We start from the raw sequence: 72,089 nt of genomic DNA, 5'->3' as shown, positions 1-72,089 counted from the left end.
CTTGTGTTGGTCTTTGTCGAAAGCCTTCTGAAAGTCCAAATAAACCACATTCACTGGCTCCCCCTCATCAACTCTACCAGTTACATCCTCGAAAAATTCCAGTAGATTTGTCAAGCATGATTTCCCTTTCATAAATCCATGCTGACTCTGTCCGATTCTGCCACTGTTTTCCACGTGCACAGCTATTAAATCTTTTATAATGGACTCTAAAATTTTCCCCATTTCCGACATCAGGCTGACTGGTCTATAATTCCCTGTTTTCTCTCTACCTCCCTTTTTAAATAGTGGGGTTACATTAGCTACCCTCCAATCTGTAGGAACTGTTCCAGAGTCTATTGAATCTCGGAAGATGACCACCAATGCATCCACTATTTCTAGGGCCACTTCCTTAAGTACTCTGGAATGTGGATTATCAGGCCCTGGGGATTTATTGGCCTTTGATCCCATCAATTTCTCCAATACCATTTCCCTACTAATACTGATTTCTTTCAGTTCCTCTCTCTCACTAAACCCTGAGTTCCCCAACATTTCTGGTACGTTATTTGTGTCCTCCTTTGTGAAGATAGAACAAAAGTATGTATTTAGTTGGTCAGCCATTTATTTGTTCCCCATTATAAATTCCCCTGTTTCTGACTGTAAGGGACCTACATTTGTCTTCACCAATCTTTTTCTCTTCACATACCTATAGAAACTTTTACAGTCAGTTTTTATGTTCCCTGCAAGCTTACTCTCGTACTCTATTTTCCCCTTCTTAATCAATCCCTTGGTCCTCCTTTGCTGAATTCTAGACTGTTCCCAATCCTCAGGTCTGTTGTTTTTTCTGGCCAATTTGTATGCCTCTTCCTTGCATCTAATACTATCCTAATTTCCCTTGTAAGCCATGGTTTGGCCACCTTTCCTGTTTTATTTTTGCGCCAGACAGGAATAAACAATTGTTGCAATTCACCCATGCGCTCTTTGAATGTTTGCCATTGCCTATCCACCGTCATCCCTTTAAGTAACATTTCCAATCCATCATAGCCAACTTGCGCCTCATACCATCGTAGTTTCCTTTATTAAGATTCAGGACCCAAGTCTCAGAATCAACCACATCACTCTCCATCTTGATGAAGAATTCTATCACATTATGGTCGCTCATCCCCTTTCTCATTACACAATACCCATTCGAGGATGGCCTGTTCTCTCGTTGGTTCCTCAATGTATTGGTCCAGAAAAACATCCCGTATACGCTCCCCTAAGAGTTAAGGATTCAGAACTGCAGGTGTCCACAGAAGCACCTGATGTTCAGGCAACTCCAGAAAAGGAGGTTCCTGACAAAGCATCTGAAGTTGTGGAGCTGAGACATTCTATACGCCTGAGGAACGCCCCAGAAGGACTGAATTTGCAAATTATTTAACAGTGTAAATATTTTGTTGTCTTAAATATTTTGGAAATATAACATGTATAGCGGAGTTAAAGGGAAAGGAATGTAGTAATCATGGTTTTATATAGTGTGTAATATACCTTTAAGAATAATGCTTGTTTAGGAAGATCATATGATCTGTAGAAACCATTGGAGTAGCGCAGGCTACCTCAGAGTTAGTAGTGTAGAGATAGAGTTGGAGTTGAAAGCACACATGTAGTTGTTGCTGAGTGCCTTGTAAATAAACTTAATGTTTCCACCCAAGAAGTGTTTCCACCCAAGAAGTGTCTGGGGATCAACTCTATCAATAGTACCAACTCAGCCACCCTCACAACACCTTACTCCAGAAAAGTTAAATGACACACTGAGCATCAGTTCTTCTCTTGTTAACAACATTGCTCACTACAAAAATACGATGAGCCAAATCTCCCAAAGAGTGCAATCATCATCGGATTGTCACTCCACTCCTATATTTTACACTAAGATGGAGCTCTGCATTTCTAGCCCAGATTTCCAAACCGGGCCTCTCCAGAAATGCAGAGCATACCTATTCTCAAAGTCCTCCTTCATAGTGCGGGCTCATTGGGGGAAGCCAAGCCACACCCCTTTTTAATGCCACTAGCTGCCGTATTTTGTTAAGTTTTTTATTCTTTCACAGGATATGGGCGTCGCTGGCTAGGCCAGAATTTTTATTGCCCATCCCTAATTGCCCTTGAGAAGATGATCGTGAGCTGCATTCTTGAACTGCTGCAATTCATGTGCTGTAGGTACACCCACAGTGCTGTTAGGGAGGAAGTTCCAGGGTTTTGACCCAGAAACAGTGAAGGAACAGTCATACAGTTCCAAGTCAGGATGGCGTGTGGCTAGGAGGGGAACTTGCAGGTTGTGGTGTTCCCATCCATTGGCTCCCCTTGTCATTCTAGGTGGTAGAGGTCGAAGGAGCCTTGGTGAGTTCCTGCAGTGCATCTTGTAGGTGGTACACACTGCTGCCACTGTGCTTTGGTGGTGGAGGGAGTGGATGTTGAAGGTGTTGGATGGGATGCCAATCAAGCAGACTACTTTGTCCTGGATGGTGTCGAGTGTCTTGAGTTTTGTTGGAGCTGCACTCATCTAGGCAAGTGGAGATTATTCCATCATACTCCTGACTTGTGCCTTGTAGTTGGTCGACATGCTTTGGGGAATCAAGAGGTGGGTTACTCTCTGCAGAATTTCCAGCCTCTACCTGCTCTTGTAGCCACAGTAGCTATATGGCCAGTCTAGTTCAGTTTCTGGTCAATAGTAACCCACAGGATGTTGATAGTGGGGGATTCAGCGATGGTAATGCCATTGAATGTCAACGGGAGATGGCTGGTTGCTCTCTTGTTGGAGATGGTCATTGCCTAGCACTTGTGTGGCCTAAATGTTTCTTGCCACTCATCAGTCCAAGCCCAAGTCCAGGTCTTGTTGTCCAAGTCTTCAGTCACTAACATACTTTGAAACTTTGGGACATTTACGTAGCTTTTCAGTGTGTTAATGAATGTGATTGAGGTAAGTGGGTAAGTGGGAAGGGTAATACGGTGGCAGGGTGCTAGGTGAAAGAGTGGGTAGGGTGGTGAGATTGGTTCAGGTCTGGTCGGCAGAGCTGGATGGTCAGAAAGTGTCGGATGTTCAGGGGGTAGTAAGAGGGTTCAGGGAAGTCTGAGTGTCAGGCGGAGAGAGTCAGGAGGGGGTCAAAGGGTCGAGGGTGAGTTTGGCTGGGGGGTGCTGTCAGTAGGGAGTCAGGGGGTCAGTTGTATAGTTAGCCAGGAGTTAAACATGGTTTTTTGCCCTGTTGTGGATAGCTATTCCTGTAAGTGAGTCAGACTCTTCCAAAGTCTCCAGCTCTAACTCAGAGTTGGAGACCTTTTTCGGAGGGTTCCAGATACAGGGGAATTGCCCATCGGAAGTTGAAACTTCCTGGTCGATTCCAGCGGAATCCTTGTGTTGGGACTCCCAAGGGGTCCCATAGGGGTCCAGGGTACGTCTGGTCTCCGAACATCCACAACTATAAATGCAATTATATTTTCTTAATAATCAGTAGTAAAGGGAGACAGAACTGAACTCAGCCATGATACAACCTATGATCAATTGTCTCATCAGTGTTCACCGTCCAAGCTCATAAATGAAGGGCAGTTACGTAGGAGGGCTGGAAGAGAGCTCGAGTCCTGTAGTGCTCTACTTCAATGAGGCACTGGGCTGGACTATATCCTGACTGCTAAAATTGTGACTGCTGTGAGACCTTTGGATCATGGCAACAAACCTGTGCATTTATCTGGCAGGGCATCTCAATGAACATGCTGAGCAATGCTCTTCTCACTCCTGATCAGCTTACCACCAGTTAAAGAGAGGGAAATTGCTGCAGCTGTGATTTAAAAGGCTGTAGCTGCTTAAAAAGACAGAAGCAGGACCAAGAGCTAGCCAGCAGAGGGCAGAAATGGCAGGAGGAGGAGCTAACATTATCTATTGCTGCTGTGCCAAAAATCTACAGATTCTTTGACATCTCAGTCGAAGTCCTTTTGGCTAAGATATTAAAAAAAAGAGAGATCAGCCCCCCAGAACTCAAGAAAGAAGGCACAAAAGAGAATTATGTAGACTTGGAAGTGACTTAGTCAGCCAGTGCCATCTCCGATATCTCAAAGATTACCACCGAACAGGGGAGAAACTAGTTGGCCACAATAGTGAATGGGCAAACTCCCGCACATCTTGAAACACTGTTAGATGAGTGACTTATCTTCATACTCACCGTCCTATCACAGTATCATTAACAGAATGAATGTTACTGTGAAATATCACAATGCTCTTGTACCTTGCACACACACTGCACAAATAACAGGGACCATGGATACAAACACCTACCAGCATTTACACACAGTGAATTGAGCTAAGAGCTTGTAGTCAAAGTCACTGTCAGTTTCACCAGTGTAAAATATTGATGGGCAGTTTTTGGGGGCAACATCCCCCTGCCCCATTTTCATTCGCTTAATATGCAACATTGGTTACAGACAGGGAAATCCAGGTCACTCTTCAGTAGAAGAAAGATAAGAACATTTTAAGATGAATATAACTGTTCTGGATGTTAGTTTATTTTAAAAAGTAGACATGAAAACCAAGTTGAATAGCATCAATAAAATGCAGCAAGGGACTTTATTACTTAGAATCTTGCCTACTATCTAAAATGAGTGCAAGAAAATTACTGGAGGCTGAATAAAATCAAAACAGTTTGCAAGGGTTTCTTAAGGACTGCAAAGCCTTGTTGAAGGTTAACTATTATAAAATTGTCCAGAGGAATAAGCATGACAATTAAATTCTGAATTTACTTTCGGAATTAGTCTGACAGTACAAGACAGATTTGGAGCTATTACTGCAGCTAGTGCTTATTCTTTAGAATTAATTGCTAGCAGATTTAGGAGGGATTTGGCCACATCCAACAAATTAACTTTATTCATGCAGTTAGCCGCAAGCTGACATTCAACAGTTGCCCTGAACTAGTGCCCGCTGGCAAGCCCAATCTAGCCCATTCTGACCTGGCTCCTGTTGATCCTGAAGTGCATCCATCTACACTACAAATCCAATTGTTACTTATGTGTGAATTGTACTTGTGCAGTTAAACAAGGACAAATGACAACTTCTGGTTTGCAGCTGTATATGTCAGGACAGGGATTCCTTGAAAATACTTTTCTAAACTTGTTCCTTATTATGACACAGCTGATGGTAAATGCTGAGTTGTTCAAATCCCAGAGGGAAACTTGAAAAAGCTGTCATAACCAATTTTTTGCAATTGTATGTTTTGAGATACAGGCTTTGAATTCAGTTATAATAAGACCACTGAGTCTCAAGAGGTTTTTATGAAACTAAATTAAACATTGATTAATTAAAATATTGTAAGCACATCATATGTCTACAAATTACTACAATAATAACTTCAAAAAAGTCCCCTAGTTAATCTGACTTTCAGTTACACGTCCGTTAAGGCAACAGTAAAACACAAAGGTTTAAACAGAGCCCTGGCAACTCATAGTCTGGACAGTCGCATTCAAAATGAGTTTCTTTCAGCTCTGGGTCCTTGCAGACAGTGGCTTGAGGCTTACAGGCTGGAGGCTTTAGATCTAAGAATCCCTTTACCTTTTACCAACAGCCTTCTCTTCCTTTATGCATATTTTCCACTTTGAATGCAAATTCTCATTGTATCACTAGGTCTTTTTGAATTTTACCTTTTCTAACAATAAAACCGTTTCATAACACCAATTTTATTAGTAAGCTTTGGAAAAAGTAAACACATTGTTTAGCTTCTTCTGGCTAGGTGTGATATTTCACTCATTCTTTTGAGTGGTTTATTTAAAAGTACAATTTTCCCCCTTTACACTTCACCTTGTAATTTACCTCATTAACATTTCAAACCTACTTCTCTTCTATATATCAAAGCCTCTAGACCAGCTGGCTTTAATCCAATTAAGACACACACACACACACACACACACACACACACAGACGCCACTAGAACTCTATTTTAAAATAATTTCCAATAACATTGTAGACATTATTATATCTTCTTGACATGCTTCAGAACTACTATCTATTGCCTTTGGACTACTGCTTGTCCATATGTGCAAATTATGTTGATTTTCTTTTGGCTTAAAATTGTGCTATTATATTTCAAAAGTATACAGAGTATAAGTGTAATAAATGCAAGAAATAAAAACAAAAAAAATTCTGGTAACAATCCAGGCATCTGTGGAGAGAGACAGAAGTGTTAATGTGTCAGGTATTTTTCACCATTCATCATGTTTTATTTCAGAAATCCAAAATCCACAGATCTTTTGATTTTTGTTTAATGGCAACTTTAAGGTTACCTTAAAGGTCAGGAAAAGCAGAAGATGGCCAAAGGAAACAGTAACAACTTGCTGAAGATATACCTTAGAGAGTGAAACCAGAATGTTGAAGAGGAAGATGGAATTATGCATCATCAAAACCAACCTGCTGCATAAGGAAAGAGGTTGTACAATGTTACACTAAAGTTACCCAAAAGAACATACCAAACACTGAAAGGCTGCCAGTGTCACCTTATGATAGAGTGTGAACTTTAACATGACTGAATTGTAAGTTTCAAGATTGAATGTTACTCTGTTATCCTATTAGTAGATGAAACTCAATTAATGCTAAGATATTGTAATACTTATAATGACATTTAATAACGCATTTAAGTGATTTAGATTCCAATTAAATATCAGTCACTATTATCGTCATTAGAATAACAAACATCACAATGGAACTAATCATAAAACAGTAAATGTAATCAAATCAAATATTATTAATAATACACCATGCTGATGTAGGAAAATGTTCTGAAAATTGCCTGGAATGTGTCATCAAATGGCGTTTTGGCATACAGCTCTCCACACTATGGAGTCAACAGTTAAAACAAATCTTGGGAAATGGCTAGGAGGTCAAAACTAATCAAAACTGTGAAGAACTTTACTTAAACAAACTTTACATACACATCTACATAGAAATAGTGTGGAGGAGTGGGGGTGGGGGGTAGATTCAGATCCTTGGGACATTGGGACCGGTCCTGGGGAAGGTGGGACCAGTACAAATGTCCTGGGTTGCATCTGGGCAGGACCGGGACCAATATCCTCGGAGGGGTGTTTGCTAGTGAGGTTGGGGAGGGTTTAAACTAGAATGGCAGGGGGATGGGAACCCAAGCAGGGAGATAGAGGAGGGGGAAACAAGGATAGAAACAAAAGACAGAAAAGTAAGATGCAAAAGTGGTAGGCAGAAAAAACAAGGGTGAAAAATAAATGGGGTCATAGTGCAAAATAAAGCTAAGATGACTAACAAGGTTAAAAAGACAAGTCTAAAGGCATTGTATCTTAATGCGCGGAGCATTCGCAATAAGGTAGATGAATCAACAGCGCAAATAGATATAAATGGTTATGATATAGTTGCAATTCGGAGACATGGCTGCAGGGTGACCAAGGATGGGAACTGAACATCCAGGGGTTTTCAATATTTATAAAGGACAGACAAATAGGGAAAGGAGGTGGGGTAGTATTGTTAGTAAAGGAGGAAATCAATGCGATAGCTGAGAAAGGATATTGGCTCAGAAAATCATGATGTGGAATCTGTTTGGGTGGAGATAAGAAACACCAAGGGGCAGAAAACATTTGTGGGGGTTGTCTATAGGCCCCCAAAAAGTAGTGGAGATGTAAGGGAAGGCATTAAGCAGGAATTTAGAGACACATGCAATAAGGGTACAACTGTAATCATGGATGACTTAAATCTACATATAGATTGGACAAAACAATCTATAGCAATAATACTGTGGAGGAGGATTTCCTGGACTGTGTATGTAATGGTTTTTTAGACCATTACGTAGAGGAACCAACTAGAGAGCAGGCTTTCCTATACTGGATATTGTGCAATGAGAAAGGATTCATTAACAATCTTGTTGTGCGGGATTCCTTGGGGAAGAGCGACCATAAAATGATAGAATTGTTCATTAGGATGGAGGGTGAAGAAGGTGAATCCAAAACTAGGGTCCTGAATCTAAATAAAGGAAACTATGAGGGCATGAGGTGCAAATTGGCAATGGTGGATTGGGGAACCTTACTAAAAGGGTTGACAGTGGATAGGCAATAGCTAATATTCAAGGAATGTATGCATGAATTACAACAATTGCTCATTCCTGTCTGGCACAAAAAGAAAACAGGAAAGGTGGCTCAACCATGGCTTACAAAAGAAATTAGGGACAGTATTAGATCCAAAGAGGAGACATATAAAATTGCCAGAAAAAACAGCAAGCCTGAGGATTGGGAGCAGTTTAGAATTCAGCAAAAGTGGACAAAAAGATTGATCAAGAAGGGGAAAATGGAATATGAGAGTAAACTTGCAAGTAACATAAAAACTGACTGTAAAAGCTTCTATAAATATGTGAAGAGAAAAAGATTAACAAAGACAAACGTATCTCCCTTACAGTCAGAAACGGGGGAAATTATAATGGGGAACAAAGAAATAGCAGAAGAAAAATATTTTGGTTCTTTCTTCACAAAAGAGGACACAAATAATTTTCCAGAAATGCTGGGGAACCAAGGGTCTAGCGAAAGGGAGGAATTGAAGAAAATCAGTATTAGTAAAAAAAATGGTGCTAGAGAAATTAATGGGGTTAAAGGCTGAAAAATCCCCAGGGCCTGATAATCTACATCCCAGAGCACTAAAGGAAGTGGCCCTGGAAATATTGGATGCATTGGTGGTCATCTTCCAAAATTCTATGGAATCTGGAGCAGTTCCTATAGATTGGAGGGTGGCAAATGTAACACCACTATTTAAAAAAGGAGGGAGAGAAAACACAGAGAATTACAGACCAGTTAGCCTAACATCAGTAGTGGGGAAAATGCTAGAGTATATTATGAAAGGTATGGTAATAAAACACTTGGAAAGCATTAACGGGATTAGACAAAGTCAGCATGGATTTATGAAAGGGAAATCATGCTTAACTAATCTAATGAGTTTTTTGGGATGTAACTAGTAGAATGGATAAGGGAGAACCAGTGGATGTGGTGTACTTGGAATTCAAGAATGCTTTTGATAAGATCCCACATGAGAAGCTAGTGGCCAAAATTAAAGCACGTGGCATTGGGGTAATATACTGGCATGAGCATTGGTTGACAGACTGGAAACAGACAGTGGGAATAAATGGGTCTTTTCCGGTTGGCAGGCAGAGACTAGAGGTTTACTGCAGGGATCAGTGCTTGGGCCCCAGCTATTCACGATAAATAAATTACTTGGATGAGGGAACCAAATGCAATATTTCCAAGTTTGCTGACAACACAAAACTGGGCAGAGTTGTGAGTTGTGAGGAGGATGCAAGGAGGCTTCAGGGTGATTTAGACAAGTTGTGTGTGTGGGTAAACACATGGCAGATGCGGTATAACATGGATAAATGTGAAATTATACGCTTCAGTGTGAAAAACAGAAAGGCAGGGTATTATTTAAATGGTGGTATATTGGGAAATGTGGATGTATAAAGGGATCTGGGTGTCCTTGTATACCAGCCAATGAAAGTAAATAGGCAGGTGCAGCAAGCAGTTGGGAAGGCAAATGGTATGTTGGCCTTCATTGCAAGAGGATTTGAGTTCAGAAGTAGGGATGTCTTACTGCAGTTATACAGAGCCTTGGTGAGACCACACCTGGTGTTGCGTGCAGTTTTGGTCTCCCCACCTAAGAAAGGATATACTTGCCATAGAGGGAGTGCAGCGAAGGCTTCACTAGGCTGATACTGGGGGTGGCAAGACTGTCATATGAGGAGAGATTAGTTCGACTGGGCCTGTATTCACTAGAGTTTAGAAGAATGAGAGGGAATCTGATTGAAATGTATAAAATTCTAACAGTGCTAGGCAGACTGGATGCAGGGAGGACGTTTTCCCTGGTTGGGGAATCTAGGACCAGGAGCCACAGTCTCAGGATATGGGGCAGGCCATTTAGGACTGAGATGAGGAAAAATTTCTTCACACAGAGGGTGGTTAACCTGTGGAATTCTCTACCACAGAAGGCTATGGGGGCCGGGTCACTGAGTATATTCAAGAAAGAAATTGATAAATTTTTGGATAATGGGGCATCAAGGGGTATGGAAAGAAAGCGGGAATATGGTGTTGAGATAGAGGATCAGCCATGATCATATTGAATGGTGGAGCAGGCTCGAAGGGCCTCATGACCTACACCTGCTCCTAGTTTCTATGTTTCTATGTGATGAGACAACTAGCAATAAGGATTGAGCTCATGAATAGCTTGTTAGTGGGATATAAATATGCTATGCCTTATAAGAAGAGGCAGGACTAAGCCATACGGCCCCTCGAGCCTGTTCCACCATTCAATCCAATCATGGCTGATCTTCCGCCTCAATTCCACTTTCTTACTCACATCCCATAACCTTAATTCCTTGAAGAATCAAAAATCGGTCCATCTCAGCCTTAAATATATTCAATAATGGAACATCCACAACCCTCTGGTGAAGAGAATTCCAAGGATTCACAACCCTCTGAGTGAAGAAATTTCTCCTCATCTCAGTCCTTAAAGATTGGCCCCTTATCCTCAAACTGTGCCCCCATATTTTCAATTCCCCAGACAGGGGAAACAACTTCTCAGTGTCTACCCTGTCAAAGTCTATTCAGAATCTTGTATGTTTCAATTAAATCACCTCTCATTCTTCTCAACTCCAGAGAATATGGATCCAAGTTACTCAGCCTCTCATCGTAGGACAACCCTCTCATCCCAGAAACCAATCTAGTGAATCTTCACTGTACTGCCTCTAGGGCAAGTATAGACTTCTAGATTGAAAAACATTGGGAGCTTGGTATGCCTATATGTTCATGCCTCAACAACTTTAACAACTTCCAGAATACTTACATGACCATTAAAAATGATTGACATCAAACAGGAGGTTTCCTTCAGATCTGTGGCCAGGGTTTTCCCGTCTGCAAGCGGTGGGGTGGGGCCCACTCGCCGATGCGTAACATAACGCGCAGTGACGTCAGGCGGAACTCCCGACGTCACCGCAACCCATTTAAATTTTCAGGTAGGCGGGGGCTCAGAAAAATCAGCTGCATGCCCGCTGACCTGTCAATGGCCAATTGAGGCCATTGACAGAGTCATTTAACTAATTAATGGACCTGCCCGTCCAACCTTAAGGTTGGCAGGCAGGCCAGGAGCCCTGGCGGGCATTAGAAAAAGCATGAAACCTCATCCACAGGTTATGGACATGTCCCAACTCATGCGACAGTGTCACGTGAGGGGACATGTCAGGGAATTTTTTTTCTATTTTTAATATTTTTTACAGTAGAGCCGACCTCCCTGAGGCAGCACTTTGCCTCAGGGAGATGAGTGTGCTCTTTCATGCGCGAGCGCACTCTCGGGTTTAGGGATTCCTCACCGCCCGCACAGGGAGCACAAAGCATTTCCATGCGGACATCACGCTGGGCAGGCCTTAATTGGCCCGCCCACTTAAAATGGCAGCACGCCCCCAATTGGGGGCACTGATTGGAGGTGCGCCTCCACGCGCCCGCTCTTCAACATCCCCCCCAACGGGGGGGAAAATTCTGCCCTATGTGTCACCCAGATTGGCTTATTCAATGGAATGTTTTTCTTAATTTTAAAGTATATAAGAGGACACTTCTAACGTCTTTCAGCAGACTCTCTGGGCGAAATCATCCCTGAGTTGCACTAAGCGTGGTACCAGGCATGAAAAAAGGTGTTTTACCTGCCAGCCGCAAAGGCGGGTTTTCGCGCCATACTTCGCACTTCCCGCCTTATTAATTATGCAGCCACAGGAAACACATCGTCTCGCTGGCGGGCGGCCTCTGAATCGCCCATCACACCATTGCCTCACCTTTTCCTCACTCCGGGTGCCATAGCTAAACTGTGCACACAGTTCTCAAAGCTTGCAGCCCAGGACTGCTCCAGTGAAGACATGGCCCTGAAAGCCAAGAAGAGTTCAGTGACCCGTCACTGGAATGCCTTTTGGAGGCCCGTCATGATATCCTCCGCCCCCGCTCTGGCTGCAGGTGGTCCAGCAATCTCACCACTCTGGCTTGAGGTGGTGGCAGTGGTGGTCAGTGCCAATGCTGCACAGAAGAGGTTGGCCATCCAGTGCAGAAAAAGGATGAATGATCTCATCTATACTGCCAGGATAAGGCAACCATCTCATCACTCTAAACTCACACACTCACAAGGCCATCACATATTCACTGGCATCTCACTCACTGTCAGCTCAAGGGACATCATCACTCACTCTCTCACACACACCCTCAAATCTCCATCTAGCCTCATCTTGTCTGAAGACTGCCTCCTCAGCCCTCAACATCTTAAGACCACTTGCACAAATCAACATGTGCCTCCACACACAGCCTGGGATATGCCCCTTCCCCAGTAATGCCCTAGCGCTGCAGCCTCTTCCCTTGCCTGAGGCCACTTCTCCCCCTTACCCAAGCAAGCCCTAGCCCTGCAGCCGTTGAAAAGTCACCCTGCCTTACGGCTGGTCTGGTAGGTAGAGACCTTCCCATGGGACACCTAAAAGTGATGTGATGCTGTCTGTGAAGCCTGGCACTGATGACTGCAGGTGCTGTCCGAAGCGAGATAGGGAAACAAGCCTCGAAGTCCCAAGTGAAATGCAGCTCGCCACGTGCACGTCGCTCATGTACAATTGTGAAACACGTCGCCATGTGCCTGGATGATCTAGTGTGAGTGGATGATTCCAGCGAGCAGGGCTTATAATGAGATACTAAAGTATTGAAATTAGGTTCCCGACGTGCAGCGGTGGGAAACGCAGCCCGTCATTGACCTGTGGAGTGGATCATCACAAACTGGTTTTACAATGACGTGAAGCCGATTTTAGCAATCTCCTGATATTTTCAGCTCCCACGTGCTATGACACCCGTCGCAAACAGGAGTGGACGATTCCACCTTCTTTGTCTTCATTGGACGTAGGTTCTCTGACAGTGAGAAGCTGCTTCACCTTGTCTATACTTCTGTAAATTAATCTTGCCTAGTGGAGGTAGAAAGGTACTGCAAGCAAGTACATGTATATTCATGGCAGAATGTAAGAAGTTATCCCAGTCAAATTGCTTGACTATACCAACCAGGTGCAGGCAAAGCTAAGTGTACCACTCAATTGTACCACTTGCCTGAGACAAGGAGGCTGAGAGTTAAACCAACCAGTTCAGATAGAAAACAAAAACGGAATTATCTGGAAAAACTCAGCAGGTCTGGCAGCATCAGCGGAGAAAAGAGTTGACGTTTCGAGTCCTCATGACCCTTCAGCAGAACTGAGTAATATTAGGAGAGGGGTGAAATATAAGCTGGTTTAAGGTGGGGGGGGGGGGGGGGGGGGGGAGAGAAGTGGGGGGGGGCGGGGGTTGTGGGGACAAGCAAGCAGTGATAGGAGCAGATAATCAAAAGATGTCACAGACAAAAGGATCAAAGAGGTGTTGAAGGTGGTGATATTATCTAAACGAATGTGCTAATTAAGAATGGATGGCAGGACACTCAAGGTACAGCTCTAGTGGGGTGGGGTGGAAAGACTAACAGGGCATAAAAGGTATAGATTTAAAAATAATGGAAATAGGTGGGAAAAGAAAAATCTATATAAATTATTGGAAAAAATAAAAGGAAGGGGGAAGAAACGGAAAGGGGGTGGGGATGGAGGAGGGAGTTCAAGATCTAAAGTTGTTGAACTTAATATTCAGTCTGGAAGGCTGTAAAGTGCCTAGTCGGAAGATGAGGTGCTGTTCCTCCAGTTTGCGTTGGGCTTCACTGGAACAATGCAGCAAGCCAAGGACAGACATGTGGGCAAGAGAGCAGGGTGGAGTGTTAAAATGGCAAGCGACAGGGAGGTTTGGGTCTTTCTTGCGGACAGACCGCAGGTGTTCTGCAAAGCGGTCGCCCAGTTTACATTTGGTCTCTCCAATGTAGAGGTGACCGCATTGGGAGCAACGAATGCAGTAGACTAAGTTAGGGGAAATGCAAGTGAAATGCTGCTTCACTTGAAAGGAGTGTTTGGGCCCTTGGATGGTGAGGAGAGAGGAAGTGAAGGGGCAGGTGTTGCACCTTTTGCATGGGCATGGGGAGGTGCCATAGGTGGGGGTTGAGGAGTAGGGGGTGATGGAGGAGTAGACCAGGGTGTCCCGGAAGGAACGATCCCTATGGAATGCCGCCGGGGGGGGTGAAGGGAAGATGTGTTTGGTGGTGGCATCATGCTGGAGTTGGCGGAAATGGCGGAGGATGATCCTTTGAATGCGGAGGCTGGTGGGGTGATAAGTGGTGGGGTGATAAATTCAGATAGAGTCACTTGTGCTTCAGAGAGTGCTCAAGTGGAACAGAAAATCACCCCACTGAAAGGGCTCTTTGACTCGATATTCCAGAAGCTAACACCATTATCCCAGAGAAGGCAAAGATCAACTTGACCATATTGCTTAAAGGAACAAAGTCATTTCAGCTCTGAAAGCATTGCTATCACTGAAACTGTAAACTTTCAATCTATAATTGCCATTATCTCTGTCAAGATACCTAACCTTACATTAATTTACATTAATTGACCACTGCCATACGTAGGCCCATTCCCCCATCCCATTTGAATCAAATTCAAGATTCTAACAGTAGCACAAAACTTTATATTAGTTGCAAACTTGTAGACAGTTCCACATATGCTTACTCTTAAAATAGGCATAAGAATGTACAATAGGCTCAGATATTGATCTGAATTACAGTGACACGATTGAATTGTCTTTACAAATTCTGTTACTCAACAAAACTCTGAGATAGTGAGGAGAAACAGTCCAAACACCAATTTCTCTGGGACGCAAACGAACATACAGGTATGAATTAAAAGCGGGAGTAGGCCATTCAGCCCCTCAATCCTGCTCCGCCATTTGATAAGATCATGACTGACCTGATTGTGGCCTCAGCTCTACTTTCCTGCCTAGCCTCTATACCAGCCTTGTCCAACCTTTTTGCATTGAGGAGGGGGTGGGGAAGCACATTTCAATTTTTTTCTCACTCAAGAGGCCGATGAGCAAGTTTCAGAAAGATGAGGTTTGGAACAACAATAAGCGTGAATTTCAAAAACTGAAATTGGACGTATGAAAATAATCAACCTCCTGAGCAAAAACACAATGTCAAGGCAATAAATTAATAATTTAAAGAAATGAGTAATAAATAAAGATGACCATTAGAGTGTGAGAGGGTGAGAGTGGATGTGTCCAGCGTGCTCACTCACTCACCCTCATCCACTCAGAGTGAGTGAGAGTGCGTGTTGGTGTGTGGGGGTGAGGGTGAATGAGAACCCTGAGACTGGGAGTAAGCCAGACACACACTCTCCCTTCTCTCGTTCTCTCACACACACTCACACTCTCTGTCTCCCTTCTCTCTCTCTCAAACACACACACACACTCTCTCTTCTCTCTCACACACACACACACACACAAACACTCTCCCCTCACACACATTCACACTCTCTCCTCTTACACACACACTCACACTCTCACCTCTCATCCACACATACACAAACACACACTCTCCCTTCTCACACACATGCACACTTTCCCCTCTCACACACACGCGCACATTCTGCCCCCTCTCTCTCTCACACATATACTCACACTCTCCCCTCTCACACACACACATTCACATTCTCCCCTCTCACACATACACTCACACTCTCCTCTCTCACACACACAAACACACACTGTTACGACCACAGCAGATGTTAATTGCTGTGCAAACCAAAGCCCAGAGGGAAATTTGCCTTATGGGCCATACCCATTTTTTTGTATTCTGAAAACGAGAAGAAAATGTACTGATCTCAGCAGCAAGAAGCCCAATGATACACTTGAGATTTTAAAAATTGAAAGTAAAAGCTTTATTAACGGGAAGAAAATAAAACTTAAGCACAGAGGATTACAGTTACACAGTTAAAATTAGTCTTACAAAAAATTCTTGCCAGCAGGAGGAACCACAAAATTCAGCACTCACTCTCCCTCTCACATACACTCACTCACACTCTTCCCTCACACATACTCACCCCCTCACACACACATGATCACACTCTACTCTCTCACACACTCTCTCCTCTCAAACACTCACACTCTCCCCTCATTCTCACACACCTGTGGGCCCCATTCTTGCTCCGGGCCCCTAGGCCCCCTGCTTTCACCCTGGGTCCCCAGCCCCTCCCCCCATCCCCCCATCCCACCCTGCTGTTGTCATCTCGGGCCCTCCCACCTCTCTCTCTTGCTCCGGGCCCTGGTTACACTCTCACTCTCGATCTCGCTCTGGGCCCTCAGGTGCTCAGCTCTCACTCTGAACACCCAAGAGTCCGACTCTTGCCCCAGGCCCTGCTCTCTCTCTCTCTCTCCCTGGGCCCTCCCCACCGGTTCTCACTCCAGGCCCTGGAACTGACCTTGCAAACTTACCTTCCCACTGTTTGCTGCTTGTCCAATCACAGGCTGGTTTCTCCCACATTTGCTGCTGAGCCTATCAACAGCAATGCAGGAAGAAGCCAGCCTATGATTGGATGAGCAGCTTTACAGCACTTTTCAAACTTTAGTCAGTTGTCTGTCCAACAAGTTTGTGGGGCTGAATCCGGAGGGCTTGGGGGCTGCAATCTGACCTGCGGGCAGAGTTGGTCAAGCCTGCTCTACACCCTTTGACTCCATTTGTCAATCAAGAATCTATCTAACTCAGCCTTAAAAATATTCAGTGAGCCTCCTTCAACTGGTGTCTGGTGAAGAGAATTCTACAAATGAACCTGTAAGACAAAAAAATTTCTCTTCATCTCCATCTTAAATGGGGGACCATTTATTTTTAAACTGTGTCCACTAGTTCTAGTCTCTCCCATAAGGGGAAACATCCCCTCAGCATCCGCCCTGTCAGTTTCCCTCAGGATCTTATATGTTCCAATAAGATCACCTTTCATCCTTCTAAACTCAAATGGATACAAGTCCAACTTGCCCAATCTTTCCTCTTATGGTAACGCCCTCATCCTAGGAATCAGTCGAATGAACCTTCCTTGAACTGCTTCTAATTCTATTATATCCATTCTCAAGTAAAAGGAGCAAAACTGTGCAAGTACTCCAGTTGGTCTCACCAAAACCTATACAATTGTAGCAAAACTTCCCTACTTTTATAATTCATTCCCCTTGCAATAAACACCAACATTCTATTTGCCTTCTTAATCACTTGCTGTACCTACATTCTAACTTTTATGATTCATGTACCAGGACTCTGTACCGCCAAGGTTTGCAATCTTTCTCCATTTAAAGAATATATTGTTTTTCTATTCTTCCTGCCAAAGTGACATTATACTCCATCTGCCATTTTCTTCCCACTCACTTAACCAATCTAAATCCCTTTGTAAACTCTTTCTGTCCTCACAATTTACTTTCCTATCTATCTTTGTGTCATCCACAAATTTATCAACCATATATTCAGTCCCTTCGTCCAAGTCATTTATATAGGTTGTAAATAGTTGAGGCCCTCGCCACTGATCCTTGTGAAATTTCACTGGCTTCAGCTAGCCTACCCAAACTGACCTATTTTTCTCTATCTCTGCTTCCTGTTAGCTAATCAATCCTCTATCCTTGCTATTATGTTATCCCCTACACCTTGTGCTCTTATCATCCATAGTAACCTTTGATGTGGCACCTTATCAAATGTCTTTTGGAAATCCAAGTATGTGGTAGATGTGGTATCTACAGGTTCCCCTTTATTCACATTGCTTGTTACTTCCTCAAAGAATTCCAATAAGTTAGTTAAACACGATTTCCCTTTCAAAACCATGTTGGCTCCACCCAATTGCATTGAGATTTTCTAAGTGTGCTGCTATAACCTCCTTAATAATAGATTCTACCATTTTTCCTATGACAGATGTTAGGCTAACTGACCTGTAGTCACCTGCTTTCCATCTCCTTCCTTTCTTGCATAGAGGAGTTATATTTGCTATTTTCTAATCTGATGGGACCTTTCCAGAATCAAGGGGATTTCAGAAAATTAAAACCAGTGCATCTACTACATCAGCAGCTATTTTTTTTGGGTCAGAGGATGAAGTCCATCAGGTCCTGGTGACTTGTCAGCCTTTAATTCTAATAGCTTTCTCAGTACGCTTTTCCCTGGAGATTGTAATTCTCTCTCTTTCATCCCTTGATTTACTCTTACAGTAATCAATCTTCACACAAAACCAGTACTATCAAAAATAGCTCTGTGCCCATGAGAATGCAAAGAGTTATCTATCCAAACCATTCCTAATCCAACTCTAGTTTAAAAAGTAACCTATTGAGAGACACTAAATCTGAGTATGCTGTTTTGACTGAGTCAGCTTGCTCCATCAAACCTAGTTACCTCATCAAGAAATGTTGGTGAAACATGCTATGTCATAGAGTCATAGAGTTATACAGCATAGAAACAGGCCCTTCAGCCCATCATGTCCATGCTGACCATCAAGCACCTATCTATTCTAATCCTATTTTCCAGCACTTGGCCCATAGCCCTGTATGCTATGGCATTTCAAGTGCTCATCTAAATATTTCTTAAATGTTGTGAGGATTCCTGCCTCTACCACCCCCTCAGACAGTGTGTTCCAGATTCCAACCAACCTCAGGGTGAAAAAACATTTCCTCAAATCCCCTCTAAACCTACGGCCCCTCACCTTAAATCTATGTCCCCTGGTTATTGACACTTCCACTAAGGGGAAAAGTTTCTTCCTATCTACCCTACTTATGCCCCTCATAATTTTGTATACCTCTATCAGGTCCCCACCCTCAGCCTTCTCTGCTCTAAGGAAAACAACCCCAGCCTATCCATCTCTCTTCATAGCTGAAACGCTCCAGCACAAGTAACATCCTAGTGAATCTCCTCTGCACCCTCTCCAGTGCAATCACATCCTTCCTATAGTGTTGCGACCAGAACTGCACACGGTACTCCAGCTGTGGCCTAACTAGCATTTTATACAGCTCCAACATAACCTCCCTGCTCTTATATTCTATGCCTCAGCTAATAAAGGCAAGTATCCCATATGCCTTCTTAACCACCTTATCTACCCATGCTGCTGCCTTCAGGGATCTATGGGCATGCACACCAAGGTCCCTTTGATCCTTTGTACTTCCTAGGGTCCTGCCATTCATTGTGTACTCCCTTGCTGTGTTAGTCCTCCCAAAATGCATCACCTCACACTTATCAGGATTAAATTCAATTTGCCACTGCTCTGCCCATTTTACCAGCCCATCTGGGAGTTCATCTGAATCTGTTCTGATGAATCCTTCAATGGTCCTCTGCAGTTTGTTATTGCCCTTCCAACATGGCTATTAAAACAAAAAATCGCTATTGCTACTCTGATAGCAGGATTAGTGCCTTGAACTACAAATGTGCAATTCATTTGGGAAACCAGCACTTGTAACATAGTAAATGGTCCCAAAGTGCTTCACAGGAGTATTATCAAACGAAAGTTGACACCATGCCACATAAGAGGATATTAGGACAAGTGAATAGAAACTTTATCAAAGAGGTTGGCATTAAGAAATGCCTTAAAGGAGAGAATGGTAGAAAGGCAATGAGGTTTAGGGGAGCAATTCCAATGCTTGAGGCCTAGACAGCTGAAGCCACAGCTGTCAGCGGTGGGTAAAAGGAAATTAGGGAGGCATGAGGAGCCAGAATGGAGGAACAGAATTTCTGAAAGGGTCCTGAATCAGGCACGAATAAGTCAGCAAGTAGACAGGTGGTGGTGAAAAGGGCTTGGTGTGAGTTAGCACACAAGCAGCAGAATTTTGAATGAACTCAAATTTACACAGGGTGGTATCAAGATGGCTGAGCAGGAAAGCATTGGAATAATAAACTTTGGAGGTAATAAAGGCACATATGAGGGCATCAGCAGCAGAACCGCTGAGGCAGGGATGGAGACGGGCGATATTACAAAGGTGGATGGTGAAACACATGACCTGCAACGAGCATTATGGGAAGTAATCGATATGGAAGCCATTTGAATGTCACTTCTACTTCCTTTAAATATAATTTAAACCTCAGTGCCTTTATTTTGCAATCTCTTTGACCCCTACCAACCCATGACTAGAAATGCAACTCGTGTGCAAACAGGGTGGAAACTCCCAAACAACTGGAAAATAGGCATGAGGCAGAAAACAAATCAGCACTACTAAGCATCATAACACTATCTGCCCAAAGAAGTACAATGTTATCCCCTATTCAGTACTCAGTTCTCCCTCAGTATTTTTGCATTCTTGCTTTATGAATGTTCAGTGACTTAAGTGGTTGAGTTCTAGAAAGTGTGATAAAAAAGGATCAGTGTAATCAATCAATGTGCCAATAGCAAATTATACTCACTAATAGCTCTTATAGCTAATAGAGAATGTGCAGATAAACTGCACATTCTCAGTTAAAGCAAAAGCTGCTATCAAATAAAGAGTAATTCTAAAATGTTTTTAAAAATATATTCTCTCAATATAAATAAATCCTAATTTTACTGACCTTGCAGGAAATGCCTATTCGTACATTCTCACACATGTTCTGTGATTAGATGTTCCATCTGATTTGAAATGTGTTGTCTAATATCATATCTGACCATTAAAGCACTTGTCCTGTTTAATAGTGTTTACAGAAAGACAAATTGTCCTTGCTCTCATTCCATTGAGGTCATCCCTTTAAAATTTATTTTTTTGCATTTAATGTTCATGTCTCTGGCGTGCTCTTTCACTAGATTGATCGGAAATACTGGAGTGTTAGATACAATGAAAGCAATGGGGAGCCTATTGCGTCTATTGCTGTACACACGTTCTGAGGGAAATAGCGTCAGACTGCAGAGGAGCAGCAATTCACAGCTGAGCTGGCATTGTTCCAAGATGGTGCTCCCGACAGAGGAACTGGAATGAATCTTTCCTTCAGTTCTTTTTAGATATATAAAAATGCATCTGAAATTTCAGGATAATGTTAATAACCAAATTACTATCACCACACCACAATATCTACTGATCAATACAATATCCTTAGTTTTTTTTATAGCTGTACAATTAAATTGAGCTCAATTCAAATGTGCCAAATACCAGTCATAGCTTATACCATGGAAGCAACCCCTTGAGAATTGCAAGATTTTATGACACTTTGTTGTCAAATATCATATGAATAAGCACATTATGAAGTCATTAGTCTTTTCAAGGACCTTGGAATAGAAGCTGCTTTCTGAGATTTTTAACCCTGGAACTCCCTCCCTAACAGCACTGTGGGTGTACCTACACCACATGGACTACAGCGGTTCAAGAAGGCAGCTCACGAACGCCTTCTCACAGGCAATTAGGGATAGGTTATAAAATTACTGGCTTAGTCAGTAACGCCCACATTCCGTGAAAGAATAATAAAATAAAAGATTATTAAATAAACATGGGTACATAATTAGGAGAAATACCCTTCTAATACACCCTAATAAATAGTTGCACAATATTCGTACAAAATTAACTCTTTGCCCTGGCTATCTTTCTGTTCATAAAATTGGAGATCCTTCCAGATACTATCAGTAGTGCTCGCATAAGATGTCTAAGCATCTTATTTTTATGAGAATTGACCCACCATGCCCTATATCTATTTGGGGTTGAAGAGATTAGAAGAATGGAGAGCTAAGAATTATTTGTGATGCATAGAAGAGCGCTCCTGCTCCTGTTGGCCACACAAGAAATGTTTTAAAAAATTAAAACTTACCTCTCTAGGCCTCTTCTGGTTTCGATCCACTTCTTCGCAGAGTTGACTGGCACTTCTTGCTCAGGCCTCCTAGTATAAATTACAGTTGGGTTCCAATGACATTATTGGGACCCTGCAGCTTTTGGGCAAATATCCGTGATGCCTACTTTGTGAAGCAGGTTAAAAATGGTGAGCTTGTGGTGATTTAAAGGCGTTTAAGTAACCTGATGATCTAACTATCCACCTGTCCAGTTACTGCCAGACAGCAAGTGCTAAAAGAATCATTCCATAGCATTTGAAGTAATTATTTTTTTTTTTTTACAAATTTTTTCCATGGGTAAATGGTCAAAAAGAAATGTGACACTAACCCCAGACACCCCAGCAGGTTTTGCAGCACCCATGATCTCAAATTATATAGCTAAAGGAAAATATTGAGTAAATGATTTGCACCTCCTGCACACATACATGCATATACCAGAATTATATTTGAGGCCTGTAGTTGGAAATGTGCCTATCGCCTACCCATCATCAGGGCACCCCTGCACAGAGCTAGCACTCTCTAAGGCATCGGAAGCTGTTGCAAAGTCATGGCTGCCAAAGGGAGGAAACATGCTGCCTCCAAATTTAATGACGCCTCCCTCGGGCATCGACTGGATGCAGGGCAGGCCCACTGCAAAGTCCTCCAAACCCACTCTGGGTGAAGAGCAGCAAGCAAGGTCACCAACCCAGCATGGGAGGTGGTGGCAGCGGTGGTCAGCGCCAATGCCCTGCAAAAGAGGACAGCCTCCCAGTGCCGAAAGAGGATGAATGATCTCTTCCGTTTCACCAGAGAAAGTCATTCTTCTCATCATTCTCAACTCAAACACTCACAAACCCATCACACATCCACAGAGATCTCACTCATTGCCAGTTCAAGGGACATCACCATTCACTCTCTCACACACACCTTCATCTGCACTATGAATCGTGTCCTTATCCCACGGCTCACTACCCCCCAGGCGTCCCGCTTACATCTCTCCATCTGTCTTCCTGCAGGTCAAGCTGGCACACAAAGAGAGAGGTATAGAGTGGTGGAGGAATGCCTGACATCAAGGTCCTCAAGGAATAGAGTCATCCAGGTGGCCGGCGGTGACCTGGACCATTCCTGTGCTGATATTGAGGTCTGCAGTGCTCAACCAAGTGAGGATCCAGCAGTGCAACGTCCATCCGACAACCATGCTGTGAGTCAGTTCATCTGTTCTGCAGTCCCCTACCATACACCATACCATACACTTGGGGGAATTAGCTCAAATGGTAGAGCACTCACTTAGCATTCAAAAGGTAGTGGGATCAAACAAAGAACAAAGAAAAGTACAGCACAAAAACAGGCCCTTCGGCCCTCCAAGCCTGCGCCAATCATATTGCCTATCAAACTAAAACATTTTGCACTTCTGGGGTCCATATCCCTCTATTCCCATCCTATTCATGTATTTGTCAAGCTGCCTCTTAAACACTACCATCGTACCTGCTTCCACCACCTCCCCTGGCAGCGAATTCCAGACACTCACCACCGTCTGCATAAAAAACTTGCCCCGCACATCTCCTCTAAAGTTTTCTCCTCGCACCTTAAATCTATGTCCCCTAGTAATTGACTCTTCCACCCTGGGAAAAAGCTTCTGACTATCTACTCTGTCCATGCCACTCATAATTTTGTAAACATCTATCAAGTCGCCCCTCAATCTCCGTCGCTCTAGTGAGAACAATCCCAGTTTCTCCAACCTCTCCTCATAGCTAATAACCTCCAGACCAGGCAGCATCCTGGTAAACCTCCTCTGCACCCTCTCCAATGCCTCCATATCCTTCTGGTAATGTGGCGACCAGAATTGCACGCAATATTCCAAGTGTGGCCTAACCAAGGTTCTATACAGCTGCATCATGACTTCCCAGCTTTTATACTCAATACCCCTGGCGATGAAGGCAAGCATGCCATATGCCTTCCTAACCACCTTATCCAGCTGCGTTGCCACTTTCAGTGACCTGTGGACCTGTACACCCAGATCCCTCTGCCCGTCTATGCACTTAAGGGTTCTGCCATTTACTGTATAATTCCTACTAGTATTAGACCTTCCAAAATGCATTACCTCACATTTGACTGGATTAAACTCCATCTGCCATTTCTCCGCCCAAGTCTCCAACCGATCTATATCCCGTTATATCCTTTGACAATCCTCTTCACAATCTGCAACTCCTCCAACCTTAGTTCATCTGCAAACTTACTAATTAGCCCAGTTACATTTTCCTCCAAATCATTTATGTATACTACAAACAGCAAAGGTCCCAGCAGTGATCCCTGCGGAACACCACTAGTCACAGCTCTCCATTCAGAAAAGCATCCATCCACTGCTACTCTCTGTCTTCTATGACCAAGCCAATTCTGTATCCATCTTGCCAGCTCACCTCTGACCCCATGCGACTTTATCTTCTGTACCAGTCTGCCATTAGGGACCTTGTCAAAGGCCTTACTGAAATCCATGTAGATAATATCCACTGCCCTTCCATCGTCGATCATCTTTGTCACTTCCTCGAAAAACTCAATCAAGTCAGTGAGACACGACCTCCCCTTCACAAAACCATGCTGCCTCTCACTAATACACCCATTTGCTTCCAAATGGTAGTAAATCCTGTCACGAAGAATCTTCTCCAATAATTTCCCTACCACTCACCGGCCTGTAATTTCCTGGATTATCCCTGCTATCCTTCTTAAACAATGGAACAACATTGGCCATTCTCCAGTCCTCTGGGACCTCACCTATAGCCAGTGAGGATACAAAGATTTCTGTCAAGGCCCCAGCAATCTCCTCCCTTGCCTCCCTCCGTACTCTGGGGTAGGTCCCATCTGGCCCTGGGGACTTATCCACCGTAATATTCTTCAAGACGCCTAACGCCTCCTCTTTTTTGATCTCAACACGATCCAGGCTGTCTACACACTCTTCCCTCAATGCCCACATTCTCCTCACAACATTTAAGAAGTATTTAGATGAGCACTTGAAATGCCATAGCATAAAGGGCTATGGGCCAAGTGCTGGAAATGGGATTAGAATAGATAGATGTTTGAGGGCTGGCACGGACACGATGGGCCGAAGGGCCTGTTTCTGTGCTGTATAATTCTATGATTAATTACCTTTCCTTGCTTTTCACATATACATCTGGGAAGCAGCCGAGGGGGTCCATGGCGTAGATCCTCGACTCAAGCTCCAAAGACAACCTCAGAAGAAGAATCTGATGACACCCTAATTGAAGTCCCACAGCACTCACCCATGTCCTCCACCAGCGCAAAGACACACACCTCGGTGGGACCTAGTTCTAAAGTAGCCTTGTGGTCACAATGTGGTGAACGCATTGCACTGTCTGATCCACAGCAGGCGGCAGCAGGGAATTCCCACATTTCTGGCACCCTGAGGACTGCTGGAGGCCAGAAATCTACTAAGTCCAAGTCAGATGAGGAGCCTCTGGACTCGGTCATACCTCAGTTGCTGGCCCTGTAAAGGCAAGCTCAGGAACACCAGGAAGGGATGTCTGCTGCCCTCCCCAAATTGCAGGGCATGATGGAGGAGTCTGTCTGCCTTCAGGCTGAGGTGATAGCACCGGCATGTCAATGCCGAAGCCAACACTGCACCTAGGCTGATGGCCGCCATGGAGACCTTGGTCCAGCACATCAGTCCTGCACTGCTGCACAGGTTCAACCTGACACCATAGGTGGCCTCCAAAAGTCTCAATGTGAGATGGGTGCGGGGCAGCTTGATCTCACTCCAGCTTCCCCTTCTCCTCAAGGAGTCAGCCAGGAGGCCTTGGGAGGCCATGGGAAGGAGGATCAGCAAGTGCACGCTCTGGGACCATCCACCCAAGTTACTCCAGGAGCATCCAGCCCATCTGAATCCTCTCTTCTGTGACCGGTGGGAAATGCGTTGGAGCGGACAATTACAAGCTGGTTTCATGACAGCATTCAACTGATTTTTGGCCTTCTCCACTGGCATATAATTAAACACAATTGATATTCAATTAACATAATATTGTAAATACTCAGTAGATCTGGCAGCATTGGTGGAGAAAGAAACAGAGTTAATGTTTCAACAGAGCAGGCAAAAATTAGAAATGTCATAGGTTTTGAGCAGGTGAAAGGAGGGAGAGTGGAAAGAAGAACAAAAGGGAAGGTCTGTGATAGGGTTGATAGCAAAAGAGAGTAAATAGTAACTGGTTTCATGGTGCAAAGCCAAAGTGAGTAGTAATGTGACAAGTAAAGAAATAAAAGATGTGTCTAGATGAGTTGCAAATGTTGGGATAGCAGCCATTCAAATGCAGGGTAAAAGGATTAAGAAAGAGACAAGAAATAAAAGGAACCAGCAAAAAGTGAAACAAAATTGGGTCAGGGGTTATGATCTAGAGTTGTTGAACTCAGTGTTGAGTTCAGAATGCCAAGTTGAAAGATGAGGTGCTGTTCCTCGAATTTGCTTTGAGCATCATTGGAACACTGTAGCAGGCCAAGGACAGAAAGGTCAGAGTGGGAGCAAGGTGGAGAATTGAAATGACAGGCGACAGGAAGCTCAGAGTCATGCTTGTGGAGTTAATAGGGGTTTCACCAATCTACACTTGGTCTCTCCAACATAGAAGAGACTACAACATGAGCAGCAAATACAGTATACTAAATTGAAAGGAGTACAAGTAAAACACTATTTCATTTGGAAGGAGTGTTTAGCAGCTCGGACGGTGAAAAGAGAGGAGGTAAAAGGGCAGTTGTTACATCTCCTGTGCTTGCATGGAAAGGTGCCGTAGGAACATAAGGGGGTGTTGGGGGAGACTGAGGGGTGGACCAGGGTGTCGTGGAGGGAACAGTCGCTTTGAAATGCTGAAAGGGAGGGCAGAGGAAGATGCATTTGGTGGTAGCACCATGATAGAGGTGGCAAAGTTGGCGGAGGAATGTCCTTTGAATATGAAGGCTGGTGGGGTGAAAGTTGGGGACAAGGGGAAACATATCATGATAATAAAAGCAAAATGCAGCAGATGCTGGAGATCTGAAGTAAAAACAAAGTGCTGGAAAAACTCAGCAGGTCTGGCAGCATCTGTGGCAAGAGAAACAGAGTTAACATTTTGGGTTCATTGTGACTTTTCTTCAAAACTGTATCATGGTTATCCGGGGGGGAGAGGAGGAGATGACAGCAAAACTGCATGAATTGAAATGGACATGGCCAAGGGTCCTGTCAACCAGAGTGGAAAGGAATTCTCAGTTCAGGATAAAGGAAGACATATCAGAACCACTAGTATGGAAGGTTACATCATCCGAACAGATGCAACGGAGACAGAGAAACTGCGTAAAAGACATAGACCCTCTGATAACACTCTGATGGATCACATCACCTGACCTCACAAAAATGATATCACTCCACAGTTGGGGGGTAAAGTGAACCTAAATTCTGAACAATTCTGGAAGCTTTAAGCTATCTAACTACAATCATTTGTCCTGTAAGTATTATACGCCTAGAATACAGATCAGGGACAGGTGGGGAATTTCGGTTTGCTTTCTTTAAACCAATTGTTTTTAATATCTATTCTCACTGTAGGTAGACAGGAGCGAAGTTGTAGGAAATGTTTTTAAAATAGTCAAAGTTTTAAATGGCAAATTGTCGTTTAGTAGTACAGAACTTAAGTATTGCTGGAAAAAGAGATTTTTTTGTTGGAGTGTTTCAGCTTGAATTCATCAGGACAATTCGCAAGAAAATACCAATGTCAGGGGAACAGCATATTTATACCATATGAGAAGAGAGTTCTGATTGGTTGGCAAGTGGACTCTGATTGGGAGAGGCGTTGCCATGGAGAATGCACCAAATGATGGTGACTGACAATTAATTACCAAGCATTGTTTGATATTTAAACCACATAGCTTTACTCTGATTGGTCAAGACATTGCACTGGGGGATGAACAAACAAATGCCTGTTACTTATTATGTTTAGCTGAAACAGGCGCAATGTATGTACATGTTCTTCCTGTCTGCAAAGAACAGGGCCCTGTGTATTAATATATGTAGCATCCAGTACATGCAAATGTGCCACACTGCGAGCCCAACTGACAATCTTAAATTGGTTGTCAGCATAATTCTTAGCACACTGAGGATTATTTAGCAAATGTTGTCCAATCGCGGAATCACATCTAATGTGGGACACTGTGTTTTGAGTTTTACAAGCACGGGCTGGTTGGGTACGGTCTGCACCCTGCCCATTGCAAACACGGGAAGAGACATGTTGTTTGATATGATCCGCCAGTCTTTGGAACATACAGCCTCCATTCCCAGCATCACATTGGCACTGAAATTCATATACCACATTACTCATTTGTGTGATGAGCAGAACATCTTTTTGGCTTGGCAGCAGCATCTTGTTAGTGATGAATACCATTCGTGTTGCTGTTGCATAGTAGCAGTGTGAAACAGCTAGCTTCACCTGTTGCTCAAATTTTTGAGATACCTTGCCCTTCCAAGGTAATCTGAGGTAGACCGGGCACTTTTCAGGGCCGCATATGACAGTCTTGGGCCTTTCCATGAGTTTGTGCGATATACAGTGTGAAATGATCTGATCAGGGTAGCCATTATCCCACAGGATGTCTTTGACATGCCTTATTTCAGCATCAAGCTTGCATGGACAGAAAGTGGCTCAGGCCCTATTTATGAGGTTTCCGATAAAGCCAATCTTATAGCGCATGGAACTGTAAGAATCTGAACACGTATATTGACCAATGAAGGTAGGCTTGCAGTAGACCATGATAGAAAACCCATTGGCAGATTTCTCAACTAGTACGTCAAGGAAAGGGAGTTCATTTGACTGCTCTATTTCAAAGGTGATTTGAGTGCAGGTTGGAAATTATTACATGCAGCTGCAGATTTAAACATAGCAAACGTATCATCCACATTTATGCAAGGGATAGGAAGTTAGGTGTCATTCATCAAAGACACATTTCTCATGGAACCCAACAAAGATGCTTTTGAGAGCTGGGCCTAGGGGGGATCCTAGAGCAACACCATCTATTTGGGCACACATGGTGTAATTAAAACTGAACTCAACTGCATGTGTTGCCAAGTTCATAAGCTCAGTGAATACTGATTCACACAATGGCGGCAGGTCTGGATCACCATGATATGGTGGCACAGTGCAAATATCTATGGGTTCCTTAAGTGGAACATTGGTGAATAGTGTAGCAATGTCAAATGTTTAAATGGCAATGGAATCAAATTTCCTGCTGATATTCATTTTATATAAACTATGTCTCCTTCATTGACACTATTCTTTAATAAAGTCAATGGTCCTGAAATTGGATAGGGCCCAGGTGTCATTCCCACCTCAGATGGTGGGGCTGCTGATGTGGTGTCACTGGAGAGCCACTTATTGTGCCCCGGAAGCCTGTCTGCCATCCATTATTGGACAGCAAGCATGCTCTTTTGTCATTCATTGGCGAAATCACCAAAAACATGTCAGGTGACTGTTCCAGAAACAGTGCAGGGTCAGGACCCACATTTGGTCTCAATGCCGGTGTCCCAACCCCAAATGAAAAATACAGCCCATTGTTTTTCACTGAGGTTCTAGTAAACCTTCCATGGACTGCTTCTAATGCATTTACATCTTTCCTTAAATAAGGAGACCAATACTGTGCACAGTACTCAGATGTGGTCTCACCAGTGCCCTGTACAACTGAAGCATAACCTCTCTACTTTTACTCAATTCCCCTCACAATAAACAATGACATTCTATTAGCTTTCCTAATTACTTGATGTACCTGCATACTAGCCTTTGGTGATTCATGCACTAGAACACCCAGATCCCTCTGGATCTTGGAGCTCTGCAATCTCTCACCATTTAGATAATATACTTATATTTTATTCTTCCTGCCAAAATGGACAATTTCACACTTGCCCACATTATATTCCATTTGCCAGATCTTTTCCCACTCATTTAACTTATCTATGTCACTTTGTAACCTCCCTACGTCCTCTTCACAACTTACTTTCCTTCCTATCTTTGTGTAATCAGGAAATTTAGCACCCATACCATCTGTCCCTTCATCCAAGTCATTGAACTAGCCTATGGGTCAATCCATGGTAAAGCTAAAGGAATGTAACCTTTGGGTCAGGATAAAATAAGCTGATGAATGGTCTATGAGTTATACTGTAATAAACTGGATAAACTCAGGGTCAAGCTGAGATATGCAGATAACTTGGCACAGCAGAAAAATATCAGGATAGATAAGCAAAGTTTATGTTTTGGAAATAACTGTGAACATCGTTTGTTCTAAAGGGCAGGTCATTATGTGATTGTTTTACAAATTCTTCCGTAATTACAGAGGTGATGAACAGGTCATTCCATGTTTATGTTGTAAACTGAATTGTAATTAAGGATGTAAGAATTAGACATACAAGTTAAGGAAATTGCGAGTTAATGGTAATTTAACCCAAAAATGGTATATATAACCAACAGAAACTGTGAAACTTCGAAATTGCCTCTTAGAGCTTCTAAGACAGCATTTCCCTTGTAAGCATAGTTGTACCGAATAAAACTGCTACTTTCTTTACCTACAGCTGACTCTGCGTCGAGTGCCTTTTAGATACTCCACTTCTGACCTTATGATGGAAGAAAGGTCATTGATGAACCAGCAGAAGATGGTTGGGCCTGAGGAACTCCTGCAGCGATGTCCTGGAACTGAGGTGATTGACCTCCGACAACGACAACCATCTTCAACAACAAAAACATAAATACCTGGAAAAACTCAGCAGGTCTGACAGCATCTGCGGAAAGGAATACAGTTGATGCTTCGAGTCCGTATGACTCTTCATCAAAACTAAGGAAATAGAGAAATTAGGTGAAATATAAGCTGGTAGAGGGGGGTGGGACAGGTAGAGCTGGATAGGGGGCCAGTGATAGATGGAGGCAAAGAAGAGATTGCCAAAGATGTCATAGACAAAAGGACAAAGGGGTGTTGATGGTTGTGATATCAACCATCTTCATTTGTGCTAGGTATGACTCCAACAAGGGGAAAATTTTTCCCCCTGATTCCCATTGGCTCCAGTTTTGCTAGGGGTCCTTGATGCCACTCTCAATCAAATGCTGCCTGATGTCAAAGGTGTTTACTCTCACCTCTGGAGTTCAGCTCTTTTGTCCATGTTTGAACCAAGGCTGTAATGAGCTCAGGAGCTGAGTGACCCTGGCAGAACCCAAACTGGGCATCAGTGAGAAGGTTATTGCTAAGCAAGTGCCGCTTAACAGCACTGTTAATGACCCCTTCCATCACTTTACTTATGATCAAGAGTAGATATGGGGCAGTAATTGGCCGGGTTGGATTTGTCCTATTTTTTGTGTACAGGACATAGCTGAGCAATTTTCCACATGGCCGGGTAGATGCCAGTGTTGTAGTTGTACTGGACTGCCTTGGTTAGGGGCACGACAAGATCTGGAACACAAGTCTTCAGTACTGTTGCCGGAATATTGCCAGGGACCAAAGCCTTTGCAGTATCCAGTACCTTCAGCCATTTCTTGATATCACATGGAGTGAATTGAATTGGCTAAAGAAAGGTATCTGTGATACTGGGGGACCTCAAGAGGAGACTGAGATAAATCATCCACTCGGCAATTCTGGCTGAAAATTGTTGCAAATGCTTCAGCCTTATATTTTTCATTGATGTGCTGGGCTCCTCCATCATTGAGGACGGGGGTATTTGTGGAGCCTCTCCTCCAGTGAGTTGTTTAATTGTCCACCACCATTCACGACTGGATGTGGCAGGACTGCAGAGCTTAGATCTGATCCATTGGTTGCAGAATTGCTTAGGTCTGTCTATCACTTGCTGCTTATGCTGTTTGGTACACAAGTAGTCCTGTGTTGTAGCTTCACCAGTTAACACCTCATTTTTAGCTATGCCTGGTGCTGTTCCTGGCATGCCCTCTTGCACTTTTCATTGAACCAGGGTAGATCCCCTGGCTTGGTGGTAATGGTAGAGTGGGATATATACTGGGCAATGAGGTTACAGATTGTGGTTGAGGTCAATTCTGCTGCTGCTGATGGCCCACAGTGCCTCATGGTGGCCCAGTCTTGAGTTGCTATATCTGTTTGAAGTCAACCCCATTTAGATGGTGGTAGTGCCACACAACACAGTAGAGAGAATCCTCAATGTAAAGGTGGGACTTCATCTCCACAATGACTGTGCGGTGGTCACTCCTACCGATACTGTCATGAACAGATGCATCTGTGGCAAACAGGTTGGTGAAGATAAGGTCAAGTATGTTTTTTCCTCTACATAAACAGAATTACCTGGAAAAACTCAGCAGATCTGGCAGCATCGGCGGAGAAGAACAAAGTTGACGTTTCGAGTCCTCATGACCCTTCAACAGACCTAAGTCAAAATAGGAGAGGGGTGAAATATAAGCTGGTTTAAGGTGGGGGGGGTCGGGGGGAGAGAAGTGGGGGGGGGGTTGGTTGTAGGGACAAGCAAGCAGTGATAGGAGCAGATAATCAAAAGATGTCACAGACAAAAGAACAAAGAGGTGTTGAAGGTGTTGATATTATCTAAAAGAATGTGCTAATTAAGAATGGATAGCAGGACACGCAAGGTACAGCTCTAGTGGGGGTGGGGTGAAATAAGACTAAAAGGGCATGAAAGGTATAAATTTAAAAATAATGGAAATAGGTGGGAAAAGAAAAATCTATATAAATTATTGGAAAAAACAAAAGGGAGGGGGAAGAAATGGAAAGGGGGTGGAGATGGAGGAGGGAGTTCAAGATCTAAAGTTGTTGAACTCAATATTCAGTACATCAACTTTAGATCTTGAACTCCCTCCTCCATCCCCACCCCCTTTCCGTTTATTCCCCCTCGCTTTTGTTTTTTGCAATAATTAATATAGATTTTTCTTTTCCCACCTATTTCCATTATTTTTAAATCTATACCTTTCATGCCCTTTTGGTCTTATTTCACCCCACCCCCACTAGAGCTGTACCTTGCGTGTCCTGCCATCCATTCTTAATTAGCACATTCTTTTAGATAATATCACCACCTTCAACACCGCTTTGTTCTTTTGTCTGTGACATCTTTTGATTATCTGCTCCTATCACTGCTTGCTTGTCCCTACAACCAACCCCTCCCCCCCCCACCCCCACTTCTCTCCCCCCACCCCACCCCCACCTTAAACCAGCTTATATTTCACCCCTCTCCTATTTTTACTTAGTTCTGTTGAAGGGTCATGAGGACTCGAAACGTCAACTTTGTTCTTCTCCGCCAATGCTGCCAGACCTGCTGAGTTTTTCCAGGTAATTCTGTTTTTGTTTTGGATTTCCAGCATCCGCAGTTTTTTGTTTTTATCTCTATGTTTTTTCCTCTTGTTGGTTCCCTCACTATCTGTCACAGATCCAGTCTAGCAGCTATGTCATTAAGGACTTGGCCAGCTCATTTGGTACTGGTGCTACTGAGCCACTCTTGGTGATGGACATTGAAGTCCCCCGCCCAGAGTCCATTCTGTACCCTTGCCACCCTCAGTGCTTCTCCAAGTAGTGTTCAACATGAAGAAGCACTGTTTCATCAGCTGAGGATGGGGGGGGTGGGGTGGTGGGGGTGAGAGGTGGTGCAATGGGTGACAATCAGTGGGAGGTTTCTTTGCCCATATTTGACCTGATGCCATGAGACTTCATGGGGTCCGAGTTGATGTTGAGTACTCCCAGGGCAACTCCCTCCAACTGTACACCCATTCGAACCAGGTCCCCAGAACATTACCCTGGGTCCCTGGATTACTAGTCCAGTGCCAATACCACCACCTCCACCCTTGGACTGCGTACCAGTGTCATGCCAAGAAGCTCAAGTCACTTTCACTTGAGCTGCCTTCGGAAGCTTCTGTTAGGTGGCATGACAAAATACCAGACATGGAAGTTTTCTCCCAAGCTGGCATCCACACAATATTGAGACAGTCACAGCTGAGTTGCGCTTGTCCTGTAGCCAGAATGCTTGACACTTGCTTATCAAAGCGAATCTTCTGTGAAGAGTTTGAGTCTGGGGTGAACTTTCATGGCAGTCAGACGAAGTACTGCAAGGACACTCTCAAGGCTTCACTTGGGAGTTTTGCTATTAACTTTGAGAATTAAATTTGATATTAACTGGGGGAAGCTCACCCAGGATCACTGCGCCTGGCACAGCCAAATAAAGAGTGGTCTCCTTTGAAAGCAAGTGTAGAGGCAGAGAGAAAACACAAGGAGAGGGAATCCCAGGCCAGCAACTCCTCCTAAACTCAATCACCTGCAATATCCTGTCCTATTTGCAGAACATTCCAGGCGCAGATCAGCCTTAGTAGTCACCTAAATACCTGCTAGAATCCAACCAAACACCCCAGATGAACATTGTCATCTTCATCTCAAAGGGCGAACAAGATCTAGGTTGGCAATGTGTAATAATGAGTATGGATGATAGCTGATCCTCTGTAATGCCATTTTCAGCTCTTACAGGATTTCATAAGCAGTGTATTCCAAATTCACATAGAATCATTTTGTCAAGAATAATAATTGAAGTAAATATGGATGATTCCCGCCTGAGGGTTAACCTATTTTTTCCATGCTGATCTACATTTTGAAAATTGTGTGCTTATTTCAGATTTTTAGAATTCTTTTCACTTTGTGTTGAGTTTATTTGCTCCAAATGCAAGTAAGTGCACCATCCTCCCTGCATGGAGAGTTGTAGAAGCGCTGACTCTCAGACACTCTCCCTTCTCGCTGGGTCGGATTTCTCGCTCGCTCCCCTGCCTGAGTCTGCTCCACGCGCGCGTTCCCACGCACTCGCAGGCGCGCTTCGGGTCAGGCACAGTGCGCAACGTGCGTACACCCGCGGCATCGTGCGTCTAAGCGTGCGCGCCCTCGCCGGCTCCAGGCAACCGGCGCTGCTGTCATGGCGGACGACCTGGATGAGCTGCTGGACGAAGTGGAGTTGCGGTTCTGCAGGGACAGGTCGGCGACTAGTCGTGAGGGAGTGGCCGGGGTTGGGGGATCGGACAAGGAGGTGAAAATCAGGTTAAATCCCAGTAATTTGTTTCTCTGAGCTGCAGTGGTCTGGCTGGGGGACAGTGAGTCTGCCGCACTTGTGAGCAGAAGCGCTTTACCATCGCAGCTGGCTGATCGGGTTCAGTGGGATGTTAATCCGGAGCAGGACTGACTGGCACTGATATACTGAACAGCCTGCTGGTCACCAGTGGCCGGGCAGCTTGTGTTCTTGTTCTGAGCCAGTTATTTCTGGACTCCCTGGTTGAGGAAGAAATGAAATTGCATTAACGACTTGCACCTCAGGGTCGATAAAGTAGTTTTGAGATGTAGTACAGTAACTTTTATAATGTAGGGGACTTTATAAAAGCTGTGCCATTTACTTCCCAATTATTCATCACGGATAAAACCTTATTTTCAGTAATTTTCACTTTTTCACCAACATAGTTCTCCGTCATATAGCGAATTTGCTGTACAGTTTAATACTCAGTTATGGGCTCCTCACAGGATTTATTCAGTGAACGACTTAGACTGGAAAAGTTTTGTGTTGGCTTTTGAGCCTGTGTTAATTTTTTTTAGGAAAGCAGTGGCTAGTTAAAATCCTGGCTAGCTTACTCTCATTTTCCCCCTTTTGGTCAACTTTTTGGTGGCCATTTGGCTCCTAAAATTCACAATCCTCGGGTTTACTATTCTTTGCATCATTAGAAGCTTCTTTTAATCTAGTACTAACCTCAACTTCTCTAATAAATCACGGATTGATCTTTCTTGCTGAATTCTTTTTTTTAATGGGGTGCATTTTAATGAACATTTTGAATGATTTCTTTAAATGTTTCCCACTGTTTAGTTATCACTATACTTGTTAATCTGTTTACCCAGTTAACCTTAGCCAGCTCTCCCCTTGTGCCTAGGTAATTGGCTTTGTTTAAATTTAAGATTCTTGTTTAGGACTGGAGTATGTCACTTTCAAACTCAGTCTGGAATTCAACTGAATAATCAGTTTCTCACAGAGGATCTTTTATTATGAGATTACTAATTAACCCTGTCTCATTTTACAATACTAGATCTAAAATAGCTTTATCCCTAGTTGATTCCACAATGTAATATTCTAGGAAGCTGTCACAAAAGTCTTCTACAAAATCATCTTCCAGACTACCTTTGCCAATTTGATTTGTCCAGTCTTTATGAAGATTAAAGTCCCCATAATTATTACATTGCTTTTGTTAGAAGCATCAGTTATTTCTTGCTCAATGTTCTGTCCAATGGACTAACAACTGTTACAGACCCATCAACTATTCCCGCCATCATTTTCTGATCCTTGTTATTCCCAATCTCCATTTGTACTGATTCTACCTCCTGAACTCCTGAGCCAAGATCCTTTCTCACTACTGTCCTTTATTATCAGGGTTACTACATCTCCTTCTCTATTCTTTCTATGTCTTTAATCCTCTCCCACAATGCTTCTGGCTCTCGGCTATCATGTTGACCGCTATAGTAAATTTCCTTAGAGCAGCTGCAATTTTGTCTTGGGTACAAACTTTCACAATGTAGCTTCTTCAGTTTCTCTTAAAGATATGACAATCCAACTGACTTACAATTGTGACATTTTGGATGTTTTCTGTTTACAGGTGTTGACTAGCCTTCTGTGTATTTCCAATGTTTTCTGTTTTTAAATCGGATTTAAGGTGTTTGCAGTTTTCCTTTCCATTCCTAATGTGATCCTAATGTGAAACATTTGGAACTGCAGGTTTATCAATGTACCCTTCTCTTACACAGATACAAAGATTAGATAAAGTTTAACATGTTGTGTTTCATTTTTCAGTGCACCTTCTGTCCCACCTAAAGAAACTTCCAAAGAGGAAGACGATTTAAGTGATCTTATTGAAGATATTTTTCACGATGATCCAAGTGTATCTGATCTTTCTGTAAGTGTTTTGTGAAAACCCATTTATAGTAATACCCAAGAAACACTTTAGCACTATTTTGTATGTGTTTAAATGATCTTGTAGATCTGTGTAAGAAACAACCTTCCTGTTCAGTTTGAATATATATTTTACAGTAGTTATTTTATAATCTCCTATGTTACCCCAGCCTAAACCTAAACCATGCCTCAATTTACACTGGTTTCTGATATACAAGGGGACAAATCTTCCAGTCTCCTGTTGCGCTGAGACTGGACGTACGACAGAAGATGCGCATCGGGACCCCAAGGCGGTCCTGGCACACAGACCTATGTGGGAAATGTCCAAAAGGATTAAACTTCCAAAGGGCAATTCCCCTGCTGCCTGGGGCCCTCTGCGAATGTTTCCAACTCTGAGCTGGAGTCAGAGACTTTGTACATTGCCAATGTACTTACCTGGATAGTTACCCAGGAAAATGTTAGACAGTTTAAAACCTAGCCTAATATCTACATAACTCCACAACTGACGTCCCAATCACGTCGCCGATAACCCAACTACCTCTCAAACCACGCCCCCCCCCCCACCCGCCGCCGCCCCCCCGACCGCCTCAGACTATCCCCTGATCCGCCAGATTTTCCCCCCAACTGCCCCGACCCCCTGACTACTACTCACCTGATCTCTCCCCCCCCCCCCCCCGACTAACCCCTCGACCACCCGACTCCTCCCCACCCCCCCAACCAGAGTACCACCCCGACTAGCCCTCAGCCTGACTACCCACTCATCCACCTCACCCATCCCACATGTCTTCCTACTTGCCCACTTCACTCACCTACCCTAGCCTCATACCCATCTGCCCATTCACTCATCCATTCACTAACATTCAAAGTTTGGACCTTTAAACTTGCCATACAGCAGCTAACACTGTAAAAAGTGGACATGTCCTTTCTTCCCCCAATTCTACTCCAGGGTCTTCACCCGACTCTGCTCCAGTGGAGTTCCCAGGGGGATGCTGCACGTTTCTTTGACAGCCACATCACATCGGAGGAATCTTCGGAGGAATTCAGCACAATTTATACTTACTCTCTTGTTGGAAATATAATTAGTTTTGTAATATCCAGTCCAACAGGGTGCCCTTTTCATGTGAAAGCTTGACAACATTACAATTTTCCTTTCAACAAAGTTACCTTAGTTACAAAGTAAAATGTAGCATGCTACCACATTCAATTTCACCAGCATGAAATTGTTTTTGTGTTGAAATAACCGCTTGATTGATTATCACCAACTCTTCTTCATATGAATGATGGATTTAAGCGGAAGTTCAGATGCACTTAAGGGGAAGCTAGGTATATAGAGAAAGGAGAAAGAAATAGAAGATCTTGCTGATATTATTAAATGAAGAGGGGAGGAAGGAGGCTTGTGTCGAGCATAAACACTGACAAGGGCCAACTGGCCTGTTTCTATGCTGTACATTCTATGTAATTAATATACTATGCACTGTTCTATTCCTGTTGTGCTATTGCAAATTAGCAGCTAGATAGATAAAAAAAATTGCAGTGGCACAGGATTTCAGTGTGCTGGCCTGAGAAGGGGTCATGCAGCTAAGAGAATTCATGTCGTGCAGTAGTACAGTACTTCGCTAAATTGTTTATTGCATGGACCATGGCCTAGAAATACTTAGAAGACCTTGCTAAAAGTGCAGACTGGTTCATGTAATCAAGCACTGAGGTACAATAGCAGAATGTATGCACAGCAAAATGTTTTTGCAAGCTGAAATTTAACCCATTCCTCAGTGCATAAAAATGTTGAGCACTATTGATCTTTTTTTGCTTCATGCAGCAGGTGGTTACATACAAACATACATATATACATATGAACTTACACATTAGGTACAGGAATAGTCATTCAGCACCTCGAGCCTCCTTCACCATTCATGGCTGACCTGTTTGTGGCCTCAACGCCACTTTCCAGCCAACCAGCTATATCTCTTGACTTCTTTGTTACTCAAGAATCTATCTTTGTCTGCCTTAAAAATATTCAATGACTCTGTCTCTACCATTCTCGGGGAGAGTTCCAGAGAATCACGACCACCTGAGAGAAAAAATTTCTCCACATCTGCGTCTTAAATGTGCGCCCCTTTATTTTTAAACTGTGTCCCCTAGTTCTGGTTTCTTCCATGAGGGGAAATATCCTTTCAACACCTACTCTGTCAAGTCCCCTCAGGATTTTATATGTTTCAATAAGGTCACCTCTCACTCTTCTAAATTCCAATGGATATAGATTCTTCATGTCCAACCTTCCCTCATAAGGTAACCCCTTCATCCCAGGAATCAGTCGAGTGAACCTTCTTTGAACTGCTTCTAATGCAATTATGTCCTTTCTTAAATAAGGAGACCAAAGCTGTACACAGTACTCTAGATGTGGTCTTACCAACACCCTGCAGAACTGTAACAAAACATTCCTACTTTTGTATTCCATTTCCCTTGCAATAAATGACAACACTCCATTTGCCTTCCTAATCAGTTGCTGTACCTGCATACTAACTTTTTGTCATTCATGTAATAGGACACCCAGATACTCCTCTGTGCCTCAGAGTTTTCCAATCTCTCTCCATTTAGATAATATGCTGCTTTTCTATTCTTCCTGCCAAAGTGGACAAGTTCACATTTTCCCACATTATACTCCATCTGCCAAATTTTAGCCCACTCATTTAATCTATCTATATTCTTTTGGAGCTTTCTTATGTCCTCTTCACAACATACTCTCCTACCTATCCTACCTATCTTCATGTTAGCAACAAATTTAGCAACTATACATTCGTCTCTTCATCCAAGTCATTGATATAGATTGTAAATAGTTGAGGACCCAGCACTGATCCCTGTGGAACTCCAATCTTTACGTCTTGCCAACCCTAAAATGATCCATTTATGCCTACTCTCTGTAATAAAAATTGTAATAAAAGTATATTCAATGGGCCATATCTATAGAATTCATTACATTGCTAAATACCAAACATTCACCTGCCCGGACATCCTCTTGTATGTGGGGACGTGCTAGCTTACTAATGTTCTATATTTAAACCTATCTTTAAACCGAATGCTATAAAGGTGAAAATGAATGATACTGTGTATTTGAAAGTTCTATTTCCAGTGTTTGAAATGCCACTCAATGCCTTTTTGTTATAGAAGTCAAACCCAGGAGCAATAACAAATTGTTCAGGTCACAGACCTCCTTCTCAGACCAAAGGGAGAAAGTAAGTTCAAGAAATATGCTCTTTGTAGAATTTTGAGGTTAATAACTACAGTTGGCTGTAACTGAAATTCATCTTGATGTGAAGTTTTACATACTTAGTTTTCATCTGTGAAGTTGTTAAGGTTCTGTTACATTGAATAAAATGATAAATTTAAAGCACTCTAACTCGTTTGAACCTGTTTTACACAAGAATTAGCAGGAGTAAGCCTTTTGGCACCTCAAGCCTGCTCCATCATTCAGTAAGATCATGGCTGATATGACTGTGGCCTCATCTACACTTACTTTTCTGCCCTCCGTAACCCTTGACTCCCTTGTCGATCAAAATCTATTTAACTTGGCCTTGAATGTATTCAATGACCCCATAATCAATATTGGCAGTCCCTAATTAGCTCAAATTTCAAGTTCTCTGTCATTCAGTCCTTAACTACAGACTCTAGTAACTTTTACACAGCAGAGTCGAGTAGATTTATGATTACCTGGTTTCTTTCCCTTACATTTCTTAAATAATGAAGTTACATTGGAATTTTCCAATCTAGAGGGACAATCCCTGAATCAAGAGAGCTTTGGAAAGTAATGGCTAAAAAACCTGCAATTTCCTCACCGACTTACTTTAAAACCCTGGGATGGAAACTAACATCTTCCAGGGGATTTGCTACTCCTTTGTGCCAATATTTTTCTTGCTTACTGTCTTGAGCTACTCAGTTCTTCCCAATCTAAATGAAAATTTAAATTTCCCATGAAAACAACTTTGCTTGTGCTACAAGCCTCTCTAATCTTCAAATTGATATGTCCTCCCAAAATGGCTGCTGCCTGCCTTTGGCATTGGCGCCAAGCAGGAAGCTCCTGTCTCCTGGAGGTGCTCCATGCTTCTAATTCAGCACCAAACTCACCTTGTGGCAATTCGGCTAATTGTATTCAAAAATAACATCGAAAGAGAATTCATATGGGTGTCAGGTTCTCAACTCCGCTTTGAAAATCCAGCCTATTTGACTTATCACCTTTTTTATTTGTCACTCCTGCTATAAGTATTTCAGTTATTATAGAGCTCCCTTCACCTGGAGTATCCACATTACTATTTGTGACCTGAACCCTGTCCTTATCCTTTTTTTATCTTTAAACGATATTTTGTGCAATTAAGAACCAAGCCCCCTAACACCCATTTTTGAGTTTAAAGTCATTTTTATTATCCTGTTTATCATTTCCACGAAGACCTTGGTTCCAGCCAAGTTCAGGTTCAGCTCCCTCCTATCCCAGTTGGGTGCCAGCCTCCCATGAAATAGAAATGCTCCTTAAACCACTCCTCCAGCCACATGTTCACCTTCCTGATTTGTTTGTTACTATGCTGATTAGCACATGACTGATAATCAAGAGATTACCATTCTTGAGGTCCTGTTTCTTAATTTAGCTCTGAACTCCTGATACTCCCTCAGCAGGACTTCCTCCCTTTCCTTTCCTTTATCATTGGTCCCAAAATGAACCATGCCACCCGGATAGTCCCCCTCCCTTTCCAGCCACATTGAGATATTCCTGACCCTGGTTATAAGTAAGTAACACACACTTCAGATCTCTTGATTGTGCTATTTATCCCTAAATTATTTAATCTCCTATGATTCTAATCTGCATCTCCTACTTTTGGACAACCTTCTGTTTCATGGTACCTAGGTCAGCATCCTTTCTTCTTAATCTAATTGATTTAAAGTATTTTGTACTTGTTTAACAGGACCAGTGCCTGTGTGACCTCCTCTGTCTCCCCCGAGTTCTTCCTATCCTGTTGACAGGTAGTCCTGCTCTTGCCTTTTTGTATCTGTGCTTTCCTCTGAGATACTGATGAGTAAGCTATGCAGAAGTTCTTCCCCCTCCCTTATGTGTCAGACTGTCTCTAACTCGCACTCCAGGTCAAGGTCTCTGAGTTGGAGTGTCTTAAGGCATTTCCTGCAGAAGTGCCAATTTAGGACAGTCTCACTGTCTACAAATTCCCACAGAGCGGAAGGGCACTAATGGAAAGGCCTATGCCAAAGGGGAGGCAGCGACATAGTGGTAATGTTACCGAACTAGTAATCTAGAGCCCCAGGCTAATGTTCTGGGGACGCAAGTTCGAATCCCACCAAGGCAGCTGGTGGAATTAAAATTCAGTTAATGAATATGGAATTAAAAAATAATAGTAACCATGAAGCCATTGTCGATTGTCATAAAAACCTACCTGGTTCGCTAATGTTCTTTAGAGAAGAAAATATGCCTACGTGTGATTTCAGACCACAGAAATGTGCTTGACTCTCAAATGTCCTCTAAAATGGCCTAGCAAGCCACTTAGTTGTATAAAACTGCTACAAAGTCTACAAAAAGGCATGAAACTGAATGGATCACCCAGCATCGACCAAGGCACCGGAAATGACAACAGCAAACTCAGCCCTGTTAATCTTGCAAAGTCCTCCTTATGAACACCTGGGGGCTTATGCCAAAATTGGGAGAGCTGTCCTACAGACTGGCCATGCAACAGCCTGACATAGTCATACTCACAGAATCATACCTTAGAGATAATGTCGCAGACACCACCATTATCAGCAGAGGTGACAGTACAGTGGTATACAGTTGGGAGGGTGTTTTCCTGGGAGTTCTCAACATCAACTCTGGACCCCATGAAGTCTTATGGCATCAGGTCAAACATGGGCAAGGAAACCTCCTGCTGATTACCACCTACTCCTCTATGTTGAATACCACTTGGAGGAAGTACTGAGGGTGGCTGGGGCACAGAATGTACTCTGAGTGGGGGACTTCAAAGTCCATCACCAAGAGTAGCTCGGTATCATCACCACTGACCAAGTTGGCGGAGTCCTAAAGGACATAGCTACTAAACAGGGCCTGTGGCAGGTGTTGAGGGAACCAACAAGAGGGAGAAACCTACTTGACCTCATCCTAACCAATCTACCTGTCACAGATGCACCTGTCCATGACAGTATCGGTAGGAATGACCTCTGCAAAGTCCTTGTGGAGATGAAGTCCCATCTTCATATTGAGGATACCCTCCATCGTGTTTTGTACTACCATGCTAATTGAGATAGATTCCAAACAGATCTAGCAACTCAAAACTGGGCAGCATCCATGAGGCGCTGTGGACCATCTGCAGTAGCAGAATTGTATACATCCACAATCTGTAACCTCATGGCCTGGTATATCCCCCACTCTACCATGGCTATCAAATGAGGAATCAACCCTGGTTCAATGTAGCGTGCAAGACATGCCAGAAGTAGCACCAGGCATACCTAAAAATGAGGTGTGAAGCTAGAACACAGGGCTTTTGCATGCCAAACATGTGATAGACAGAGCTAAGTAATCCCACACCAGTGGATCAGATCTAAGCTCTGCAGTCCTGCCACATCCAGTCGTGAATGGTGGTGGACATTTATACAACTTACTGGAGGAGAAGGCTCCACAAATATCTCCATCCTCAATAAAGAGGGAGCCCAGCACATCAGTGCAACAAACAAAGCTGAAGCATTTGCAACCACCTTCAACCAGAAGTGCCGAGCGGATGATTCACCTCGGCCTGCTCCTGAAGTTCCCAGCATCATGGATACCATTCTTCAGCCAATTCGATTCACTCCACTTGATTCAAGAAATGGCTGGATGGCACTAGATACTGCAAAGGCTATAGGCACTGACAACATTCCAGCATTAGTACTGAAGACTTGTGTTCCAGAACTAGCTGTGCCCTTAGCCAAGCTGTTCCAGTACAGCTGCAACATTGGCATCTACCTGGCAATGTGGAAAACTGCCCAAACATACCCTGTCCACAAAACCTCAGGACAAATTCAACGGCCAGTTACCGCCCCATCAGTCTACTCTCGATCATCAGCAAAGTGATGGAAAGTGTCATTGACAGTGCTATCAAGTGGCACTTACTCAGCAATAACCCGCTCACTGATGTTCAATTTGGGTTCCGCCAAGTTCACTCAGCTCCTGAGCTCATTATAGCCTTGGTCCAAACAACAAAAGAGCTGAACTCAAGAGGTGAGGGAGATGAGAGTAAATGCCCTTGACATCAAGGCAGCTTTTAACCGAGCGTGGCATCAAGGAGCTCTAGCAAAACTGGAGTCAATGGGAACCTAGGGGATGCTCCCTGCTGCTTGGAGTCATACCTAGCACAAAGGAAGATGGCTGTGGTTGTTGGAGGTTAATCAACTCAGTCCTGGGACATCTCTGCAGGAGTTCCTCAGGGTAGTGACTTAAGCCCAGCCATCTTCAGCTGTTCTATCAATGACCTGCCTTCTATCATAAGGTCAGGAGTGGAGATGTTTGCGGATGATTGCAAATGTTCACCATTCGCAACTCCTCAGATACTGAAGCAGTGCGTGTCCATATGCAGCAAGACCTGGACAATATCCAGGCTTGGGTTGACAAGTGGCAAATAACATTCGCACCAACCAGTGCCAAGCAATGACCATCTCCAACAACAGAAAATCCAACCATCTGCCTTTGACATTCAGTGGCATTAATATGGTTGAATCCCCCACTATCAACATCCTGGGGATTACCATTGACCAGAAACTGAGCTGGAGCCGCCATATAAATACTGTGCTGACAAGAGCAAGTCAGAGACTCGGAATTCTGCGGAGAGTAACTCACCTCCTGAACCCCAAAGCCTGTCCGCCACCTACAAGGCACAATTCAGGAGTGTGATGGAATACTCTCTACTTACCTGGATGACTGCAGCTCCAACAATACTCAAGAAGCTCAACACCATTCAAGACAAAACAGTTGATTGGCACCCCATCCACTCCCTCCACCACCAATGCACAGTGGCAGCAGTGTGTGCCATCTACACTTGTACGTTCTTTATTTTTCTACGTGGCTGCAGCCTTCCTTTGCTGTTGGCTCTAGACAGACAGCTCCTGCCTCCTGGAGGCACTCACATTGGGTGCCAAGCTCGCCCTTGGTCAATTAGTCCATTTGCATTTACAAGGTGAAGCACTGCAGCAACACACCAAAGCTTTTTCAACAGCACCTTCCAAACCTGTGACCTCTACCATCTAGAAGGACAAGGGCAGCAGATGCATGGGAACACCAACACCTGCAAGATCCCCCTCCTGCCAAAAACCATCCTGACTTGGAACTATATTACATTCTTTCAGTGTCGCTGGGTCAAAATTCTGGAACTTCCTCCCTAACAGCTCTTTGGGTGTACCTATGCTACATGGACTGCAGTGGTTTAAGAAGGTGGCTCCTCACCATCTTCTTGAGGGCAATTAGGGATTGGCAATGAAATTGCTGGCCAAGCCAGCAACACCCACATCTGTGAAAAAGAATTTTAAGTAAGTTATTGATGATTAATGGACACTTTATGGTTGACTTTCCTTCATAAAATAATTAGGTTTGCATGTCAGTCATGTCATTAGCCATTTCTAAGAACTACTGAACAATTATTAACTATTTTGATAATGAGCCCACAATTCCCTCTCTATAAGATGTTTTCACCTACCCCTCCAGTGTATATCCACTTACATGGCCAAAAGTTCTACATCACACCTTTATTCCCATTTCCATCCTGCCTGTCTCAAATTCCTTTCTATTTTTGTTTCCATTGTCATTACTGTTTAGTTTTAGCCTTGCAGTAACATAGAGCAGGGCTGTCTGGTACCTTTAACGCAATTTCAAGAACCAAATTGTTTTGTTTCTGCTAAGCATCTGAAAATAGTTTTGTACTAGACTTTACCTGCTAAGAGCAAATGCCACTGGCAATGAAAGGATGAAAGGTAGAGGGATAGAAGGAATAGCATCTGAAATTGATTTGGAAGGTGGAATGCATGGTCTTACGGCAACACATTCGTAAAGATATTGATTCAACACCTACTGGCTTGGTGCTCCATGTGCAAATGTTCACTTGCTTTTGTTCTTCCACTTGATTTCTAGGCCCTGGAGCCTAGTCTGTCTTGCCAGTCTTTCATGCTACCGTTTCTATCTCTCACCTTTAGTTCTTCACACACTCTTTAACCCTGATTTTAACCCTGCCCGGACAACAGGGAGGGCATAGGGGTTTGTGTTAAAATATTGAGATTAAGCAACTTGATACATTATCATCGTTAAATTATTTAAAATCCCAAATAGGCCATCAACATGGCTCCTGTAAAGGGCATGATCTAACATTCAAAAGTTACGGTCCAATTGCATCATCAGGGTCATAACTTAAATTTAAGTGTAGGTCAGTGGGAAGCCAATGCTGCCAGTAAATGCCTAAGGTGAATATATTCTGCCACTTCATTGCTGCAAACAGGAGACCTGTATACAACACCCATTATACTTGTAAGTTCTTATTTTTTCCACATGGCTGACACCTGCCTTTGCCATTGGAACTAAACAGACAGCTCCTGCCTCCTGGAGGCACTCAAATTGGGTGCCTAGCTCGCTCTTGGTCATTTGGTCCATTTGCATTTAAAAATAGCATCAGGAGAGAATTCATGAGAAGATCAGCTTCTTTTAGCACTCCTTATGGGCCAGGAAGAACAGAAGTGATCACAAGGAGGAAGCCTTTGGTCCCACCTATCCTCAATTGTTGCCCACATCTTCTGCCACCCCAATCACAGCCCCAATCTGGGGATCCTAGATCAGCTACCTCCCTCAGTCACGGACCAGAACGATCAACCCCACTGACTGACTGGATCCATCCTGTGAGTCCCTTACTGTGACTTCCTTCCTCTCCCTCCCAGAACCATGGTAGGGTCCCCCTTGTCCTCACTTATCACCCCACCAGCCTCCGCATTCAAAGGATCATCCTCCGCCATTTCCGCCAACTCCAGCATGATGCCACCACCAAACATATCTTCCCTTCACCCACCCTGCGGCATTCCGCAGGGATCATTCCCTCCGGGACAGCCTGGTCCACTCCTCCATCACCCCCTACACCTCAACCCCCTCCCACGGCACCTTCCCATGCAACCACAGAAGGTGCAACACCTGCCCCTTTACTTCCCCCCTCCTCACCGTCCAAGGGCCCAAACACTGCTTTCAAGTGAAGCAGCATTTCACTTGCACTTCCTTCAATTTAGTCTACTGCATTCGCTGCTCCCAATGCGGGTCTCCTCTACTTTGGAGAGACCAAACGCAGACTGGGTGACCGCTTTGCAGAACACCTTTGGTCTGTCCGCAAACATGACCCAGACCTCCCTGTCGCTTGCCATTTCAGCACACCACCCTGCTCTCATGCCCACATGTCCGTCCTTATTCTGCTGCAATGTTCCAGCGAAGCTCAACGCAAACTGGAGAAACAGCATCTCATCTTCTGACTAGGCACTTTACAGCCTTCCGGACTTAATATTGAGTTCAACAACTTCAGATCATGAACTCTCTCCTCCATCCCCAGCCCTTTTCCGATCCCCCTCTTTTCCAATAATTTATCATTTTTTATTTTATACATATTTTTCTTTTCCCACCTATTTCCATTATTTTAAATGTATTTCCATCCATTGTTTTATCTCTACCTTTTAGCCTATTTTGATCTCTTTCCCCCACCCCACCAGGGCTGTCACTTGCTTGTCCTGCTTTCTATCCTTAATGTCATCATTAGCACATTCCTCAGCTAATATCACCACCGCCAACACCCCTTTGTCCTTTTGTCTACGACATCTTTGTCAATCTCTTCTTTGCCTCCACCTATCACTGGCCCTCTATCCCGCTCTACCTGTCCCACCCCCCTCAACCAGCTTATATTCCACCTCATTTCTATATTTCTTAGTTCTGATCAGTCATATGGACTCGAAACGTTAACTGTATTCCTCTCCGCAGATGCTGTCAGACCTGCTGAGTTTTTCCAGCTATTTTTTTTGTTGTGACTTCCTTTTGCTGCTTGTCGCTTTGCCCACCAGCCAGGCAGTCTGTTGGGCTGGAGCCTGCCCAAAATTATTTAATGGAAGACCAGGCATTAAGAGTAGCAGGACCTCTAGATCCCTGGCTTTGCTGGGTTCTTCACTCATTACTGGGCTTTCCTGCCCCTGCCCAGGGTCACCAGTTAATGTCGGAGCCTCTGTGTCACATATTACCTTTTATTTTTCCTATTATCCCTCCTTTAGTGTCCTGTTGATGTGTGGTTTTTTTTGATATGGCTAGTGGGAAATAAAGAGGGGAGTGGGGTGGCTTGTTGCTGGACTGTGTCAACATGCTAGAAGAATGAGGGAGGGAGCATTTTAAATACATTGAGCTGCATAATGCATCTGAGAGAGCTGTATTGAATGCTTTGTTTTTAGGTGTTGTCCTGTTTATCTCGGTGGTAGTTCTGCACCTCTAGGATTGGGAACAAATACTTCTCAGAGGTATTTTTTTCAGATTTCTTTTATTAACCCCTAATTGTAGTCCGTGTCAGACAGAATTTTGGAAGCAAAAGAGAATGGATATGATGCACCTACTTGTTTGTTTATCATTGTGCAAATTTTTAAATATTAAAAAATGTCTTTTTTTAGCATTTATATCCAGATCCAACTAGACAAAACAATGATGATAACTACATTAGGTTATAGTGCGATCTATGCATTTCCTCACATCCAGGTTACACTCTTGTATTTCCCTTATAAAGGCTGCTGAAACTGCCCCACTTGATACAGCAGCTTTCTTGTCTTCGCTTCAACTCACTGCTAGTACATTATAGAAAATTCTTCATATGAAACACTTTTTAGTGTCCTTGTATGTTTGATAAAGCTGGAGTGATCATTTTTGCCGGAGTAAATTCAGAATGAGAAATCCATGTCTAGGGCAAATCAATTGAAGTGCACTTCAACTGTTCTGCCTCCTAATTAGGTGGCTTTTTCCTGGAATATCACTGTGTTCACTCTAGTATAAATGCAAGAGTCACTACAATCCCCTCTGATTTTCCTTGTGGCTTGAACATTCTCAGCCCTAAGTTTATTTGATAGAGACTTGCATTTATATAGCACCATCATCATTTGAGTACCATTGACCTTTTAAGCTCACCTTGAGCCACTAACACAGACACCTCTCATCCCCAGAGCAGTACCTTCAACAATGCAGCTCAAGTCCTGGAGTAATGCTTGAACCTACAACCTCTGACAATCATAGTAATAACTGAACCTAACTGACACTAAAGATCAGGTCCCAAGCATCCACTTGCAGTGGGCCAAGTTCTATACAGAGGGCACACATTTGGAATATTGTCTTTGTAATTTTTAATGGGGCCATCTATTTTCCCCAGGTTTTCTCTATGGTTCATAGCGCCATTGTATGGCAGTGTAACCTCTGGTCAGCGTTACAGTGGTGTTTGATGACCCCTATACATGATGTTCCTTATTTTAACAAAGAGGTCATATGATTGATATGCTTGTGCTCCAGGATTGAAAGATAAAACCTTGCACTGCTAGCTCCTTGCTCGATTGATTCCTGAGCTGAATGATGTCTGGCCATATCTCCTTAAGGAAACCCTGAAAATCAGTGAGCAAAGCACCACTGAAAGCAGCTCTTTCACAGTTATGAGACAAATGTTGAGCCTCAGGAATTTCCAAGAAATAATTAAATTGATTTTGCTATGAAAAGAAAGATCCACTAACATACAAAATTAATGTACAGTGTTGTCAGACTAATAGCTTGGCTTACTGATTGTGCCATTCTGTTGTGATTATTTATAAAAGTTATTTTATTTGAACAATATATTTTGTGAAGACATTTTTTTTTATAAACAGGACATGTGATCAACTCCGTTGTACTACCTGTGACTTTAGAGTAATTACACTTGATGATTATGAATGGAACAAGTCATGCGACTACTTCTTTTTCAGGTATGTTTGGTATATGCAGGTATATGACTGACTGCCTAGTATAGAACAGAAAAATTTAAAATATTTCAACAAATTCTTGCATAATTCTTGCTGTCACAGAAACATGGTTGAAAGAGGGGCAGGATTGGCAGCTAATATTCCAGGATATAGGGTCTTCATGCGAGACAGGGAAGGAAGTAAAAGAGGAGGGGGTATCGCAATATTGATCAAGGAATCAATTACAGCAATAAGGAGGAATGGCATCTTAGAAGGCTCCTCAAATGAAGCCATATAGGCAGAACTGAGAAACAAAAAAGAAGCAATCACATTGTTGGGAGTGTACTATAGGCCCCCAAACAGTCAGAGAAATAGAAGGCAGATATATAGGCAAATTTCAGAGAAGTGTAAAAATAATAGGGTAGTAATAGTGGGGGATTTGAACTTCCCCAACATTAACTGGGTTAGTCATAGTGTGATAGGTTTAGAGGGAGCGGAATTCTTAAAATGCATCCAGGAGAGCTTTTTAAGCCAACACGTAGAAGGTCCTACAAGAGAGGGGGCGGTCCTGGACTTAATTTTAGGGAATGAAGCCGGGCAAGTGGTAGAGGTATCAGTGGAGGAGCATTTTGCAGATAGTGATCATAACTACGTTAGATTCAAGGTTGTTTTGGAAAAGGACATGGATGGGCCAGAAATCAGAGTTCTAAGTTGGGGGAAGGCTGATTTTAATAAGATCAGATATGATTTGGCCAGAGTGGACTGGGAGCAGCTACTTTTAGGTAAATCTGCGTCAGAGCAGTGGGATTCATTCAAGAAGGAAATAAGGAGCATACAGGGCCAACATATTCCAGCAAAGACAAAGGGTGGGACCAACAAATCCAGGGAACCCTGGATGCCAAGGGATATACAGGATTGTATAAAGAAAAAAAGGGAGGCTTATAGCAGATACCGATGGCTCAAAACAGCAGAAGCCCTGGAGGAGTATAGAATGTGTAGGGGGGAACTTAAAAAGGAAATTAGGAGAGCAAAAAGGGGGCTTGAAGAAACATTGGCAGGTAAAATAAAGGAAAATCCAAAGTTATTTTACAAGTACATTAAGATTAAGAAGATAACTAGGGAAAGAGTAGGGCCCATTAAGGACCATAGTGATAATTTGTTTGTGGAGCCGGAAGACATAGGTATGGTTCTAAATAGATACTTTGTGTTGGTGTTCACAAGTGAGAGGGACGACTTGGGTATAGAAATCAGGCAGAAGGACTATGATATAATTAAATAAATTAGCATAGAAAGGGAGGAGGTTTTAAGTGGTCTGGCAGGCTTAAAAGTAGATAAATCTCCAGACCCAGATGAAATGTATTCCAGGCTGCTGAGTGAGGCAAGGGAGGAGATAGCAGGGGCGCTAGCAATAATTTTCAGTACCTCTCTGGCCACAGGAGAGGTGCCAGAGGTTTGGAGGACAGCCAATGTGGTACCGTTATTCAAGAAGGGAGGAAGGGATAAACCAGGGCACTACAGGCCAGTCAGTCTAACCTCAGTGGTGGGGAAACTATTGAAGCAATTCTGAGGGACAGAATTAATCTACACTTGGAGAGGCAAGGATTAATCAAGGACAGTCAGCATGGTTTTGTTAAGGGGAGGTCATATCTGACCACTTTGAATTTTTCGAAGATGTAACCAGGTGTGTAGATGAGGGCAATGCATTTGACATAGTCTCCTTGGACTTCAGCAAGGCTTTTGATAAGGTTCCACATAGGAGACTGATAACGAAGGTAAGAGCCCATGATCGAAGGCAATTTGGAAAATTGGATCCAGAATTGGCTGAGTGGCAGGAAGCAGAGGGTGATGATCGAGGGTTGTTTTTGTGACTGGATGCTTGCGTCCAGTGGGGTTCCACAGGGATCGGTGTTGGGTCCCTTGCTGTTTGTGGTATATATAAACGATTTAGACTTGAATGCAGGAGGGTTGATCAGTAAGTTCACGGATGACATGAAAATTGGTGGGGTGGGAGGATAGCCTTAGATTACAGGAGAATATAGATGGGCTGGTTAGATGGACTGATCAGTGGCAAATGGAATTTAATCCGAATAAGTGGGAGGTGATGCACTTGGGCAGGGCAAACAAGGCACGGGAACACACGATGAATGGTAGGACTCTGGGAAGTACCAAGGATCAGAGGGACCTTGGTGTGCATGTCCACCGGTCCCTTAAGGTGATGGGCCAGGTAGATAAGGTGGTTCAGAAGGCATATGGGATACTTGCCTTTATTAGCCGAGGCATAGAATATAAGAGCAGGGAGGTTATGCTGGAACTGTATAAAACGCTGGTTAGCCCGCAGCTAGAGTATTGTGTGCAGTTCTGGAACCCGCATTATAGGAAGGATGTGATTGCACTGGAGAGAGTGCGGAGGAGATTTACCAGGATGTTGCCTGGGGTAAAGAGTTTTAGTTATAAGGACAGATTGGATAGACTGGGTTATTTTCTCTGGAGCAGAGGAGATTGAGGGGGGACATGATTGAGGTATATAAAATTATGAGGGGCATAGATAGGGTAGACAGGAAGGAACATTTCCCCTTGGTGGAGGGATCAATAACCAGGGACATAGATTTAAGGTAAGGGGCAGGAGGTTTAGAGGGGATGTGAGGAATTTTTTCACCCAGACGGTAGTGGGAATCTGGAACTCACTGCCTGAAAGGGTGGTAGAGGTAGAAACCCTCATAACATTTAAGAAGTATTTGGACGTGTACTTGCGATGTCATGGCAGACAAGGCAATGGGCCTAATGCTGGAAAATGGGATTAGAATAGTTGAGGTACTTGTTTGACTGGCACAGACTCGATGGGCCGAAGGGCCTTTTTCTGTGCTGTAGACCTCTATGACTCTAATGTTATGTTTTTACTTCACTTTTATATAGGCCCAGATTTTGCTGTTAAAATAATGGTGAGGCAAGCTGTTATTTGACGTTATTGTAGCACTAGCTGTTATTTATGTAGAAATGGTACAGGCATGTGACAGATTTGCACTGAACTCAATTATCCAATAGCTGCCGTCTGAGTTGTGAAAGCGGCAACTGGCTGTTCAACTCACTGGTGAAATGCACTGAATTGCGTACAGTTGCAAGGTAGATATGAACTAAGCTCGCCGCAAAAAGTTAATTATTGTCCATTCCAGTCTAAGTACCCTTTTAACATTGGATAAGTGTGATTGACTGTAAGTCAGGCCCTCTGAGGCTGAAAATTAACTATTAGAAATGTGAGTTTCATTCCTTCAAGTTTTCATTGTTGATGGAGATTTTAAAACTTTCTTTTTCTCTATCTTTTAATAGAATCATTCTTTCCCTCTCTATTTCTCTTTGTGTACCCAATTTGAAATTGAATTCACCCACTTTAAGTCCCTCATCCCTGGAACAATTCTCATAAATCTTTTCTGCACCCTGCCCAGTGCCTTCACATCTTTCCTAAAGTGTGGTGCCCAAAACTAGACACACTACTCCAGTTGAGGCTGAACCAGTGTTTTATAAAGATTCCTCATCACTTCCTTGCTTTTGTATTATTTGCTTCCATTTATAACGCCCAAGACCCTATATGCCTTTTAACCATTTTCTCAACCTGCCTTGCCATCTTAAACAATTTGTGCACATATACACCCAAGCGCCTTTATTCCTATATCCCCTTTAGAATTGTGTCCATTTATTTTATGTTGTCTCTCTTTGCTCTTCCTAACAAAATGTATCACTTCACACTTCTCTGCTCTAAATTTCACCTGCTCACTCCACTAGCCATCTATGCCCTCTTAAAAGTTTGTTAATATCATATTCACAGTTCACAATACTTCCAAATTTTGTCGTTTGTGTCATTTGAAAATTGTACCCTACACACTCAAGTCTGGGTCTAATTTTTAATCAAGAAATCAAGAAGTGATCATAGTACCAAGCCCTGGTGAACCCTAGTGCATTCCTTCCTCCAATCCAAAAAACAAACGTTCACTGCTACTCTGTTTCCTGGAACTCAGCTAACTTTTTATCCATGCTGTCACTTTCCCTTTTATTCCATGGGCTTCAACTTTGCTGGCAAGTTTATCATGTGGCATAAAAACAGAAAATGCATGAAGTACTCAATAGATCAGGTAGAGAGAGAATCAAAGTTAACATTTCAGGTTGTTAACATTCCTGTTTTCATTTCAGATTTCCAGAATCCGCAGTATTTTGTTTTTTATAACACATTATAAAAAACCTTTTGGAAGCCATAAACACCACCTCAATCGCATTACCCTCATCAACTCTCTCTCTTATCTCATCAAGTTAAGCACGATTTGCCTTTAACAAATCTGCACTGACTTTCTTTAATTAATCCACACTTGTCCTAGTGACTATCCCAGTTTATCATTGCTAAAAGCTTTCCCTCCACTGCAGTTAAACTTACTGGTCTGCTGCTGGGTTTAGACTTGCATCTTTTTTTTGAACAAGCATGTAACATTTGCAAATCTCCTGTCCTCTGGCACCACCCCTGTATCTAAGGAGGATTGGAAGATTATGGCCAGTACCTCGGCAATGAAAAATTAAAAGCTGGAACCTATATTAATTTATCTGCAATGTTAAATTTGCAGATTGTAAACAGCTCTTTAAAGTGCAATTTATGCTGTGAACCTTTTCAATAATTTCTGGTTCTACAATTTAATGATAAGCTGTTCAACAATTTGCAGGTAGGGATGGAGTTGAGGGGAAGGGAATCATCCAACACTCAATAAGCAGCATGACAACACAGAAGTTGGGGAAATGTAGAGCTGGATGCTATCAGCATATATGTAGAGGCAGGTCCTATATCTTATTTTTTTAACTAAGGGACAACATGCACGTGAGAAAAAGGAGGGACAAAGGTTGGATACTTGCAGGGTTGCAGAGGTGAAGGTCGAGGAAGATGAAGCTTTCGACCATGTCAAAAGCTGCAGAGAGTTCAAAAAGAGATGGTACCCAATAGTCATAGAGAATTTTTTGCCATTTTTGGCGGGGTCATTTTGGTGCTGTAGAATGGATGGAAACCGGATTAGATTAATTCAGGTGGAGAATTCTGTGAATATGGGCACAGATCCTGGAGGTGATGACATTTCAAGAGCTTAATGGGAAACGTTGATTGCAGTTGTGATGGTAGTGTTCAAGGATGGAGGGGTTAATGATGGATTTTTTGCAGAAGGGGTGATGACAGCAATTTTGAAAAAGGAAAAAAAAACACCTGAGAAAGAGAACATTTATAATTTCAGAATAGGAGCTGGGAAGGGAAGTTTGCTGGTCAGCAGTTTAATGAAATAATGCAAAGAGAACAAGAGTTGGGACTCATGGGTAAGATGAACTCACAAAGGGATGGGGGGAGATGGGCAAGAAACAGAGCGGGGGGAGAGGAGAGAGCGAAAGATAGGGGCACAGTAGATGAAAAAACATTCTACAGATGATGCAGATCTGAAATAAAACCAAAGTGCTGGAAATACTCAGCAGGTCAGGCAGCATCTGTGGAGAGAAACAGGGTTACGTTTCAGGCTGATGACCCTTCATCAGAATTGAGGAAAGATAGAAATATATTAGGTTTTGAGCAAGTGAGAGGCGGGAGGGGAAATGGAAGAACAGAAGGGAAGTTTTGTGATGGGATGGAGGGCAGGAGACATTAAATGACAAAAAAATTCATGGTACAAAAACTAAAGCGAATGATAATGGATAACGAAAAAAGTAAAAGATGTGTCTAGATGAGTGTGAATGGCTGGATAGCAGCCATCCAAGTGTAAAGTAAAGGAATAAAGAAGAAACCAGGAAAAAAATGAACCATCAAAAAAAAAAGTCATGAAACAAAATGAAAACAGAGCTTATGATCTAAAATTGTTAAATAATGTTGAGTCCACAAAGCCAAAGAACGTTGAGTTGAAAGATGAGTGCTGTTCCTCGAGCTTGTGTTGAGCTTCATTGGAATATTTTAGCAGGCCAAGGACAGAAAGGCCAGAGTGAGAGCAACGTGAGTTGAAATGACAAGTATCAGGAAGTTCGGGGTCATGCTTGCAGACTGAATGGAAGTTTGTGGCAGTTTGGTTGGGGCAAGTTGTGGAAAGTATAGTCCAGCAGATTGGCTTAACGCATGAATTAAATTTCATTATGATCATTGATTGTTTCAGCCAAAGAAAATTGAGATCTGCTGGGTCAGTAATACACAGGATGTGTAACGCAAAATGTATTTTTTCCATAGATCTCCAGGGAAATACCCTCCTTATAAAAATATTGCCTAAAGCTCCCTCAACAAACTACAGGTTTTCCAGTGAGTACGTAAGAACATAAGAAATAGCAGCAGGAGTAGGCTATACAGCCCTTTGAGCCTTCTGCACCATTCAAGAAGATCTTGACTGAATTTCTACATAAACTGTACCTTCCCACTCTATCCCCGAATCCCTTGAATCCCTTAATGCCCAAAAATGTGATCTCAATGTTGAACATGCCAACAAAGCATCCATAGCGCTCTGGGGCAGAGAAATCCAAAGTTTGGTGATCTTCTGAGTGAAGAAATTTCTCCTCATCCCAGTTCTAAATGGCAAACCTCTTACCTGAGACTATGATCCCTAGTTCTAGACTCTAGCCAAGGAAACAGCCTCTCAGAATCTACCCTGTAAAGCCTTCTGGAACTTTTATGCATTTCAATGAAATCACCTCTCATTCTTAGACAATTTTTCGCTAGGGAATTTTGACCCATTCCACTCAATTCCTCCTCATAGGACAGCCCTTTGATCTCAGAAATCAAGCTAGCAAATCTCCTTTGCACCCCATCCAAGGCAATATATACTCCCTTAGGTAAGGAGACTAAAACTGAACCATGTTCCAGGCCTGACTAAAACCTTACATAGTTGCAGCCCGTCTTACTCTTTTACTCCATCCTCCTTGCAATAAAGGCTAACATATCATATGTCTTCCTGATTACTTGCTGTTGACTTTTTGATTTGTGCAGAAGGACCCCCAAATCTCTCTGCATAACACTTATTAGTCTCCCATTTTGGAAAAAGTATTCTGCTTTTCCATTTTTCTACCAAAGTGGATAATTTCACACTTCCCCGCTTTATATTACATCTGCCACCTTCTTACTCAATCACTTAACCTCATCTTTTTGCAACCTCTGGTTTGCCCCTTAGCTTACTTTCACACCTAACTTTCCTCCTGGTTGGCCTCCACTTTCTGCCCTCTGTAAATAAGTCCTGTTCACCAATCACCCCTGTACTTGTTGACCCACATTGGTTGTTAGGTAAACAACATCTTTATTTTAAAACTCTCATTCCTGTTTCCAAATCTCTCCATGGCCTCACCCCTCCCTACCTCTGTAATCTCCTCCAGCTCTACAGAAAATACCTGCACTCCTCCAATTGTGGTTTCCTGAGAGCTCTGATTCTAATAGGTACACCAGCGGCTGTGCCATTAGCTGCCGAGGTCATAAGTTTGAATTCCCTCCCTGAACCCTTCTGCCTCTCTTCCTCCCCTACCTCCTTTAAGATGCTCCTTAAACCTAAATATTTGACCAAGTCTTTGAACATTTATTCTAATATATACTAGTGCTTGGTCCTCTCATCCAAGTCATTGATATATATTGTAAATAGCTGAAGCCCAAGCACTGCTCCTTGCAGCATACTAGTTGTACCCTGCCACCCCAAAAAGACCTGTCTATTCCTACTCTCTTGTCATCTGTCTGTTAACCAATCCTCAATCCATACTAATAGATTACACCCAATCATATGAGCCCCAATCTTGTATAACAGACTTTTGTATGGTATCTTATTGAATGGATGCCCTCAGAAAATCCAAATATACTACATCACTGGTTTTTTATTAACTACACAGTTACATCTTCAAAAGCACTAATAGATTCGAGCACTGCTGAAAAAAGACATTTTGTCCGCACTTTTCATCTTGCACTCATCGGATTTTTTTTTCAGGAATACTCAAGTTTCGTACTACCAAATGACTACTAATAGATTTGTCAAACACAATTGCCCTTTCCTAGATCGTTTTGCAAAACATACCAGGAAGATGTAACAGACATAGTTAACACATGAATTAAGCCTGATCTGATGATTTATCAAAGTTTGATCATTGGTGGTAGAGTTTTTCGGAAAGCAGTGGAAAAAATTGGCATTAAAATAATGAATTTCTAAGAAGGTAAGAATAGAACTTGGGAAAATAAAATGAGTGACAACATTGGCAAACAACGATGTAGAACAACAATGGGAAACATTAAAAATGGTGTTCAACAGACTGCAGGAAAAATATGTAAAATATGTATAAAAGAAAAGAATAAACTAAACGTAAAGGGGACACCATGGATAAATAAAGATGTATGGAAACGATTAAAGGTTAGGAGAGAGACCTACACTAAGTACATAGACAGCAGAGGCAGCGTAAGACAAAATGTCAAGAGTTTACAAGAGAAGTCAAAAAACAATTAGCAAGGCAAAGAGGAACTATGAAATTAAATTATCAAGGAACATAAAATAAAATAGTAAAATATTTTATAGGCACAAAAATTAAAATAAAAGAAGGCTGTGTTGGGAATAGGATAATTAAGGGATAGACAGGTTAATACCATAAGTAACAATAGAGAGATGGCAGAAATGTTTTAGTCTATCCCCTGCCCCCCGCACCCCCATATAAAATCCAGACTGGAGGCAGATGACAAATGGTAGAATGGATTGTGAGCTGGCTTCAATACAGAAAGCAGAGTGTGGGAGTAACGGGTTGTTACTCAGAGTGGCAGAAGGTGGAAAATAGTGTTCCACAGTGATCAGTGCTGGAACCATTGCTGTTCATAATTTACATTAATGATTTGGATTTTGGAATCAAATTTATAAATTAAGAAATATATAAATTTGCAGATGACTCTAAATTTGGTGGGGGGATAGTCAATACTGAGGAGGACTGCATCAAATTACAGGAGGACATTAATAAACTTGCAGAATGGGAAAATAATTGGAAAATAATGTTCAACACATTTTGGTAGGAAGACTAGGGAGGTCACTTATTACTTGGAAGGTGCAAGTATGAGGAACAAAAAGGTCCCAGAGTACAAATACATCAGTGATTAAAAGCTGTGCCACAGGGTAGCAATGCCATTTTTAAAAAAAACAAGCTATGTACTAGGTTTTATTTCTAGAGGAATAGATATGAAAGGTAGGGAAGCTATGCTAAACCTGGAATCACGCCTTGGTTAGACCACACTTGAGTATTGCATGCAATTCAGTGGCCATATTATAAAAACAACATAGTCACTGGAGAGGGTCCAAAGAAGATTTACAAGAATGATACCAGAAATGTGTTTATATACATATCAGGAAAGGATTGACAGACTAGGTCTCTATTCTCTCAAAAAAAAAGGCGGCTGAGGGACTTACCTAATGAAGGTCCTTAAAGTTCTGAAAGGTTTTGATAGATTGGAGACAGACAGAATGTTTCCTCTTGTGAGGAAGAATATAACTAGCACCATCAATATAAGATAGTCTTCAAGAAATCCAATAGGGAATTCGGAAGAAACTTCTTCACCCAAAAACTGGTAAGAATGTGGAATTCGCTAACACAGGGAGCGGTTTGAGCATTTATATAGATTTATTTAAGGGAAAGCCAGTCAAGCTTATGCGGGAGAAGGGGATATAGGGTTATCATGGAGATTTAGAAGAAGTAAGATGGGAAGAGACTCGAGTGGGACTAAGCACCTATGAAAGGACATAAGAAATAGGAACAGGAGTAGACCATTCGGCCCCTCGAGCCTCCTCCACCATTCAATAAGATCATGGCTGATTTGTTTGTGTTTCGATTTCCACATTCCCATCTACCCCCAATAACCTTAGATTCTTGTTAGGCAAGTGAATCAATCTACCTCTGCCTTAAAAATATTCAATGACCCTGCCTTCACCACCTTCTGAGGCAGAGAATACCAAGTCACACAACTCTTTGAAAGAAAATATTTCTCCTAATCTCTGTCCTAAAAGGGCAACCCCTAATTTTAAAACAGTGCCCCCTGGTTCTGGACACACCCACAAGAGGAAACATCCTTTCCAAGTCCACCTTGTCAAGGCAGTTCAGGATCTTGTATACTTCAATCAAATCACCCCTCACTCTTCTAAACTCTAGTGGAAACAAGCCCAATCTGACCAACCTTTCCTCATAAGACAACCCACTCACTCCAGGTATCAATCTAGTAAACCTCCTCTGAACCGCCTCTAAAGCAAAACCAATCCAAATTGTTCTGTTAGCTTTAATTGCAATCAATGAATGTAATGTGCCACGTTTAAGATATGCACACACCTTCACTTTTTTTGCTTTCACCAACAGAAACAACATGCCTGACTTAAATAAACTGAAAGTGAAGACGTTAAGTAGGAGAGGTGCACGAGCATATGCCTGCCAATGCAGCTGGAGGTCTATCCAGAACCTGACTGACCTCAGGGAAGAACAGGCACTTCGATGGGTATGCGGAAAACATTGAGGGTGAAAGCATTTTTGTGTCTCTCAGTCACCATTAGAGAGGTATTGTGAGGCTGGTCCACTGTGTTATCTGATATAATGTCAGACTTGTAGAATTTTTTTTAAATACAAGGCAAGCTGTAGTAACTTCATTCATTATTTTTCTACAGATAAAAACATTCCTTTTTAATGTCCCAATTAAATAATGTGGTTTAATAGTTGTATGTCACTAATGCTAAATAGAATTCAGTTTTTTCAAGGTCAGATATTGTGGAACATAAATCTAACAATAGATTTTACCTTGCAGGCTCTGTGATTGAAAAGCATATTGACTAGGCAAGAAAAAACTGAACCAACCAAATTTGATATAAAATTCCACACAGAAAGTATATTTAAGATCTGTGTCAGCCTGGTTTTCCCATTGGGTTAGTGCTTTAGGCACTATGGCTCATCTCTTCCCATAGTTACCAGTGGACTCTGTCATCTGCCTTCCTCTGTTAAAGTTGCATCCATTATTTTCTACTTTCATCGCTGTAGTTTGTCACTGCATTTTTCATGGATTTTCAGTGTTAGTCCTTCCTGATGATTTTGACCATGCTCAAGGAACTATTAGGTAATTTTCTATAAAGTGGAAAATGGTGTTGCATAGATGACAGGAAGGGTAATAATACTCGAGTTTAAAAAAATTATGTGGGTAGCAGGTCTTTGAGTTAATCTCTTGTGTTTACTGCAACGCTTATTTTCTGACAAGTTTTGATTGATGCGAAGATCACCTTTTTCATGGATTGAAATCTTTGGATATCTCACAGCTGGAAAATACATTGAATGTCCTGAAGGATGGAAGATTCTAGCAAAAACCTAAATATGCATGTGAATTTTGGGAATGAGATTCAAACTTGCATACTCAGGCGTCTGACATGGCAAGTGCCCCATTGAAGAAGGAAAAACAATTTTAAAGCAATCTTAGTGCTCGCAATGCTTTCAGGCAGGAAGAAGTCTACTGCGTTGATCAAGTGATCTATATTAGAATTTCTAAAATTAAAAGGCTTATACACTGGATAGATAAAGGCCAATTACACCTGGGCATTCCAATGCATGTTTGTTATGCTTTGTAGAAGACTTTATAAAATGTTAATACTTTTAGATTCATTGACTGCTGTGACAAGTGGTCAGAAATGTAAATAAAATGTTGGAATATTGTTATGTGATTGTTGTGATTTAACTTGAATGTTTTTCTGTGTAATTGAATAGTTTGTAACTGTGTACATCAAGCTTCATTGGGTAGGCACTGCGAATTTTGTCTTCCATTCTTAAAGATCTATCCATAATGAAAGTTTCAAGCTTAGCTGAAATTCTAATAAAAAGTATACTTTTATTTTTGTGCCCCAGATTACATTTGATCTTAATCCATCAGATGTTACTGGCCAATCCTCTGATATTTCTGTCTGTTGCACTCGATTCCACAGCGTGTTAGGCTAAGGAAAAGCTTCAGAAATGCATTGTCATTTTTCAGGGGCATTTTCTAGCAGGTTTAATTCCTGGAGCAATCCACTCTAGAACCTTGTTCTGCCACATTCAGAGCAGTGTGGATTTCTGGGAGACATTTTTTTGTCAAGAGTGATACCAATGTTTTGATATACTTTTAGGAAAAATAAAACCCTGTAAAATTAATTTTGAAGGCACATTTTAAGAGAAGTTACTTCATTGTCTACAAAATTATGAAATGTTTGCTGAATCAATTGCCTATGATCCTCTTTAACACTTTTTATAATTGGTCCATAAATGTGAAGTTATTCCAATGTTCAAGATTCACAAATTTTATGTAGGATGTTATGACCACAGCTGGTGTTAATTGCTGCTCAGACCAAACCCCAGAGGGAAACTTGGCTTACGGGCCCTAATCTTTTTTCTATATTCTGAAACTGAGAAGAAGACATACCAATCTCAGCAGCAAGAGGCCCAGTAACACTTTTGGGATTTTAAAAAGTAAAAGTTTCACTAACAAAAATAAAAGAAAACTTAAGCACACAAGATTACAATTACACAATTAAGGTTAGTCTTACAAAACATTCCCCCAAAAACACTCCACCTGGCCAAACCCACAAGCAAACACCTTGCAGGCAACACTCTCATAGATGTTTAAATATAAACTCCAGTAATATTACACAAGGCAAACTGCTGTAGCTTCAATAAAGGTGTACCACATGACCTTTACCCTCTTCCACTCTGCGGTGGATTTCAATTCAGAATAAACCTGCTTGCTAAAGCCCAAGACTTTTCTGGCTAGACTGGATGGGGGACTCAAACGGCATCCTCCTCGAGCCCAGCATTCCAGCTATCTCAACAGCTCCAGCTATGTCCAGCCATTTCTGGCTCTCTCCAGCTCAATAACTATCCACAGTAACTCTAATATACCTTTTTTTCACTTTCATCTTCTTTCTATTGTTCTCACACTGCTTTGAAACCCAAAACCTTCCAAATATATGATGTTTCCTGTTTCCATTTTGTCTTTGCTTTTTGGGTCAATAAAATATATCCCCATTACTTGTTTACCTATGAACTCCTGCAAGATGCAAACATTTTCTTTGTTACTTCTGGCTCCCCTTTGATATTCAAATAAACTCTCAACTTATCTAAAAATGCAAATGTTAGATCTAACATACTTACTTGTACCTCAACTTAACACCTCTATCCTTTTCATGATTCCAAACCCCCAAACAACCTGACTCCTATCAAACTCTTGCCCAACTTAATTGAATCTCACACACACACACACACGCCCAGCCTTCTTTACAGGATAACACAATATACCTCAAAATATTTTTTAAAACATCCATTCTCACAAGGGAACCAAACTTAAGTTTCTGTATTGCTTAATGTTCCTGGGAATTCTGTATAAAAGTAGGTGATTTAACTTTGGGATCCATCTGTTATTCACTTGAAGAGCAAAATTCACAGTAGGAGAATGTGGAAAGGACAGATTGTGGTACACTAGATCTCAGTGAATGAGCCTCAAACTTTTTGCTTAAGATTTTTACAGAATGCTTGGAATGGTTTCAAAATATGGGATTCTTTCTGTTCCTATAAAGCATACTACCAAGCATTAACCTGTCTTTCACATGCTAATTCATTGTTCAATTTTATTGTCAATTTCCAGCATTTTAAGTTCCCCTTCGGTCTCATTTTCCTGATGTCAGTAGCTCAAGCTGAGATACAATTTTATAGGCACAGGTAGCAATTAATATTTTTCCAAAGTTATAGATGTTTAAATATTTCCAAAATTCTCCATGTGTTCCCAGGCAATAAATGTTATGTTATTTGACTTTGTTTAGCTTATCAGCTTAGCCGATACCGGCTCATCCTCAGTTTTCACTTTCTTGCAAGGCTCTGTTTGGTGCCAATGCTGTGCATGCGCAGTTGTATGCTGATGGTAGACCTAGGTTAGTGGCCACCATCTTCGTAGGGGACAATGTGCAGGGCTCATTTGCGATCATTGTTCCTGGCAGCAGGAGGAAAGAATGTTGTGAATTTCTATTCTGGACTGACGGTGATGGATTTTGGAAACTCCTTTAACGCGGTTAGAAAGGAAGTATTTGCAGATGGGAAAGTAAGGTCGTTTCCTTGTGGGATATTTTACTGCAGTCATGACGGACAGTGTTTCTAAACTCTGGGCGGAATCGTCCCAGATTTGCACAAAGTGAAGTAGGGAGGGAAAAAGGACATTTTACTGGCTGGCTGCAATGGCGGCTTTTTACGCCCTATTGACCCATTCCCAGTGCATCTCACCTCACTAATCATGCATTCACAGGGAACACTGACTTGTTGGCGGGCAGGCTCGGATTTGCCTTGACCTCAGTGCTTCCTCACTCCGGGTGCCATATTTAAAGTGCAGAAAGAGTGCATGTCCAATTCATGTCTTCAGACCAGGACTGCTCCAAGCACAGAGTCACCAATCGCAGCGGCGGTCAGCCATCCAGTGCAGGCGGAGGATGAATGCTCTCATCCGTTCAGCAAGGGTAAGTCAAGCACCTCATCACGCTCAGCTTACTCACAAACCCATCACACATCCACAGCAATCTCACACCTCAAGGGAGAGCACTCCTAATACACACACATACACCCTCCCATCTCCATCAGGCTCATATCCTCTGGAGCTCATCCCATCCATGGCTCCAGTGACCACACAAACATTCCATGCAGTGCCATGTATCCTGTTCACACTCCATCTGTTTTCATGTGGGAGAAGCTGATTTACAGCAGGAGGGAGATGTCCCAGACCAGGGGTGGAGTGGACCACATTAGACCCCTCACTCACTTTGAGGAGTGTGCCATCGCACTGACTGGTCAGGGCATGGACCATGCCTGTGGCAACAGGGAGCTCTGCTAAGCAACTGACATCTTCAGCCAGCCAGCCCCTCAGTTCCATTCAGGTCCTCACCTCCAGCCAAGAGGACTCCTCCATTGAAGAGATAGCCTAAGCAGCCTAGAAGATCCATCACAGCGCTTACCCACACCTCCACCAGCGCAGAGACCCACCCCTCAGTGGGACCAAGATCTAGAGCAGGCTCGGGTTCACAATCTGGTGGTCACCGCACGGACACGTGTCAGCAGCAGGAGGAGGCAGGTTCAACTGAGTCCCCCTGCACTCGGTGGACAGCTGGAGAAGAGAAATCTGAGATCCAAGTCAAAAGATCCAATTCATTGTGGAGAGTCAGCAGAAGGCAGGGGAACATCATGCAGAGCTATTGGAAGCCCTCAACAGGGTGACACATGAGTCGGAGGAGCACATCTGCCTGCTCTCTAATGAAGTGGTGCCCACATGCGCACATATGGAGGTCTCCATGGGAAGGATGGTGGATCACATGGAAATCCTGGTCCAGCAGAACACTGAGATGCGCAGACCTGCACTCCATTGTAGTAGCCATGGGTGAGTTCCTGCAGTGGCAATACGAGGGGGAAACGGGGCACCTTGACATCCCTCTAGGTGCTCCGTCCCCTCAAGGAGTCAAGCCAGGGCCCTCGGGCACCTGAAGGGAGGAGGAGCAGCAGCTGGACACCCACTCAGGAATCTCAGAGACTGCTTTCTCACTCCAAGTCCCCTTTTCCTGTGACCTCCTCTATCTCATCTTCTGTCATTGCAGAGGGAGCAGCAGGACCACAGGAGGACAGCCAAAGCAAGCTAAAGTGATCAAGACCTCTGCTGTCCAGAGAACGCATGCCAACGTTATCAGAAACAACAGGGCCAACCATTGCACAGGCTGTCTCCACCCCTCCTGCGGATGTCAGGGCAGCACCTAGAAGAAGTGGTGGGCCTAGAAAAGTTAAGAATTTCTGATCACAAGTGGTTGCTCGGGTGAACACATTTTGTCACTTTATAAATCTGAAAATATATTCACTTTCACTGAATAATATGTAATGGTGCCTTTAAGCTTCATTTACAGGCTTCTTGAGTCCTCTCCCTGCATCCTCACCAACCACCCTCCCCCCCACCCCCCACTTGCAGTTCAGTTGCATGCAGCCGGACCATGAGTGATTCTGGAGGGAGAAGTGTGTGTGTGGTGTGTGTGGCAGGGCCTTTCAGAGCTTTGTGCAAGCATTATCCCACACATGCGAAGTCTTCCTCCATCACACTCATCTCAATATCCTGAGCATTTTCAATGCTGCCTGCTGGGGTCTCTTTCAGTTGTCCATCTGAGCCGATCTGTATCTCCAACCACCCACTGATCGCACTCCCATGCAGCACCCGTGCCTGTCCAACATGAGGCTCTGCCAACTTTCCATTTCAACAGTCATAGTAGTTGTTAAGTTTATTCTCAGCTCCCACATCCTTTCCCCTCCCCCAGTCACCCATGTCCTTTCCCCCATCACTGTTGACCCCTTCTGCCATCACCTTCCACCTCTCCACCGTCACCTACCAACCACAAACCTTTTCTTTCCAGGATGTCCAGGTGAACATGAATGTTCTCTATATTCCTGATAATCCCAGCCCCATCCACATTGAACAAACCTACCTCCCCCTTCCCACCCCCAGGTTTCATGTCTGTCTCCGAGTCCCCACCAACCACCCTTGCCGTCACTTCTACCGCTACCATGCACCCTCATGCTCTCACCCTTCTGGCTCACTCTGGCCACTCTCATACTCACCATTCCCTCTACCATTCCCACCCTCAGTTCGCTTCCCAGGAGGCAGTCATTGGCTCCACAGACCCCTCCTTTGCATGTTCACCTGGTCACCTCCCCTTACTCCATCTTCCACCCTTCCTCCCTCCTCCACCCCTGCTCCCTCCTCCCCCTGGACTCCTTCTTACCTTTGGACTCCTTACTCCCTCTGGACTCCTTCTCCCCTCTAAACTCTTTCCTTCCCCTGGACTACTTTCCCCTGCTCCGAACTCCTTCCTATCCCCGAACTTCTCCCCTCTGAACTCTTAACCTTACACCTTCCTCCACCCTCACACCTACCTCCTCAGTTGCTGCATCCTCCCTGTTACACCCCCCTCCCCCTCAACCTCAAACCCCCCCCCCCCCCCCCAGTAAAACCTAGACCTTCCTCTCCCATCCCACTGCCATCCCGGTACACCTTCTCCCATTCAGAACTGGACCTTCCTCTCCCCTCGCCTCACTGATTATCCATAGCAGCCCATGGCCAAGATCATGACGTCCCAAAGTAGACCCCAGACATCAACAGAGACCTCCCAACTTCTGTGAGTTGCTTCAAGGTAGAGCCATATCCATGAGAATCCACCCAGCATGCAATGGCCGTTCCTCCACGGTCCCGTTGCTCTAAGGCTCCTGCATCTTCTGATCCTCAGATGTCCGTATTGTGAGCAAGATCCTAATGGTAAGTCCTGACTTCTGTGCGTCGCACTTATCAAGACGTGTTCTGGGCCAGTGTGTTTTCCTGCCGACCAGGGCGGTAAATTCACTGTAGGGGAATGATTCCGGCAATCAGGCAAGGTGATGAGATGCAAATGCATTGACATTAGGTTCCCGATGTTAGGCGGCAGGAAAGGCAGCCCGCTATTGACGGAAGAGCAGACGATTGCAAACTGGTTTCCCAACAGTGTAATACCGATCCTTGGCCTTCTCGCCATATTGTTCACTCATGCCCGCCATGACACCCGACGCCAATGGGGTGGAAAATTTTGGCCTCTGTCTCACCATCTCAATAATCTAAGTGGATTGTAGGTTGCTATGAGTGTTAAATTATATTGTCTCTCCTCATTCTTTCCCCTTCTGTCACTCTGAGTCCCAGGCTGTAGTCTCCAGCAGTGACATCATTGGATTTCTGTGCATGCACGGTCCAATGTGCATACACAGACAGGTATCGGCAGCTATATTGCGTCGACAAGAGATTGGATACTAGATAGCAATTAGGAGCTGGGAACCTTGGTGATGTATTTTTACTCTTTCCCCCTAGACTTGCTTGTGCCATTTATACTACTATCACCCATAGTTTAAGTTAACTGAATGCAAACCAGGGTTGAATCTTGTGAACCAGCAATGCATTCATCAGCTGAGTCTTTTTCTGGAGTGTATAATATAAAAATTGATGTTCCTGACATGTGAGCATTTTAAATTACCCAATGTATTGTTTGGTTTTTGCTTGTGGCTTTATATATTTGTCTAAGGTTTAAAATAATTCAATGCATGCCAAAACAATAGCACATATCCCACACTGACTCCAATCACCCCAACCCTCCCTTTCCCCATTGCCTCCCCTTCCCCTTGTCTCCCTGTGATACTGTTTATGTTTAGGTGAACCTCTGCATTGAGAATTTTGTCAGAAAATTAACGATGGTCCTCATCTGGATTCTTCAGAGAACTGTTTGGCTAGAGAAAAGAATATAATTATTCAGCTTGACTGTACAGCAACTGGCATCTAGTTAGACAACAGTAGTTCTTCATTCATTCTCCTCCTACATACCTCAAGAGATTTGTACATTTGCTTTACTATTTTTCACCACCTCTTTCAAACTCTTCCCTAAGGTGGTGGTGAGGCAGTGGACTAGCAATATTGCATGAAAATGTGGCATAATGGCCCCATAGTCCTTTGCCTAGCACAACAATATAATGTATTTTGGATTGTAGAATAATGTATTTAGGTTTTTCACATGAAATATCTCAAATCAGACTCCAAGAAAGCAAGAGACTTAGAGGTCCATGTGTACGAATTGCTAAAATGTAATTGTCAGGTGCAAAAAATAATCCAAGGCTAATGGAATGTTAGCCTTTATAACAAGACACAGATCAGACCACACCTGAAGTATCTTAGAAAAGACATATTAGCCTTGGAAGGAGTACAGTACAGATTAACTGGAATATTACCAGCATTTCAAGGGTTAAATTATGAGAGATTGCATAAAGTAGGCTTGAATTCCCTACAATACAGAAGGATAAGGAGTGATGGATTGAAATTTTTAGGATTTGAAAAGAATTGATAGAGTAAACAGAAACCTTTACTATTGATAGGGCAGTCTAGAACACCTTTAAATTACAACCAGGCCATTCAAGAGATAATTTAGGAAACCCTTCACCGCACAGCATGGTAAAAGTGTGGAACTGTCTTCAACAAACAGCAATAGATGCTAGCTCAATTAATTTTAAATCTGAGGTCATTGGATTTTTGCTAGCCAAGAGTATTGAGGAATATGGTGCCATGCAGATGGGCGGTGATGGGGTACAATCAGTTATGATCTCATTGTATTGAAGGTACACTCTCCAATCCTGCAACAACCACAGAGACTCAGGCTTCCTTTTAACCGGTTTTATTCAAGCATATGCAAGAGAGCCACAATCATTCCTAAGAATGAAGACACAGCTCCCAGATTGATTACATTTCATTACTTTTATACTTTTTTCTTATCATAATACATTTGAATACATCCAATCGGTAACCGACACACCGGTCCCACGCTAACTCTATCCTATTGAGTACATAAACATGTGATTTTGCTAACCAATTATTTAAAGGATGTATACATAATTATATTATCCAATCAAAATTAAAACACATACGCAAAGAACTTGGTTCTCATAGCTCAAGTCTGTTTGTGTTTCATCAAAGCCCCCTCTTTGTCTATTGTATCCCATATCTAAACTAAAACCATCTGCCCCTTCCCTATGTGAGAGGGGAGTACACCTCTGGTAATCTTCAACTCTTAATATGTTTAGTAGCCATGTCTGCCTGGAGATTTTAAGGGTTTTTCAGTAAATTCTTACTGTATTCTCTTTTAGCATTTTTAATTTCCCCCTAACAGAATGATGGAATAGGCTCAAATAGATTCAATGGCTGAATAGCCTCTTCTATTCCTGTTTCCCTGTTCAGGGGAAAGGATACTTTTAAGCATTTATTAATGCTTAATATTAAAAATATTAAGCATTAATCAGCATTTCCCCATGGTAAACAGCTTGGATTGAGTTGTGGAGCTTCTGGATGTGTGTGTGAACAAACAGCCTAGTAGTAGAATCCACTGTTCTGTCATTGCACTATCAGAATGATCATCATTCAATGTATCCTAATCAAGGTGGTGTTACAAATTTCAGTTCTGCCTTAGTATCACTGGGTTGTCCCATGCACCTCTCACCATCAGTTTCACTACCAAGCACCTGGACTTGCAATAGCTTAACCTGTGGAATGTGTTATGAGGACCCCATTAAATGAATGAATAATATGATTCCTTCAAGTATCCGGAAAGCAGACTCATTAACACAAATTTATAAGCTGCTTTATTTTACATTCAGTAGTTAAATGTACAGAGAAACTCCATTTTAATGCAGTCCTTTCTCATAAATAAGTATAATACATTGCGTTGAGCCTGTTGAAAATCTGAAATCACCATCAATGAGGGTGCATAAAGCCATCCTCCGGTATAATGGCTACTCTGATCAGATCATTGCTCGCTATATATCACGCAAACTCATGAATGGGCCTAAGGCTGCCATTTTCAGCCCTAAAAGTGCCCAGTCTACCTCAAATTACCCTGGAAGAGCTGTCCTGTTTCATTCTTTGTCTCATCCAAAACCTTAGCCAAACATTTTTTCTATCTTTCTGGTGTTAAGGATCGCAAGTTCCAAAAACATGGATGCCAACATTCTTCCAGATCTTTCTTCTCCTTCAGTTCCCTCTGATTCCATCCCTTCTTCTAATGTCACTTGTTGCTGTGTATTCAAGATATGCACCAACTTCCCCTCTGACCCTGAATGACTTGTCCTTAGTAAATGACTCAGCTTTATCCCTTTATACTGCAACCTTAATGAATTTCGAGCTTAGACGACATTGGGCTCTTCGTTAATCGCCTTCAACCCCGCGCCCTCTTCTTTAGCCAGGAGCCCTGCTCTGCACAGCAGACCCTTTTACCTGTCTCCAGTATTTTCCCACCACCTGGACCCCTCCTCCAGCCTCTTACCCTCTTTTGATCTTTTCATTGAGAACTACGAGTGTGTCATCGGCCATCTCAATTTCTCTGCTCCCCTAACTCCACTCTAACCTTGCTCCATCTGAACTCCATTCTCTCAGGTCCAGCTCTCACATCATCCTCAGGAGGGCTGTTAATGAGGGCTGTTGTTGGTTGGCACACCAACCTTTACCTAGGAGAGGCCAAACACCGACTCTCCACTAGTTCCTCCTATCTCTCCCAGGACCATAACCCCACCACCAAACGTCAAGACATTGTTTCCTATTGTTTCAAGAACTGACACTGACAACACCTGCTCTGCAGATCTTCCCTCCACATTTTCCAAACTCTTGGCCTCCAACTCCAAACTGCCCACTTCTACTTCCCTCCCAAGATCCACAAACAGAAATAGACCATATTTACAATCAGACCTGTGCAACCTCTTTGAAAGAGTTGCCCCATTCCCTATATTTTTTCCCATAACCCAGAAAATTAGTCCTCAAGTACAAGTTTTGGAAAAATTTTGTGGAATCTAATTCCATCATCCTTTCAGATAGTCGCTTCCAGATCTTAACATCCCTCTGTGTAGAAAAAATATCTAATTGCCCCTCTACTTCTTTACCAGTTATTTTAAATTTACAACTTCTAGTTAATGACTCACTTGCCAGAGAAAACTCTCAGAGATTACTCTATCGAAACTCCCTCATTATTTTAAATACCTCTGTAAGGTCTCCCCTAAACTTACTCCACTCCGAGGAAAACAATCACAGCTTCTCTAATCTCTGTATATAACTGAACTCCCTCGTCCATGATATCATCTTAGTAAACCGCAATATCCTGCCCAAGAACTTGACAGCCTTCCTTTAAAGCGTGATGCACAGAATTGTTCATAATACTCCAGTAGAAACCTAATCAGTAATTTGTAAAAGTTTAGCGGGACTTTTTTGTTTTGTATTCAATATACATATCCATATATACAAAGCCATATATCCTATACATTTTTGTCACGTCCTTATCAACTTATCCTGTCACTTCTAGGATTTGTGAATATGTACCTCCCGGTCCCTCTGTCCTTACATCCCCGTAAAAATAATACCACTTAGATTATAATGCTCTGCTCTTAGTAAAAAAAATGAAAGAATTCTGAATAAAATCACTACACTATTCATAAATTTATTTATTTATTGTTCGAAAGGCCTGCTGGAAGTTTTCCTTTGACCTAAGCCAGTATTTTCAGCTAGATTTTCACCTAGCCTCAGTTGTTACAGCTGTTATGGATATATTGTGTGAGGACGAGAGAGAACACGATAGAAAAATGCTTCATGAGAGCTTAGTTTTTACCCTGCACCCATGGAAGAAAAATATCCCAAGTACACTATTAAAAACCAGGCAACATACAACCAGGTAAAACAAGGATCTAGGGAGATTATGATCCTCATTGCAAATTCTGCAAGGGAGAGTGATTCATCATAGGAATCGGAATTTCAATGTACTGCTTTTCCACTGTGACCCAGCAGGAAATTTAGAAATAATAAATGAGTGGTGGAAAACCACATCAAATGTAAAAGGCTGACATTTTGTTCAACTTACCATAGATGTTGGCATAAAAATTGACCTTTGAAGACTTGAAAAATCCATCTAAAAAATGGGGGAAGAGTAGCAGGCTGG

At 42.8% G+C, this 72,089-nt stretch overlaps 1 protein-coding gene across 5 annotated transcripts; it reads left to right on the top strand.

The window, feature by feature from the left end:
- Positions 1–34,508: 34,508 nt before the first annotated feature.
- Positions 34,509–61,226, top strand: cfap418 (cilia and flagella associated protein 418). Of its 5 annotated transcripts, none has more exons than XM_078540797.1 (7): positions 34,540–34,694; positions 36,481–36,583; positions 39,742–39,809; positions 48,043–48,108; positions 49,486–49,581; positions 59,896–60,090; positions 60,335–61,226. In XM_078540797.1, the coding sequence occupies exons 1-6, from the start codon at positions 34,573–34,575 to the stop codon at positions 60,047–60,049; spliced, it is 609 nt and encodes a 202-aa protein (XP_078396923.1). In that variant the 5' UTR covers positions 34,540–34,572; the 3' UTR covers positions 60,050–60,090; positions 60,335–61,226. The 5 variants fall into 5 exon arrangements, with proteins under 5 accessions (XP_078396925.1, XP_078396923.1, XP_078396927.1 ...); XM_078540801.1 differs by lacking the exon at positions 60,335–61,226 and adding an exon at positions 55,781–55,849 and having other exon boundaries at positions 59,896–60,002; XM_078540799.1 differs by having other exon boundaries at positions 34,509–34,631; positions 59,896–61,226.
- Positions 61,227–72,089: the final 10,863 nt, after the last annotated feature.

The sequence above is a fragment of the Cetorhinus maximus genome, chromosome 4 (genome assembly GCF_964194155.1).
Source record: "Cetorhinus maximus chromosome 4, sCetMax3.hap1.1, whole genome shotgun sequence".
Lineage (NCBI taxonomy): Eukaryota > Metazoa > Chordata > Chondrichthyes > Lamniformes > Cetorhinidae > Cetorhinus > Cetorhinus maximus.
Note: the sequence above shows the minus strand (reverse complement) of the source record. Positions and strands in the feature narration are given on the sequence as shown.

Coding starts and splice junctions, on each gene's coding strand:
- cfap418 (XM_078540797.1), top strand. CDS start 34,573: ATGGCGGACGACCTGGATGAGCTGCTGGACGAAGTGGAGTTGCGGTTC. Junction 34,695..36,480: donor GACAAGGAGGTGAAAATCAG/GTTAAATCCCAG, acceptor TTCATTTTTCAG/TGCACCTTCTGTCCCACCTA. Junction 36,584..39,741: donor CAAGTGTATCTGATCTTTCT/GTAAGTGTTTTG, acceptor TTTTTGTTATAG/AAGTCAAACCCAGGAGCAAT.